The 72,089-nt window shown below is 42.2% G+C and overlaps 1 protein-coding gene across 2 annotated transcripts; it reads left to right on the plus strand.

The window, feature by feature from the left end:
- The first annotated feature begins 22,247 nt into the window (after positions 1–22,247).
- VLDLR (very low density lipoprotein receptor) lies at positions 22,248–45,149 on the plus strand. 2 transcript variants are annotated; one of them, XM_077817619.1, is made up of 19 exons: positions 22,248–22,535; positions 29,614–29,733; positions 32,623–32,745; positions 33,879–34,001; positions 35,260–35,631; positions 35,801–35,923; positions 36,016–36,138; positions 36,640–36,759; positions 36,842–36,967; positions 37,566–37,737; positions 38,211–38,435; positions 38,723–38,841; positions 39,529–39,668; positions 40,048–40,189; positions 40,588–40,734; positions 42,176–42,265; positions 42,844–42,921; positions 43,478–43,650; positions 44,530–45,149. In XM_077817619.1, the coding sequence occupies exons 1-19, from the start codon at positions 22,457–22,459 to the stop codon at positions 44,563–44,565; spliced, it is 2,631 nt and encodes an 876-aa protein (XP_077673745.1). In that variant the 5' UTR covers positions 22,248–22,456; the 3' UTR covers positions 44,566–45,149. The 2 variants fall into 2 exon arrangements, with proteins under 2 accessions (XP_077673745.1, XP_077673746.1); XM_077817620.1 differs by lacking the exon at positions 42,176–42,265 and having other exon boundaries at positions 22,314–22,535.
- The last annotated feature ends 26,940 nt before the right edge of the window (positions 45,150–72,089 follow it).

The raw sequence follows: 72,089 nt of genomic DNA on the forward strand, positions 1-72,089 counted from the left end.
TTCTAATATTGAGTGTAAGGACCCAGGGAGGGAGAGGAGTTATTTAAGTTAGGGGCCAGTCTTGGCACAAGGAGAAATGGATATAAACTGACTATCACCAAGTTTAGGCTTGAAATGAGATGAAGGTTTCTAACCATCAGAGGAGTGAAATTCTGGGATTGCTTTCCAAGGGGAGCAGCAGGCAGCTGGCGAGGGGTCGGGAGGGGAAAATAACTTGTTTCAAGACTGAGGTTGATAAGTTTATGGAGGGATGGGGTTACCTACAATGGCATGTGGTCCACCTGCAACTTCTATTAGCAAATCTCTCCAATGGCCGGATATGGAACACTAGATGGGGAGGGCTCCGAATTACTACAGAGAAATCTTTCCCAGGTGTCTGGCTTGTGGGTCTTGCCCACATGTTCAGTGTCTAACTGATCACCATATTTGAGGTTGGGAAGGAATTTTCCCCCAGGTGAGATTTGGCAGAGACCCTTGGGGGTTTTTGGCTTCCTCTGCCGTGTGGGGCCATGGTCACTTGCTGGTTTGAACTAGAGTAAATGCTGGATTCTCTGTAACCTGAAGTCTTTAAGTCATGATTTGAGGACTTCAGTAACTCAGCTAGAGGTTATGGGCCTACTACAAGAGTGGTGGGTGAGGTTCTGTGGTCTGCGATGTGCAGGAGGTCTGATTAGATGATCATGATGGTCCCCTCTGGCCTCAAAGTCTATGAGTCTCTGGTTCCTCTCTTCATTTAACTCTTACTTAAAACACACTTCTTCCACGAGGCTTACAAACTTTTGTTTTCCTTTCTTAGGTCCCACTTCAGCAAGGCACTTCAGTGCATGCCTATTAATTGTGTGAGTAATGACAGTGACTTCAGTAGGACCACTCACATCTTTAAAGTTAGGCACATGCAGCTTGCTGAACTGGGGCCTTTGTAACAAAATCATGTAAAAGGTGTAAGGGGGTCTACAAACCCCATACTGAGCACAGATAGAATGGGAAGGAGAGTCTCTCCTGTTCAGAAGCAAGCAGCTTGATCACACCTCCACGCAGCTGCCGGAGTTGCCAGTTGTCATACATATAAAGGGAAGGGTAACCACCTTTCTGTATACAGTGCTATAAAATCCCTCCTGGCCAGAGGCAAAATCCTTGTACCTGTAAAGGGTTAAGAAGCTCAGGTAACCTGGCTGGCATCTGGCCCAAAATGACCAATGAGGGGACAAGATACTTTAAAATCTTGAGGGGGGGAAGGCTTTTGTCTGTCTGTGTGATACCTTTGCCAGGAACAGATCAAGGATGCAAGCCCTCCAACTCCTGTAAAGTTAGTAAGTAATCTAGCTAGAAAATGCGTTAGGTTTTCTTTGTTTTGGCTTGTGAAATTCGCTGTGCTGGAGGAAATGTGTATTCCTGTTTTTGTGTCTGTTTGTAACTTAAGGTTTTGCCTAGAGGGATTCTCTATGTTTTGAATCTGACTGCCTGTAAGATTATCTTCCATTCTGATCTTACAGAGTTGTTCTCTTATCTTTTTTTGTTCTTCTAATAAAGTTCTGTTTTTTAAGAATCTGACTGGGTTTTTTGGGTGTTAAAAATCCAAGGCTGGTCTGTGCTCATCTTGTTTATTCTTGAGCCTCCCCAGGAAAGGGGGTGTAAGGGCTTGGGGGGGATATTTTGGGGAAATAGGAACTCCAAGTGGTCCTTTCCCTGTTCTTTGTCTAAATCACTTGGTGGTGGCAGCATACTGTTCAAAGACAAGGCAAAGTTTGTGCCTTGGGAAAGTTTTTAACCTAAGCTAGTAAAAATAATCTTAGGGAGTCTTTCATGTACCCTAGAGTTCAGAGTGGGGAAGGAACCCTGACACCAGTCCTGGAGGCAGGCAGGGCCGGATTACCTCTCCTGTGGGCCCAGGGCTATTAGATTTTGTGGGGCCCCTGTATACAAGTCTTTTTTCTAATTTAAAACAAAATGATCACAATTATGGCATCAAGGCTATTAACACTAAACTAAATTTGCCTTTTAATTAACATAAAGCTGTTCTGTGGTTACATTTCAATCTTAAAACATGTAGAATATAGTTAAGTTAATTCAAAATATCCTACTTCTTACCTTAGAATAACTGTTATATTAGTTTCTTTCTGGGAGGGAGTTTGTGTGCAGGAGGGGACTCCAGGCTGGGGCAAAGTGTTGGGGTGTAGGAGAGGATGAGGAGTGTGGGATCAGGGAGGGAGTCTGGGTACAGGAGGGGATTCTGACCTGTGGCAGCGGGTTGGGGTGCAGGAAGGGAGTGCAAGGTGTAGGCTCCATCCGGGAGGTGCTTACCACAGGTGGCTCCTGGCTGGCAGCGCAGCAGGGCTCAGGCAGGCTGCCTGCCTGCCAGCCATAGCCCCACGCTGCTCCCAGAAGTGGCCGGCTGCTGACACGTCTCTGCACACCCCTAAGGGCAGGAGGACAGTGTGTCTCCATGTGCTGCCCGCGCCCGCAAGCACTGCCCTGCAGTTCCCATTGGCCAGTTCCCGCCAGGGGCCGCAGGGACTTACCAGCAGCCGGTCACCTCCAGGAGTGGCGTGGGGCCACAGTATGCAGGCAGCTCCTAAAGCCCCTGCGTTAATCCAGCCCTGGAGCAGGCACCAACTGCTGCAGCCAATAGAAGAAACAAACGCTGCTATAAAGGGGAGAACAGAGACAGAAGGGGAGGTAGAAAGGTCTGGGACAGCAAAGGGGTGACATCCTTGCTTCAGGCTCCCTCCATGAACACAGCCAAGAGACTGAAGCAGACTGCTAGACTTAATTAAAGGTGAGTGTCCAAGAACTGCCCTGACCAAGAGCAAACTAAGGAGGACCAGTCAGGAGAAGTAGAGACCCCCTCAAAAAGACCATACCAGGAGAAGGTGACAAAAGGGTATTTAAATACCTTCATAAAAATGTCTGATGCAAAGAGATAATTTGTGTGCAAATTTGCATTGTTTATAAGAATGTTTATTTTTGCACAGAGACCTGAGTTTCACTTTTGAACCTATATGTTTTGTACTTTGCCACTACAGAGACAACAAATAAATAAGCAAATAAAAATAAATAATACAATATACTCATTTGCTTATTTATTTTTCAACTCCATTGAAAACACAGGAAATAATGTTTTCCAAATGCAAACAACAAAATTAGTACGGAGAATGTAGTCACTAAGAAGTCCTGCAAACAATGAAGAAAAAGATATTATAAACTAGCAGTGTTCCCTTTAAAAATTAAGGAGTCAGTCTGGCTGATTCATCTGATAATACAGCACAGTTGATATTATATCGTTTGAAGAGAATTTTACTAACCAGCACTTTGGCTTTACTCCTACACAAAGATTCAATTTACTGATACTTACAAGTTTTTTGTTAAAATAACAGTCTGAAGCCATTGCTAACCCCCTTTTAAGTTTATTGTAAAATTGTAATCGGCTAACAAAATGACAACTTGATTATTTCCCCAGTTTCTAACTTGGAGTTAAACATAATGCCTTTGGCAAATAACTAAAGCTTCCCAGAGAAGAAAGCCTTCAGCCATTTAAGCCTTGTCCAATCTGAGAGCAGAACCATGCTTGCTAGCTATATTCAGTTACCAAGCATGAGTCTGGAAAAATAGTATTTGACAATCAATTCTGATTTGTCGAGTTGTCGCTAGCAGAGTTACTGTCATGGTGGATAGGGAATATGGACACGTTTGTCAAACCGGAGTTAGGCTCCTAAACCTATTTAGCCTTCATTGTGAGCCGCAGGACACGTCTATTTAGAATTCTAAATATGAAGTTTGAAGCTTAACTTCAAGCACCTAGGTTTGAAAATGTTGACCAGTTTGGGGGTTTGTGTGTTTTTTGTTTTTATGTTTGTTGTTAACAAACGTACCAGCAGCAAAAATCATGCTGTTGGCTGTCTATAGCATGGTTTCTTAACAAGGCTGTAAACTAGGGCCAGAAAAAATTTACATAAGGGATTAACTCTCAGTTTCCTTCATATTGTCCCATCAGTGGGTGGAGCTTACCACCTCATCCTCTCACAAAGCAGACATGAGGCTTGGTCCTCAAAACCCATAGATACACTGAGATTGGCAGGGAAGCATCACAAATTTCAGGGTGTCCATAGCGACCTGGGGCACGTGTAGAAAGGCCCATTTCTTCACTCTGCTTCCCAGGCCTGCTCCCTAAGGAGCCCCTGCCAGCAGCTGACCCAACTTCACCCTAAAGAGGTTTCCAGAATGTGAGGGGAGAGGGGAACACATAAGATAATGCTGGGCAGTTTGAGAGGCAGTGGTGCAGCAGAAAGTGGCCACCCTTCACCCCAGGCTAACACTAATACCCTGTTCCCTCAGAACCAACACACCTGCAGTCACGTGTCTGCTCCTCAGTTCCCTATCTAGACATGCTACTCTGGTCCACAGGAGGCTTGTGAGGCTTAATTAACTAACACTGGTGAGGTACAGTATGGTAACGAGCACCACCAAAATGTCTCCACATAAGATTAATAACAAACACCAGCATCCAACGGACACTAACTGCCATCCTTCTCAGCAGGGAGCCTGAGGACTGAATAGTATTGCACTACCCTTTACTCCTGGAGGCGGTCCTTACAGATCATGTAAGTAGTACAGTGTGGGGGAAATATGCAGTGTCACTACCTGTGATGTACCTAATCTGTAGTTAAGTAGACAGCTTCCATCAGGCTGTCAGTCTGCCACCTTTTACCATCAATCGATTCACGTTAAAATTAAAAAACAAATAAGTCAGACGAGGAAAAATATTATGCAAACATCATGACCTGTTATTCAGTTAAGTAAATCACACACACGAGAATCACTACCATCCACAACAAGACGAAGGTAACTAATATCACACTTTCCCTGCACTGCCCAGTGATAATATGGGGGCCGTTGTCTGCATGTGCAATGCCCCTCTTGCATGACAGCTTGGAGAGCACTGTGTACCAGACTGTGAGAATGGACTCGGCCTAATGAGAAATAGGAAAGCAATTATTTTGTAATAAGTTATGGACATTAGGCAAACAGCACTCTAAAAACTGAAACTTTTGAAATATTCCAGAGTTGTGTAAGCATAATTCTAATGCATCTTGCAGACTATCAAAATTCAGTTGTAAGGATTTATTTCAGAGAATAGCTTCAATTAACAATGACAGTTTGCTGAGGCTGTCTGGCAATTAAAAGAAGAGCAATCTCAGTAGTTCAGGTAATATTTTGTAAAATATTCTGGCATTTCAGAAATATAAAATGTTATTTATTGTACTATACATTCTCTGTTGCATTTACTGGCTATTTCCCATTAGTAAATTACAGTAATGCCTACATAACAAAAATGTCATTAATAAAAGTAAGAACACAAATTACAGCTGCATTTCTTGTAAGGAAAAATAAGTAGAGAAACTTACATAAATGTTATACTTTATAGCAGTTATGGAACAACAAATATTGGTATTTTCTCTGAAATAACTGATATTCTTCCTTGGGATATTATTATGCTACAAGTGGTCTTTGTATGCGTTTTACCAATAAAATAAAACCCAACAGGATCTTTTAAAAGGGGATAAGACAAAATGCCATGTTTACTGTGAATACAAAAAGAGGCACAGTAAACATGTAATCATAAACATTCTATCCCATGTACTCACACAAAATATCAAAAGAGGCAAAGCAAATAAAGAGTCATATTTTATTGAGATGATGTTGAAGTAAAAAGAAAACGGTACAGAGTTTAAGCATAGAAGTTTCTGGTTATCAGGGAATAAGGTATAGATTATCAAGGGGTCCGAAATTCGGTTTAGGAATGGGTTGCATAAGGAATACATAATCTTCAATCTCCCCGATTGGGGGGTAAAAGGTTAATGGGTCAAAGTACAGACATTGAGATATGGGGGTATGTTGTTCATATAATGGCTATGTTCAGGCGTGGAGTATAATGAGTGGATATGATGATGATGGATTTACTCTCATTTGGTGAGATTTAATGTTCAGTGAGTTTATGGTTTCAGTTCATATGGTCCAATGGAAAAAGTCTCTCAGTCCCTTTTCCATAGTTGATGCACGATGTCGTACCTCCTAGTACAGTCGGTGGCCGGTACTACATCCCATTCACTCCCACACACATACACACACAAGTTCTGCAAAGTTGTTATAGTTACCCGCCTAGAGGTTGCTCATGCCAAGTTACTGGCCAGGTAACCTGGACATGAGGGTGGAGCCGAGTCTTTGTCAGATGCGCATCTGATGCTCCTGGAGGGTGGTTGTAGAACCAGATTCAAAGTCCTTAGTCTTTAGGGTCTGTTTTATTCCTATGCCAGTCTATGGAGGTGGCTTTATCATGCTGTTGCTGAATCAATCAGCAGATGGCACCTCCCTGACGGCTCCATGCTGCCAGATGTTATATTGTTCTTTGGTTCTCCCATCCTTGAGGCTGTTGGGTGGATTCCAGTCTGCCCTCCGGGGGTCATCCAGTTATCTCCACTTAGCGCATTCTTCGGCCAGTCGATACTGAAGTGGTAACTCTTAGGCTGGCACTCCTAACCATTCATCTTCTATTTACACACAACATCCATTCACGTGCATTTTCGAGCTTTATTTCAACATATATCTCTTCTGACTTTAACAACTCTTATAGGGTGTAACAAAATTGCTTAACCCCCTTACCATATTACATAACAAGGAAGATAAAGCATGTGAGAAGGGTGGGAGTCTCTGTGTGCTGTTCCAAGGAACAGTTGTTTTTGCAAAATCTTATCTCTGTCCCAAGATGTGCTGAGCAGTTTGGCCTTCTCATTAACATTACTTTGGGATCTTTAAACTATATAAAATTAAAAACCATACAGAAATCCTCCTGTATAGTAACATATGCAGTGCCCAAATTAAATATTAGTTTGCTACATCTTTAATACCTTCTCTCTATATAATCTATTTTATTACATAAAGCTGCATTTCAGACACCTATCAGTGGAATAATAATGTAACAAGTTCCAATTTTTATGTATCTCCGAGTGAAAGGATATTGAGCATTCTTTGGCAACCCTCACCCCCGACTTCTATTAGAGTTATTAGATAAGCACTAACAGTGCACCTGGTGCTGTACAAGACAGAGAGATAAAGATGGTCCCTGCCCCCAAAGATCTTACCAAAAGGCAGAGAGAGAGAGAGAGAGAGAGAGAGAGAAGACAGGACATACTGGAAAATCCAGAGGACAGAATAGCTGTCATTATGAAAAAAGAACAGGAGTACTTGTGGCACCTTAGAGACTAACAAATTTATTTGAGCATAAGGTTTTGTGGGCTACAGCCCACTTCATCTGATAGCCCACGAAAGCTTATGCTCAAATAAATTTGTTAGTCTCTAAGGTGCCACAAGTCCTCCTGTTCTTTTTGCGGATACAGACTAACACGGCTGCTACTCTGAAACCTGTTATTATGAAGTCATTTCTGATTACTACTGGGCAAATTATCTATCTAAAACAAAGAAAAATGTATGTAAATGGAAAATGCAAAGGGCTTGATCCTCCTACTGAAGTCACTGGGAAATCTGCTCCTGAGAGCAGGAGTGATTCCAAGATGATTTTCTGTTACAAAAAGATGAATGGTAGTTGAGGGAGCATATGAGAGGTGATGAGGATGATGTACTGAGCCTGGGCTGGGGAGTGACATTTGTAAGTTCACAAAATCATAGACAGATGGAAAAGGCCACACAGGCCATCTAGCCTGACCAACTGCACTTTGCAAGAATACTCAGCTATATTATTCTCATTAACATCATATCTGCAGTGATGGTTATTCAACTGTCTATTTCACTGCCCAATTGCTCTGATAGTTAAGAACCCTTTCCTAATGACTATCATTTTCCTTCTTTAGCTTCACGTCATTGCACATTGTCCTTCCATCTTCCAAGAGTGTGAATAATTCCCTTTCTTCATTATACCATTCCCTTGAAAGTATGTATACTCTGTGATCATAAATCCTCTGGGTCTTCTCTTTAACATGGTTACTTCTGTTTCTCTTCATGCCATATCTCTTCGTCTTCATTCATTACCTGTTACCAGCTTTGTATCATCTCTAGTCTTTTTATACCATCCCTAAATTGTGAAGCCCAGAACCGCATCCAGTATTTCATGTGTGGCTCCATCAGGGTGACACAAAAGAGAATTACTACCTCCCTAGTTTTGTATTATTAACCAGGTGAATAAAAATCAATTATTTTTTAAAAAAATCAGAGTTTCTTAAATTGGATTTTTTTTATTTAAATACACTTTTCTTTTTTAAAATAAACCTATTTAAAATTAGAACAAATTTTAAGGCCTACACTTACTATAATCTATTACAGTACTTTAAATTAAATTAAAAATAACATTAACCAATACATGTCTGCTGCAAACGTTTTAATGAAATTCAAACCATTCAACTGGCGGAAGCCACTGGCTAAGCACCTGGAACCAGAGCTGTTGAAGTGCTAAACCAACTTTTGACTACAGCTGCTTTTTCAAAAGGTACAGAGAGAATATTTTCTTTGTTTCAATTTATTCAGCTAGGTCAGTTCAATGACTAGTTAACTCAAAGTTAAGAAACTGATTGGGAGTTGGGGAAAAAAAAGAGAAAACCTGGTTTTCCTCTTCCAGTCTCTGAATAAAAACAAAGTGAGAAAGGAGGAGATCTACTAGTTCTAAATCTTGAATAACGTGGTGACCAGAAACTATTAGGTTAATTCTATAACCACAGATTATTATTATTATCGTAGCACCTAAGAGCTTGGTTCATGGCCAGTATATAATACTTTTTTTTTAAAGTAATCAGTTTTACATGTAACACATGTTTTTATAAACTTATAAACATTTAAGGTAGTTTTATTTAATGAAAAAATATAAATGGGGTTTTTTTTGCATTTTTAATTTAATTCCAATTTCCATCCAAACAGAGCTTGACACAAATCATGAGTAAAAAATTAATCTAGTAGATCACAAATGCATCATTCACCATTTTCTATCATAACAAAAAACCTAAATATTCAGAATCTGAATAAATGTAAGTTAAGCCACATAATAGCTTAAAGAAATGCGGACAGATATAGTACCAAAATTTAGTGTAAAGCCTGTATTTAGTTGCAAATCAACATGTTTTAATGGTTACCAACCCATAAGAATCAACCTTTCTTTACAAAAATAAGAAGTACAAATGCAAAACAAGATTAAAATTGATTATTTAAATAAAACATTCCTGTTTGCTGATATAAATCATGATTAAAACCAGTGATTTAAATCCATCAAAGCGCACTGATTATAACTTGGCCAAATTTGGGTTGATTTTTATGGAAACAGCAAAAGGCAAATTCCAACAGCAAAGCAATCCACAGGCAGATTTCAAGTCTTTGTTCCAAATTCTGGGGGCACTAGAAACTTGCACTTCAACAGGTTTAAGAAAGGCAACCTCATTTTAGGAAAAGAAAAAGAAAAGAAACCTCATTTTAGCTGAAATTTGTTTGTGTAATGTTAGGATTGGTTTGTGAATTATTTATGAATAATATAAAGTTCGAAATGTGTCAAATGATATGTTTTTAATTAGACCAAATCTAATTATGGTCTATATGCTGCCTATATAGCTATTTGTACAACACCCATCACTGAAGTATTTGAACATTTAATACTCATTAATATAAAGTAGGGAAATATTATTACCCTGCCTGGACAGGGAACTGAAGCATAGAAAAATTAAGTAACTTGCCCAAGAATAGGCAGAAAGTCTTTGGCAGAGCCATGAAGTGAACCTAGATCTCCTGAACCCTTGTCAAGTATCTTAAATGTAAGACCATCCTTCTCCACTACAAGAACATCCTTTCACATGAAGACATAGTACTTGTCTGTTTAGAACACAAACTATTGAATCTGCATGTATATTTGTAGAACTTAAAGCATTACTCATAATGTACAAATTAGATTTATCCACTTGCCTCAAGGTGCTGTATATGCAGTTAAACAAGTAATATTAACAAGTGCCACAAGATACCCTTCTCCATGAAAACTCAGAGAGAGAAAAATATTGCAACATTCTAAGAAATTATATTTATATCTACAGCATATATGCATAGTTCAAAACATCCCAAACCTTATACAAGCTTATTTTATACATCAGAAAAATGAAATTTGGGAGCTATGTGGTTAGTTTAAATAAATAGCTGGGTGATTTTTATTATGTACATGAAAACAGATAAAGGAATTGAATTTTATGAGGTTATTTCATCCTACCCAGACGAATTCCTTTGTAAGCAAAGCATAACAGCACTTCAGTATAACACCCATAAAAAAAGAGTATCCACACTGATCAATTTTAATGTAATTTAAAAGTTAAAAGAAATGCTATTGAACTTCATTACCCAGGTATGTAAATCTTCCTACTGTTTCTTTCAAATCATCACCTACATCAAACAATAGCTTGATGATTCCTCTGCCAAATTCTTTTAGGGTATGTCTACACTATGAAATTAGGTCGAATTTATAGAAGTCGTTTTTTTAGATCGTTTTTATATATTCGATTGTGTGTGTCCCCACAGAAAATGCTCGAAGTGCATTAAGTGCATTAACTTGGCGGAGTGCTTCCACCGTACCAAGGCAAGCATCGACTTCCGGAGTGTTGTACTGTGGGTAGCTATCCCACAGTTCCCGCAGTCTCCACTGCCCATTGGAATTCTGGGTTGAGATCCCAGTGCCTGATGGGGTAAAAAACATTGTCATGGGTGGTTCTGGGTACATGTAATCAGACTCTCCCTCCCTCCCTCCCGCTGTGAAAGCAACGGCAGACAATCGTTTTGCGCCTTTTTTCCTGAGTTACCTGTGCAGATGCCATACCACGGCAAGCATGGAGCCCGCTCAGCTCACGGTCACCGTATGTCTCCTGGGTGCTGGCAGACGCGGTACTGTATTGCTACACAGCAGCAGCAACCCATTGCCTTGTGGCAGCAGACGGTGCAATAGGACTGGTAGCCGTCATCGTCGTGTCCGAGGTGCTCCTAGTTGCCTCTGTGAGGTCGATCAGGAGCGCCTGGGCAGACATGGGCACAGGGACTAAATTAGGAGTGACTCGACCAGGTCATTCTCTTTAGTTCTGCAGTCAGTCCTATTGAACCATCTTATGGTGAGCAAGCAGGTGATTCGGATGGCTAGCAGTCCTATTGCTCCATCTTCTGCCGAGCAGCCATGATATGTGGATGGCTTACAGTCCTGCACTGTCTGCTGCCAGCCAAAGATGTAAAAGATAGATGGAGTGGATCAAAACAAGAAATAGACAAGAAATAGACTAGATTTTATTTGTACTCATTTGCTTCCCCGCCCCCCGTCTAGGAGACTCATTGCTCTAGGTCACACTGCAGTCACTCACAGAGAAGGTACAGCGAGGTAAATCTAGCCATGTATCAATCAGAGGCCAGACAAACCTGCTTGTTCCAATAAGAACAATTACTTAGGTGCACCATTTCTTATTGGAATCCTCCGTGAAGTCCTGCCTGAAATACTCCTTGATGTAAAGCCACCCCCTTTGTTGATTTGAATTCCCTGTAAGCCAACCCTGTAACCCATGTCATCAGTCGCCCCTACCTCCAACAGAGCAATGGCAGACTATCGTTCCGCGCTTTTTTTCTGTGCGGACGCCATACCACGGCAAGCATGGAGCCCGCTCAGCTCACTTTGGCAATTAGGAGCACATTAAACACCACACGCATTATCCAGCAGTATATGCAGCATCAGAACCTGGCAAAGCGATACCGGACGAGTAGGCAACGTCAGCGCGGTGACGTGAGTGATGAGGACATGGACACAGACTTCTCTGAAAGCATGGGCCCTGCCAATGCAGGCATCATGGTGCTAATGGGGCAGTTTCATGTGGTGGAACGCCGATTCTGGGCTCGGGAAACAAGCACAGACTGGTGGGACCGCATAGTGCTGCAGGTCTGGGATGATTCCCAGTGGCTGCGAAACTTTTGCATGCGTAAGGGCACTTTCATGGAACTTTGTGACTTGCTTTCCCCTGCCCTGAAGTGCATGAATACCACAATGAGAGCAGCCCTCACAGTTGAGAAGCGAGTGGCAATAGCCCTGTGGAAGCTTGCAATGCCAGACAGCTACCGGTCAGTTGGGAATCAATTTGGAGTGGGCAAATCTACTGTGGGGGCTGCTGTGATGCAAGTAGCCCACGCAATCAAAGATCTGCTGATATCAAGGGTAGTGACCCTGGGAAATGTGCAGGTCATAGTGGATGGCTTTGCTGCAATGGGATTCCCTAACTGCGGTGAGGCCATAGACGGAACCCATATCCCTATCTTGGCACTGGAGCACCAAGCCAGCGAGTACATAAACGGCAAAGGGTACTTTTCAATAGTGCTGCAAGCTCTGGTGGATCACAAGGGACGTTTCACCAACATCAACGTGGGATGGCTGGGAAAGGTACATGATGCTCGCATCTTCAGGAACTCTGGTCTGTTTCAAAAGCTGCAGGAAGGGACTTTATTCCCAGGCCAGAAAATAACCATTGGGGATGTTGAAATGCGTATAGTTATCCTTGGGGACCCAGCCTACCCCTTAATGCCATGGCTCATGAAGCCATACACCGGTAGCCTGGACAGTAGTCAGGAGCTGTTCAACTACAAGCTGAGCAAGCGCAGAATGGTGGTAGGATGTGCATTTGGATGTCTAAAAGTGCGCTGGCGCAGTTTACTGACTCGGTTAGACCTCTATGAAACCAATATTCCCACTGTTATTACTGCTTGCTGTGCGCTCCACAATATCTGTGAGAGTAAGGGGGAGATGTTTATGACGGGGTGGGAGGTTGAGGCAAATCACCTGGCTGCTGGTTATGCGCAGCCAGACACCAGGGCGGTTAGAAGAGCACAGGAGGGCATGGTGCGCATCAGAGAAGCTTTGAAAACCAGTTTCATGACCGGACAGGCTACGGTGTGAAAGTTCTGTTTGTTTCTCCTTGATGAAACCCCTCGCCCCTTGGTTCACTCTACTTCCCTGTAAGCTAACCACCCTCCCCTCCTCCCTTCAGTCACCGCTTGCAGAGGCAATAAAGTCATTGTTGCTTCACATTCATGCATTCTTTATTCATTCATCACATAAATAGGGGGATGACTACCAAGGTAGCCCAGGAGGGGTGGTGGAGGAGGGAACGACAATGCCACACAGCACTTTAAAAGTTTACAACTTTAAAACTTATTGAATGCCAGCCTTCTGTTTTTTGGGCAATCCTCTGTGGTGGAGTGGCTGGGTGGCCGGAGGCCGCCCCACCACGTTCTTGGGCGTCTGGGTGAGGAGGCTATGGAACTTGGGGAGGAGGGTGGTTGGTTACACAGCGGCTGTAGTGGCGGTGTGTGCTCCAGCTGCCTTTGCTGCAGCTCAACCATATGCTGGAGCATATTGGTTTGATCCTCCAGCAGCCTCAACATTGAATCCTGCCTCCTCTCATCACGCTGCCACCACATTTGAGCTTCAGCCCTGTCTTCAGCCCGCCACTTACTCTCTTCAGCCCGCCACCTCTCCTCCCGGTCATTTTGTGCTTTCCTGCACTCTGACATTGTCTGCCTCCACGCATTCGTCTGTGCTCTGTCAGTGTGGGCGGACAGCATGAGCTCAGAGAACATTTCATCATGAATGCATTTTTTTCCTCTTTCTAATCTTCACTAGCCTCTGGGAAGGAGAAGATCCTCTGATCATTGAAACACATGCAGCTGGTGGAGAAAAAAAAAGGGACAGTGGTATTTTATAGAACAATGGGTACACTCTTTCACGGTAAACCTTGCTGTTAACATTACATACATAGCACATGCGCTTTTGTTACAAGGTCGCATTTTGCCTCCCCCCACCGCATGGCTAACCCCTCACCACTGCCCCCTCCCCGTGGCTAACAGTGGGGAACATTTCTGTTCAGCCACAGGCAAACAGCCCAGCAGGAACGGGCACCTCTGAGTGTCCCCTGAAGAAAAGCACCCTATTTCAACCAGGTGACCATGAATGATATCACTCTCCTGAGGATAACACAGAGAGATAAAGAACGGATGTTGTTTGAACGCCAGCAAACATACACTGCAATGCTTTGTTGTACAATGATTCCTGAGTATGTGCTACTGGCCTGGAGTGGTAAAGTGTCCTATCATGGTGGACGGAATAAGGCTGCTCTCCCCAGAAACCTTTTGCAAAGGCTTTGGGAGTACATCCAGGAAAGCCGCGAATGCAAGGGCAAATTTAATCATTAAACATGCTTGCTTTTAAACCATGTATGCTATTTTAAAAGGTACACTCACCAGAGGTCCCTTCTCAGCCTGCCGGGTCCGGGAGGCAGCCTTGGGTGGGTTTGGGGGGTACTGACTCCAGGTCTAGGTGAGAAACAGTTCCTGGCTGTCGGGAAAACCGGTTTCTCCGCTTGCTTGCTGTGAGCTATCTATAACCTCATCATCATCATCTTCCTCGTCCCCAAAACCTGCTTCCATGTTGCCTCCATCTCCATTGAAGGAGTCAGACAACCCGGCTGGGGTGGTGGTGGCTGAACCCCCTAAAATGGCATGCAGCTCATCATAGAAGCGGCATGGTTGGGGCTCTGACCTGGAGCGGCCATTCGCCTCTCTGGTTTTCTGGTAGGCTTGCCTCAGCTCCTTAAGTTTCATGCAGCACTGCTTCAGGTACCTTTTATGGCCTCTGTCCTTCATGCCCTGGGAGATTTTGACAAATGTTTTGGCATTTCGAAAACTGGAACGGAGCTCTGATAGCACGGATTCCTCTCCCCATACAGCGATCAGATACCGTACCTCCCATTCAGTCCATGCTGGAGCTGTTTTGCGATTCTGGGACTCCATCATGCTCACCTCTGCTGATGAGCTCTGCATGGTCACCTGCAGCTTGCCACACTGGCCAGAGAGGAAATTGAAATTCAAAAGTTCGCGGGCCTTTTCCTGTCTACCTGGCCAGTGCATCTGAGTTGAGAGTGCTGTCCAGAGCCGTCACAATGGAGCACTCTGGGATAGCTCCCGGAGGCCAATACCATCTAATTGCGTCCACAGTACTCCAAGTTCGACCCGGCAAGGCCGATATAAGAGCTAATCCACTTGTCAGGGGTGGAGTAAGGAAATCAATTTTAAGAGCCCTTTAAGTCAAAAAAAAAAGGGCTTCATCATGTGGACGGGTGCAGGTTTACATTGATTTAACGCTGCTAAATTCGACCTAAACTCCTAGTGTAGACCAGGACTTAGAGTAGACCTTCATTTACTTTCATTGAGCAAAATACTGGAAAAGAATGTGTAGCCCAAGTAAACTGGATGTGACCTTATGAACATGGCAGAAATGTCCTGGGACTCAGAGATTGAAATACCTATCTCAAATATGCAGTAAATGACATGACCAAGCCACAGTCACTATTGCAGGGGGAGAGGGACACAGCAAGCACAGTTCACTGTTTCTTCATATGGCAGGTTGGCCCAGTACATCTAGACTGTGCACAATTCCACTGACAACAACCCCATTTGACCACATTCTACCACTCTCTGGTACCATGCATGGACCCACCAAACACCTCTGTGCTCTAGAACATACAGAACGGGGCACAGTCCACCTGTTTGGGTTCTCTGCTGCTTAGCCCTCCTGCACAGCAGAAACATGATTTTCCACTGCATTTGTGGCCTCACATGGATGCAGCAGGCTATTCAGAATTTTCTGCATCTTAAGTAATGTAACTGTTGCAACTCATCTGCTCACCCATTCATATTAACTGGAACATACCACTCTCTTCACATAAATCTTCAGTGGCTCTCTGTCCATTTCAGCATGAAATATCACATCTCTCTCCTTGTTACACCAATAAAATAAAAACCAGCAGGATCTTATTAAAGGGAAAAAGGCAAAATACCACATTTATTGTGAATACAGAAAGAATCATAGTAAGCAGTTAGTTATAGCTATAACATTCCATTCAATCTCATATTTATTCACACATTCATTCATACACACACACACACACAAGTTCTGCAAGGTTGTTATCATAGTTACCAGCCTTAGAGTTGCTCATGCCAAGCCACTGGCCAGGTGGCCTGGACATGAGGAGGGAGCAGGGCCTTGTCAGATGCTCATCTGATGCTCCTGGAAGTTGGTTTGCAGAATCAGACCCCAAAGTTCTCACTTTCTAGAGTCCATTTTTATAGGAATTTCTTCCTATGCCAGTCTATGGGAATTGCTTCATCATGCTGTTGCTGAATCAATCAGCAGATAGCACATTCCTGACGGTTCCATGCTGCTAGATGTTATCTTGTTCTTTGGTTCTCCCATTCTTGAGGCTGTTGGGTGGATTCCAGTCTGCCCTCCGGGGATTCTCTGGTTGTTTCCACTTGACACCTTCTTCGGCTGATGGACACTGGATTCTTAGGCTGGCACCTCCCTGATCATTCAATTATTATCCACACCAAGCATCCATCCACATACATCCTCTATCTCTATTTTAATCACAATTGTTAACAAAGCAAGATGAATACAACAAAAGGGTGGGGAATCTCTGGGCACTGTTTCTGTTGTTACAGAGTATTGCTTTGAGTCTCTCTTTGTGTGAATTGCTTTGAGAACAGACTCTGTCTTAGAATGTACTAACACAATTAGCAGCTTGCAAGTTTCACACATAGAGGGAGAGAAACAGTACCAAAAACCAAGAGACCTCTTAATTAGTAATAACCTGGAATTTAAACTATGGGGAATCAAACTGTGATTTTAATACAGAACTTCTTTAATGTGATCCAACATCCTGATCTATAAGGAACTTTATGGACTCTTCCTAACTTCTCAGCCACATTTCTCTCTATTCTCCAACATGCTCCCTGTATTCTACTATCACAGTAGCCTAGTCTTTGACCTTTTAACATTTTAAATTAATAATTTTTCAACAACAAAATGAGTCTTGCAGGGGAATAAAACACATTATAATACACACAATTTGGGTATCTGGTCTCAGATTTTCCAAAGTGTGTCCATGCACTTTTGCATAGACCTAATCTGCACACAGACAGCCATGAACTTTTAAAAATTTGAGACATAAAGTCCCTTCTTTTCCACTGGTTTGAGAGGTGCGGGGGGGGGGGTCGGGGGGGGGGACGAGAGATGAGAGACAGAGACACACAGCATCCACTTGAAATTTACTAAGCTAAAAAAATATGAATTAAAAATATTTCAGGTTCTACGCTTTCCCCGGAGTCCCCCTTCCAATTATTGTGGTTTCTTCATATTTTCCTGTTTTTTCAAAAAAAAAAAAATGTTTGTGTGGTTCTCTCAAGCAGTGACCAGAGAGAGCCAAACAGTGGAAACTACCTAACTGACTAGACAGATTTCAGAGTGGTAGCCGTGTTAGTCTATATCAGCAAAAAGAATGAGGAGTACTTGTGGCACCTTAGAGACTAAAATTTATTTGGGCAAATAAATTTGTTAGTCTCCAAGGTGCCACAAGTACTCCTTGTTCTTTTGACTAGACAGAGGAAACCATGACAATCTGATTTATGCATAAAAAAGTGAAATCCCGGCTCCACTGAAGTCAATGACAAAATTCCCATTGAATTCCATGGGGCCAAAATGTCCTTTTTCAATTCTCTCTGCCTCAGCTTCTCCATCTGTAAAATGAAGATAACATGTGGCCCACAAAGATTTCGTGAGGCTTAATTTACTGTTTGTAAAGTATTTTGAAAACCTTACATGAAAGGTGCTGAATGTGTACTGTGCATGATTAATTATTTGTATATTAAAAGATTCTAGAAAGCAAATTAGGGCAGTATGAGTGTGTGAATCATGCTGCATGCTTCAACAACTATAGAAACCTCCAAACAATCCGAAGGGGGAAGCTTTTAAAGGAAGTCAAATATTTTTCAGAGCAAAAGGTCTAAGGGGCAAATTCATCCCTCAGATACACATATACATTCCACTGACTTCAGTAGTTGTTGCACACATATGTAATTATTCTAAAGGGACAAATTCTGTTCTGACTCATGCGCTGTGAAACTCCACTGGTCAAAGGTATTTCATTGGGTAAGTCCCAATTGGGTAGAATATGGCCCTAAATCTTCAATGGACAGCATCTGAATCTGCCTCTTTCACCTACTCTGTTAATTCAGCCATACACTGATCTATGAAATGATTAATATAAGCTTCAGGTCCAAATAAACATTTGTTGCAACCATGGGGACCTCTCAGTTTTGCAAGTGACAATAAGGCAAAGTGTTATCCCATGCTGTGCAGATTTTCTTCACAGCCACAAAGGCATTTGTTTTCTTTACTAGATTAGCAGCATGCTATGGATATAACCTTGCTTTTTTTCCTTGACACCTTGCTTCACCCAAGGTCCTGGAGGCTTTCAAAATCCTACTTCTTGTGTTAAGCACAGACTGTGTAATGAGAATTATCCTCATAGCAAGCTGTCAGTGGTACAAGAGAAGCAAAAAACTCACTGATTCTAGAAGAAAGGTCTCAGGGGAAGTCAATCCCAGTGTTGCCGGTACCCCTTTTTTGGAAAAGGATGTTATAGGATCTTTCAAGCCAAAAGAACTCAGGAACACCAACCCTACTAAGATTTTTTGTGCATTACTTGTACTCCAAAAGGTCCTTCTTTACTTCTTTATTTTCTTTTGTAACTTCAGTAAATACGAAATCAAGTCTCTAATGCTGAGACTTTATCCTCCAAAACAGGCATTCTAAGAGTAACAGTCTTAAACTTTTGTTCAGGTAAATTGTTAAAAACCTCATTGTCAGGTCTGAGGTGATCTGAAAGCCTCTTCAGCCCTGGGTCCACCAGAAATCCAGATGGCAAAGTTAATGGTAAGGCTACGACCCTGGTGATGCCATTTGTTTTTCCCTGAGTCACTTTCCAAGACAAGGACTGTGGATGATAGGTTCATCTTGCTTCTTGGAACTTCCATCTCTTACAGCTTCTCCAATAGAATTTCACTAAACATTCAAGACAAAAACCCAAAGATCCATTAGTTATAAGGCTGAAAACATACGTAAAACAGAATTTTCCCTGGAGAGTTCACTAATAATAAAAATAAGTAATACATAAATTATAGTACTAATTATTTCATATTTTACACTATATACCATTTCAGATTTTAAAGGACTTTGCACACATTAACTAATTAATCATCACAACAGCCATATGAGCAAGGTAAGTATCTTCAGATCCAATTTAAAAAATGAGGAATCTAAAACATAGAGTCAAATTAATACCTGGGTGTAACTACACTCAAGTTGGGACCTATCCAATAAAACAGAAGGCATCCGTGGTAGAACCAGGATTAGAATTCATTTCCCCAGGTGTCTAATCTTGTGAGATCTCAGAAACCACGCAAGATTAATGTCCAGATGCTACAAGAAATAGCAGTTCAGCACTCCACACATTCTGTATTTTTTATGGTTTACATATAACATTAATATTTTAATGCAGAAGACAGATGGCTCAGATCATAACCCCTAGTTCTGCATCTACTTCCACATGAAACGAGGTCAGCAGAGACCAGAGCTGGTGCAAAGGTGCAAGAACTCCATGCAGATGGCCCTGGACTCCCATGGATCTCCAAGGAACCCAATTTTGGAGGCAGGCCACACCACCTTTTTCATAAAGCGCAAACCCCAACAGGATGATGTTCAGGTAATGGAGGGGTCTCCATTAGGATGTCCTCATGAAGATTTTCTCTCTCCAAGACTCCTTCCTGTGGGTATCAGCACAGAAGGGGATGATCTAGACTAATATTATTGTAATTATTTTCTGTGTTTTAGTCTAGGTGAACTACTTTTGTTTTGTTTGTCTGTTTGTGTGCTTAAACTGAAGATACATTTTGGACTCTAAGGCTGTTTAAATTCATACACGTGAGCAGGCCTATTGGCTTCAAAGGGATTACTCACATAAATAAAATTATGCACATTCTTGAGTCTTTGCAGGATCAGGGTCTAACATTGTGTCGCTGCATTGAGTGTATAGTATATAAGATGTGTCTATAAAGAGAATAAAATATTTACATGGTTGTTCAATTTTAATAAAGCAGACCATGCATATAACCCAAGGAAATATTGCATACTTAAAATCTACAAGAAGCAGCAATGTTTTTACTATAGCCACTTACATTGTCAGTGACTAATCAGCCCTCCTGAAAACCCTAATCCCCGCCTCCCACACATACACCCTTTTTCTTATTTGAAATGGTATGAATTTGCCAATACAGTCTTATGAAAACCCCCGATAAAATGTATATGTATCCAAGAGATTAGACTGTTTTGTAGCATCTGTTGATGCAGCATATGAGCCGTGTTGGGAGCACAGAACCCCAAAAGGCATGAGGTAGTGTAACCCACACACCTTCTGGGTGTGGTGGTCTGTCCCATTTAGCGGCACCGAGACCACTTAGAGAGAAAAAGAGAGAGAAAATAAGTCTGCTCTGCAGCCTTAGCTAATAGCCAGCTGGCTTTTAGCTCATGCGGTAGAGGCTCATGCACTAAGCTCCAGAGGTCCTAGGTTAGATCCTGCCTGCCAACCCTGGTCATCGGGGTTACAGTAGCATGGGTGTTGGGTGGTAGAAAATATATGCTCATTCCTCATACAGACATTGGTATTAGAGATGTGATCCCTCGATTCATTCCAGATATATGAAATTAAACATGGTCTCTTATAGCAAGTACCAAGCCCAGTGACTACTGCCCATTTGGGGCCTGGAGGTATATTCACTACATCAGTTGAAAGAACAGGGTCCATTCCACTGTGGTAGTACAATATGTCTTTCATGGGATCATGTAAGATGGCATAACTTGATAAGATCCAAGAAGAGCATCACTCTGAAAACAGCATACAGGGAAATGTTACAATATCCAAGAAGTCTAGAAACTAAGAGATACTGTTCCATCAATGGACTCACAGGCACAGCTCTAAAAACATGTATTTTTTAAATGTAGGCTAAGAAAGATTTAACATGGCATTTAATGTCAAAAGACTGAAATAGCAACCACCTCTTTCCATTGTTTTTAGGATTCAGCAGCTTGAGAAGCTTTCTGCCTACACCAAGGAATTAATAGCCTGGTATATAATATTAACATAAAATAACAGCTCTACTAAAATATGTGGATGAGAAAACAGAGAAGCACCAACACTTAATTATAAATCCTAAAAGTACCATAAAAAACAAATGTGTTTTATACAGATCTCTTTTCTTTCACAAAAACTTATAATTGAATGTTAGAAAGTCTACAAAAGAAGAATAAAACTACCAAATCTTCCCCTTAAATAAAAGGTTAAGACTTTAATTCTAGGACCTCAACATATAATTTTGTATAATTAGCAATTAACTATAATCCTTGATGAGAGAATGCAGAAGTAGCAATTTTCTTCCTCAATAGTAGGGATGTGTTATTTTAAGTCATATTCTATTATAGAAGGAAAACCACATGTATGTATGCATACATGCATGCATGAATAGAAGTCTAAAAGACAGTTATTTTGAGAAAAATCAGTTTGCAAAGTAAATTTCAACATGCACTGTTATTAATAGGCAAACTAGAATGGTGGCTGAGAGAACGCGGAAGAAGCAACTTTCCTCTGAAATATGTTATTTTGGGTGGCTTTCTGTTGCAGAGGATAAACTACATGCATGCAACAAAAAATCAAAGGGAATTGTATTTTCAGAAAATGCTCAGTTTCCACTAGAGTCAGTACATGTTTATATGCAAGCTTTTAAATATACCCACTAGAAACCTGGATGTGCTTACTATTACTATACTATATTAATAATAACATAACAGACATTAACCATCATAACTCTGCATCCTTCCCTGTCACAGAGGGCAAGGCACAGGCATATCCAAATAAGCCAAGGGGCGTACATACATTCCCCGTCAATCACTTCCCATCGAGTCCATGTTAAGGTGCAGAAGCACAGGTGCCCCCCACGCTTTCCCCCCGCCCCCCAGGAAGCCCCTTGGCGGGAAGTCACTACTTACTGCGGCAGCCGCTCGCGCACAGGTGATGCCAGCAGCTCGCACCAGCTTCACCTGTGCGGCCGTGCCCCTGCCTGGCCCAGCAGCAGCGCCCGGCGGGATGGAGGAGCGCGCACAGCTGCGTTGGGCAGGTTGCGTGGATCAGGAAATTAGGGCAGGCGGCGGGGATTGGAGGCGCTCGAGAGCCAACCAGCGGCCGGCGGGGGCCCCCGTGAGTCACCGGCGGCCGCCGCCGCCGCCGTACACAGGAGCTGGGCGGTTCGTATAAGAGCGTCGTGGGGACACCCTCCCCCTTGTGCATGTCTCCGGCTCGCTGCTCCCCACCAGCCCGGGCCAGCGCGCGTGCTTCCCCTCTCTCCTGCCGGAGCCGCCTTCCCTGCAGGCGGCCGGGCAAGGTGCCGAAAACCGGGAAGCTCCCCTCGCTCCACCTCCGCGGAGGCTGCTAACTTGTGCGCGCAGCAGCTGGTGCACACGATGGGCACGTCCTCGCTCCGGGGGCTCTGGCTCCTGGCGGCGCTCTGCTGGCTGCTGGGCGAGCGCGGCGCTGTGCGCGGTGAGTAGCGATGGTGGGGCTCGGGGCGCTTTTATTGGGTGTCCCTCTTCCCTCCCCGCCTCCCTTGTGTGCCTCGGCCCGGGGGGTGGGGGAGGCGGCGGGGGGGACTGTGCTGTTGAATTGACACTGAGCCCGTTTTCACGTGAGGCACCTCTTCGGGGACAACGGGGATTTAGTTCCCTTCCCCACCCCCGGCGCGTGCCGGGGAATCACGCCTTCAGTCCACCCGCATGCAGGTTACTGGGCTGCTGCCTCCAGAGGGTCCTAGCGGAGGAGAGCAGGGCGCGCGAGCGCTCTCAGGCAGGCTCGTGACCCGCTGTGGGGGGGCCCACGCAGGGAAAGAGGAGTGGTGGAGGAGCTGCTCCTCCTCCATAACTCAGTAGCCGAGTAACAAGCACAGGGATCTGGTCGCTCCTGAGCGTGCAGGGCATGGGGAAAGCCGGAGCCCTGTGGCCTAAAGACCTAGGCAGAGGACTAGTTTAGGGAGGGGATTATCCCTCCCTCTCCCCCTACGTGGGAGAGGAATGGTTCCCTGTCAAACCTGGGCCTGCCAACAGGGGACTGCCCCACTTGCGGTGAATCAGTGGTAGGTGGGTCCCAATCCTTATGGCTTGATTAGCTTGCTTGCTGAACAATAGGCGTTGAGGAAATGACAAAGTCTTGTAAGAGCCCATTACAGGATTTTACTCTATTTACAATCCCTGCAAAAAGCATGGCAGGGTTCATAGTACTCATCACCCAATAACTGGGGCCAATTATACTTGGATAATTACTCCTTACTCCAGCTGTAGGATGATTGGGTGTGGGGAAAGAGGCTGAATGGATTGCATAATGGGGGCCTGGGGAAGAGCGGTGTGTGCACTTATGAACTAGCTAATATAGCCACATACTGGATGGGTATCTCCCAGGTGGTGTCTGGTCGTTCCTGTGCTACTCTAGTAGCTAGTGACACTGGCCCCAGCTCAGGCCAGCTGCAGTTTCTAATTTTGTGTAAATGCTCTTTTGGCTGACATTGTGGGGGCAGGGGTGAACTTTGAGTTTAAAGTCACAAACTCGGGCTATGTCGGTGAGCCTCTCCTCTCTCTTAAACAAACACACACAAAACCGCTCTTCTGCCTATAGCTGCTAAACCTCATATGCTAGTTGCCTAAACCAAAAAAGCAAACATTTGCAATGACACCTTAGCGATTGGTCAGCCAACTAGATATCCAGTCAAGATGCTAACAACCATCAATTAGGGTTCCCCTGACTTGCATTTGTTGTCTGGAAACGTACTAGCTGCTGCATGTACTAGCTAACTTGAGAGATTGTTAGGATCAGGAAACGGTGGGTTAGTGGGGGGAGAAGACATTTTAGAAAATGCCACTCGTCACTCTTATCAGAGGCCTTGCTGACACTGGCGGTAGCTATTCCTTCTTTCAGAAAATGGGCATAGTCAACACTTCCAAGCTGATCTCCTTAGTCAGTATCAGCACTTGGGACAACACTCAAGCTCCTTGCCAAAGAGAAAACATGAAGTAGCTAGAACTGCTCCCAGGGATAAAGGGAAGAGCATATAATTAATATTCCCTCCACCATATACAAAGTGGAAAGAAACAATGCTCATTACTAATCTTGAGTGGTAACAGTGATATCACTGTTACAAAGCATGACCTTAACAAAAGCACTGAGCCCCTCTGCTCACAGCAGGCTCCCAATTGGGTGGGGAGGGGACTTGGGGGAGGTCAGTTTCCCCTACAGAAAGGGGAGTGCCTGACCATCATGAGGATACTCAATATTGTAACTGAGGAAGACTTCTGCTCCATGTGGGCCTCCTAAATGCTGCAGCAACAGTTTCTAGAACCTGCTTCCCACCAAGGGTCCTCTTGCTTGCCCACTGTGCAGACAATAAAGGGGCTTAGCTATGTAAAACTACAACCGAAGTGGCTTAGGCTGAAACCAACTGAGGCAATTTGATAAGAACTGCCCTGGAGGGGATTACCCATTACTTTTTTAAAGCCTACTTTGATAGGTCCCCAATTCTGGTTCTTACTGTAATCAGGTTATTTGGCCCTCATAACTGTCACTTCTAAGAACAGACTCTTTTCTTCCAGAGCGGTACATGACAGTCCTCAGGGAAGACAAACTAGACTCCTGCTTGAGCTTCCTCCACAGCATTTTGCGATATGTACTGCAAAGTGGTGTCAGCACGTTCTTTTATATATGACCACTACAGCAATATCTCAGCCTCAGATGAAATTAGCTTTGCTTTTCCAAAATCTCTGAAAAATTGAACATCTTGGTCATACAGCCCCTTAAATAGGAACAGAGGCAGCAATTTGCCCAGAACAACGTATGCTGCTAATTTACTGTTTGTGAAATTAGGAATACATGCACTCTGAGAGGACGTATAGGACTGGACTGATTTCTAATAGGTACATGGTGCAAGTAAGTCTTCCTTTCTTGCTTTGTAAGGAACAGACAAATCAACAGTAACCTTTCTCCTTGAGCTTCCTGCTACAAGGATGTAGATTTGTGGGAATGTGGTTGATATAGACATACTGTATGAATAACCCTTAAGGTTAAAAGAAAAAAGGGGTACTTGTGTAGCTCACGAAAGCTTAGGCACAAATTGGTTAGTCTCTAAGGTACCACAAGTACTCCTTTTTTCTTTTTGCAGATAGACTAACATGGCTGCTACTCTGAAACCTTTAAGGTAAAGGGGCTCATGCATCCAGATTTGGAGTATGATCTGTAATATCTAAGTACTTAAAACACTAAAGATGTGATCTTGCCCTTTCATACCTATGTCCCAATATAATCAGCAACTTCTGCTTCTAGGTTACAGTTGCTAGCCAACTACTTGTAGCGCTTTGCAGAACCCATTCTCAAAGTACTAGGCAAACTCTCTGCATTAGATAGCAGTATCTAGTATGTAACAAATCCAGGGTGGAGGAAGAAATACAAGGTAAAAGGATTGTCACACTGGGACAGTGGCAGAGCTAAGGACAAGTAGTTCTGTCTAAAGACCAAAATGCAGACACTGGTGCTTAACTTGACTGCTCCTCTGGGGGTGCAGGCCATTCCTATTCTTGTTCTACACCAAAATGACTAGATTAAGTTGTTCAAAGTGTAGCTGGTTCAGAGCCCTAATGCTGGAAGTCTCTTGGAACAAAACATTTCCTAAAAATAGTAAAGATTAACTACTAACTTACTACTACTATAGACTGGTAGTACTATTGCTTAAATGATGAACTTACAACCCTGAACTTAATCACTGCAGCAATAGTGATTAAGTTCAGGGTTGTAAGTTCATCATTTAAGCAATAGTACTACCAAACTGACATATCAAGTGATTAAATTTCCTCTAGAGTTAAATGCTGAAATGCAGACTTATGTAGAATAATGCAGATGTCACAAGAGTTGTTGCATCCGCAACTAGGCATGCTTTCTGAATGTGGTATTTAAAACTTGCTGTTAAGCTTTTTTTCTTGAATGATCCCATTTTGGCATGGGAATGACTGTTCCCAAAACACTATGGAACTCTCATGCTAGATTAGAGACCTGTCATGATCTTCATCTGCCCCAAACAATAGCATGTTTGCCTCTGACTAACTTCTCTCTCTACTCAAAGTGATTAACGCTTAAGATATTGAGAATCAAGACTGAAATATCAAATATAAAATATCAAACTAAAATTAAAGATTAACACTGCAGTAGCTAGAAAGCAGCTTCATAGTTTGTATACTTCTGGCAGGAAATGAATATCCTATTATCGAGATTTTAACTAGTCACTCCACTTCTAAAACTGTCTTGCAATCTTTCTAAACTTCTTTGGGAGTGAGCATCCTTAATCTTTGAATCACTGTCTCATGTGAGTTTAGGCCAGGCCTAAGTCTTGGCAGCATAGGTATTTTACATTGCAGGAAGAAAGTCTGACATCACTAGGGCTTTTGCCTGCACAGCTTAAGTGTGGTAATAACGGCATAAGAGCCTTTGGCCATTATAGCTGATATCAGTTCTCCCTAGCAAAACAAGCTATGTCAACAAAAGGACCTCTTTTCTCCTCTCTACATTAAAGGCTTGCCAGTATTGCTACACTGCCATAACAAAGTGTAAACAAGGCATAAGTGCAAGGAAACTGTACATCAGTGAGACTCAAAACATCCTATGTAAACAAGCAATAGTGAAGAAATAAGATATTCCTCAAATGAAGTTTAAGCCTGGATCAGGCCATTCTTAAAGTTTTCAAAATCTGAAATCTCTGTAAGGAATGCTGTGCAATAATTAAGTACCTACAATCCCTAACAAAACAAGACTGCTGGCAGTGGACTCCACCTAAGCATCTGAAAACTTGCTTTAAAGATCACATTTGACTGACCAAAGTGATAGTGTTGACTTCTAGACTGTTTGTTGGCTTAATTTATGATAGAATAAGTCAACTGTACAAAACTCATAATTCCAGGCAGGGCAATCTAAGTGAGTAAAAGATCCTTCATCACCCACCATTCTCATGGTGAAGAACAGACTGTATGGCTGAACTTCTGCACAACATGCAAGGCTGGAGTAGATAATCATAGCAAAAGATCTGCCTATTAAATCAGTTCAGTTTAATTGGTATTTTACTACTGTAACACTCCTATAAAATGAGATGTCCTGACAGATCTAGTCAAACACTAATCTAGTTTCATCTGCTTGTCAGATGTTGAAACTCTGAAAGACAACTTGCATACAAAACTTGAAATACAATAGCTTCTTAATGTAGGCTGGCATTGGGCAGCACAGCATGTATTGACAACATTAGTTTTCTGCAGGGAGCCTGCACTTGCCCTCACCAAATTTGTTCTGCCAGTACTTCTGGGACCACCTGGTGGCAAGTTGATGGCCATCCAGTGTTATGTAGTGGACTTACTCTAAGTCAGCAAGTTGACTGTACTCTTATGGTATAATTGAAGAGACTTGGTATGCTGGCTTGCATTTTCTGCTTAAAGTAGATTACAAACAACAAATGGTGAGCTTTTTTGAAAAAGCTAAAAATAGATGCCTTCTAACTTTTTCTTGGCATCAGGGCAACTTAGCAAATGATGCAACAAACAAGAGAAGCAGGAGTCTTGCATCATGCTATAGTCACTTCTCTAGACCTTAAGACATAAATGTAATGCATGTAAGCACATGAGACAAACCTTGTGCTTGTGCAACTGCTCAAAAGACAGCTGTTGTACTGAAGTTGATACTGATTTGATATCCATGTCTGTATGGCATGATGTGAACCTCCTATGAGGAATAGGGTCATTCAGCTTAACTAGAACAAGTTGTATTGGGAAAACATACTTATGAAACATGTACAGAAAGCTGTAGCTGATTCCAGCTTGCAAATGGAATACATATCTGTAACAGATATCCATCATAACAGAGCTGTAAACATTTGTGCCCATCTTTCTCTAAATCAAACACTTGGCAAACAATTCTAGTGCAGAAAATAAAACTAATGGTGTCTTACTCTGACTTTTGAAGTATTGCCTTCAAATGGATTGACAAACTACAAGCTTCTAACTAAAACAACCCAAAAATTAGGGAAACAAAGGAAATCTAACAAACTGAGCTGCCCATGTACAGACAAGGTCTGGATGAGGCACAACACTTATTTTGAACTCTTAATGATTAAAACTTAAGAGTGCTGTAACTTAATACTAAGACCATATGTCCCCTCCCCACCCTAAGCATTGAGTATTCTTTGGGGAGAAGGACTTGCACCTATTCCTTAGTCATCAACACATGCTAAAACTGAACTTGATGCTGGGGTGCTGTCCACATAGTAAGGATGTGGTCATGTAAACTTCATGTAACCTTCATGTAACTTATCAGGATCTGGTAAAGAAGCTCACCTCTCAAACTGGTAACATTATCTTTCACTAAAGCATCATGGGATTGTCTATGAATTGCCACAGCTGTCAGTCTCATTGCAAGGGCAAATGTGTTGTGTTGGAAACAGTGTCTATTTTTGCCATAGAGTGAGGTAACATGAGATACTGGCATGGAGAACATAACTGTATGTGACCAGTCCTTGAAACTTCCTAGGCTTAGTGGATTTCAACCCACTAAATTTGACTCTACCAAACAGTCTGATTAATAAATATTGTCCAGAACTGTCAAATGAACTCTTGTATAGTTCAGTGATAGAGTGAGACACTCTTGCATTTGAGGTCAGAGCAGGCAATCTTTCCCACACACTAACTGATTTTGCTTCTGAGTAGAAAAGGCATATGAAGAGGCTTTCTTCCATCTGAGTAAAACACACAGGCTCTACTACAGAAGTATCTTGTATCTAAAATCCCTGAAACAAGTATTGTCTTGCAAACTGCAAGACAATGACTGCAGTCCTTTAGCATCTGCACCATTCTAAGTCTCTGGCCTTTTGGCAACTGTCAGGAAACTTCTCTACTAAATTCCTGGTTCAAATGTGGTGTCGATAACCCAGTCTTGTGACACTTCACTGGCCTGAAATGACTACAGCAACAGACACAAATGATGCACTATTAGTGATCAAAGCCAGTGGCTCTCAAACTTCAGTCTAGTGTGCCACTTTCAGGTAGCTGTCTTGCATACTTCTAAGTTTACCTCCTTTAAGCTACTTGCTTACAAAATCAGACTTAATACAAAAGTCACAGCACATTATTACTGACAAATTGCTTTTTTTACCATTTAGTTATAAAAAGTCAATTGGAATATGAATATTGTACTTTTCAGTGTATAGCATGTATATAGAGAAGTAGAAACAAGTCATTGTCTGTGTGGAAATTTTAGTTTGTACAACTTTGCTTGTGCTTTTATGTAGCCTGTTGTAAAATAATCAAATATCTAGATGAGTTGATGTGCCCCTGAGAGTACTCGGGTCTCCTGGGGGTATGTGTACCCTTGGTTGAGAACCACTGATCTAAGCTAATGAACATCTAAGCATTCTTATTGACATCGCAGCCTCTGTGAAACAAGGGATTCAGTTCTTGTCCCACTGTCCTGATCAAAAGCTTCCAGTGCTAACCTGACACATCAGTAAAATGTAGCTATAGTAGCTTGACTAAACTGACTTTCTTAATCCCAGGTGCAAGAGCAAAATGTGAAGAATCTCAATTCCAGTGTAGTAATGGACGCTGTATAACTCTGTTATGGAAGTGTGATGGAGATGAAGACTGTTCTGATGGCAGTGATGAGAGCTCCTGTGGTAAGCCCTTGTGCAACTGCAAAGTGTTCCTTGAGTAAACACTCCATTGAAGGGGCATAACAAAGCATAGCTTAGGAGAAGAGTTCCACTAATACCAATATCTGGCTAGTGGTGAGTGAGCCAGGCAGAGGGAGGCAGTAGAGTCAACAGGCTCAAACCAAGGTTTTATAGGATATCCAAATCTAATGGCATCTCAGTCATGCTCAAGAATTGTGTATTCTCTCACAGGTGTAGCTTTAAAGCTTGCATTCAGGCTTCTGCAGGACTGAGTCCAGGCAGCTATAGTACCCTTCTAGCTGAACCTCAAAGCAACTTGTTCTGTCTAGTCAAAGTTAATTGACCCCTCCCATGGCTATAAAGACCTCACTTAAGATGTACTCAAATTTGACACTAAAGCTGTCAGTCTCTGATATGACTAAAACTGAACTACCTACCTAGATGGTTGGACAGCTAAAATATCAATACCCAAAGTAGCCTCATGGGGCACCCAATGAAGCACCTTTAGGGATACCCCTCTTTCCAAATATGCTCTGACTGCCGTAGTGTTCCATAGCTTTTGCTTTGTCCAGGACAATCTAATTAGAGGAAAAGGGTTGTAAAAGGAAACTGACAAGAACTACTCAGCTTCCTTCTGTCCTGAGCTCCTTACAGCTGCTGCCTGTGCAGTCCTAGACCATTTGGTCACCAATCCCTTGACACCCATGGAGCTGAAAAGGGGGAGAACTAGCTAGAATGCTGTGTTCCTTGCTTTCTCCTGCTGTGTCCCTCTGAACTATCTACATAGTTCAATTTAAAACCAGTTTACCACTGCAGTGCAACTCTGCCTTCAAGAACCTGTTAACTCAGTTGGATTTATCTTCTAAAATCATAACTGATTAATATTAATCAGTGAAGTAATCATTATGGATTACAGCCTCCATTTCCTTCCTCTAGCAAATCAGGTAGTATTAAATTCCCCTGGTATCCAATTTCCACCATGTCTAATCATATGTTGGCTAATCACTAAATACAATGCTTGCATTTGTTACAGGGCTGAATTGAATTTCCTGTGCAAAAGAGGAACACTCTAATCTATTGCAGATTTAGCTCCTCAAATGCAAGAGTTGACAGTTTAAGTCTCAGAGCACCACATTAGGGGAAATTAAATTTCATCTACCAGCAAACATGTAACCTACAGTGGCTACACCTGCTACGCCTACTGTTTTTCAGCAGACATCTTGGTCAGATTATTCTTAATGTCAGTTGTACCATATCTCACTTGAAACAAATATGAATGACTGATTGCAACTCCCTTCACCTTCCCCATACCTTTGAATATCAGGTCTCTCATTTAAAGTAACATCTTCACTAACAAACTAGACTTCTCTTGCAGGGCTGAGGCTGTCCTCTTAAAAGTAAAGTTGAAGTACAAAAAAGACCAAAAGACCTTTTCATTACTAAGTACTTAGTAGCTTGGTTGGGAAGTGACTTTTATATACTGTTTTAAACTGTAATTCAGAGGTGAAAACAACTCTAATTCAGTCAGACTTTATTGAAGTCCCTCTTGTGTGCAACTTAAAATTCTTGCCTGTTACTATTTCAACCTAATCTAGACTCCAAAATTTGGACTTAAATCTAAGATGTCCACTCCCATAAATATAAAGGGAAGGGTAAACCCCTTTAAAATCCCTCCTCACTAGAGGAAAACTCCTCTCACCTGTAAAGGCTTAAGAAGCTAAAGGTAACCTTGCTGGCACCTGACCAAAATGACCAATGAGGAGACAAGATACTTTCAAAAGCTGGGAGGAGGGAGAGAAACAAAGGGTCTCTGTCTATATGCTGCTTTTGTCGGGGATAGAACAGGAATGGAGTCTTAGAACTTTTAGTAAGCTAGCTAGGTATATATTAGATTTCTTTAAATGGCTGAGAAAAGAATTGTGCTGAATAGAATAACTATTTCTGTCTATCTTTTTTGTAACTTAAGGTTTTGCCTAGAGGGATTCTCTATTTTGAATCTAATTACCCTGTAAGGTATCTACCATCCTGACTTTACAGAGGGGATTTCTTTACTTCTATTTACTCCTATTTCTATTAAGTCATCTTGTAAGAAAACTGAATGCTTTTTCATTGTTCTCAGATCCAAGGGTTTGGATCTGTGCTCACCTATGCAAATTGGTGAGGCTTTTTACCATACCTTGTCCAGGAAGTAGGGTGCAAGGTTTCGGGAAGTATTTGTGGGGAAAGACGTTCCAAACAGCTCTTCCCCAGTAACCAGTAGCTGTTTGGTGGTAGCGGCCAATCCAAGGACAAAGGGTGGAATATTTTGGAAGTTTTGACCTAAGCTGGTAAAGATAAGGTTAGGAGGTTTTCATGTAGGTCCCCACATCTGTACCCTAGCCTTCAGTGGATGTCAAGGTTCCTTCCCCACTCTGATCAACTCAACACTTACGAATTGTTGGCCACAAATATTGGCAAGATTGCTGTATGTGTGCATTATAATCTTACAAATGCAAGACATCTGCTTGTACCCAAGCTTACTCTAATAGCTTGGACTCTTTGAAAAGACCACTTGCTTTGCATCCAACATACTCCAATTACTAGTGTTTTATAAAGCAGCTTTGCAGGGAGGAGTGAAGATAATGCTCAGTGGCAATTCTTTGGAAGATGTAAAAGCCATAATATCTCACCACTTATAGCTGAAGTATATATTGGTACAATTCTCCAGAAGTTCACTCTGTAACACAGGAGTTAAGTATCCTAAACATCTATTAGGCTTGCAGTAAAACAGTTGTTGCATCTAAAGACTAAGTTTCTTGATAATCCTAGGAGATTAGCTGTTAAAATATAATTGTACTTCTTGCAAGATCTAGTTTGCAGTTAAACAAACATACTGGGACTCTTTCTTCACAGTGAAGACAACCTGCACTGAATCTGACTTTGTGTGCAACAGTGGTCAGTGTGTCCCTAACAGGTGGCAGTGTGACGGGGACCCAGACTGTGAAGATGGATCTGATGAAAGCCCTGAACTGTGCCGTGAGTGAGCCTATCATTGTGCTGACAATCAAATTAAAATAATCTGAGCAGGAAACTGAAATCTCTCAACCAAAAACTGTCTAGCTTTTAGCATGTCATCATAACTCTAGGTTTAAAGCTAGCATCTTAGTATAAGCAATCAGTTGCATATACCTGCTACTTGAGCTCTTCTCCCGCACCCCCCCAATTTACCCTTGACTTCAGGCTAGTACAGTATTGTCAGCCTCTTTGCAAGCCCCTTCAAAGAATTAGTCTTCAGAGTTACAGATATCTCATCAGGAACAGGGGAAAAACTTCAGTGTCCAATCAATTAATGTAGCTGCATAAAGCCCCCTGTAAACTACCTCTCTGTAATCCTAGCCAGACCTATGGGCTATTAAAGCTGCTCAGGATTTCCTTTTATGTGGAAATATAACAGGGATATCTGTAATAGAATGTCTGAAGACGTTCGAGCATGTCCTGGAATTGCCTTGTCATCCTGCCCTTGATGCATTCTGTAGACTCTAACTTCATTATGGGAACCAGAGTAGAGAACCTTGACTCAGTTTCTAGCCCTCTTGATTGTGAATACAGCCCTCTAAAGGGTACCACATGGCCCTGGCTGCACCTGAAAGTCAGTTCATGTACCCATTGCTACAGTATTAATGAAGGGAAAGTCTGAGGAAAAATTTCAAACACTTGCATGCGACTGCACATGCAGACTTAACTGCCTTCTTAACTAACTTAACGCTACCCTCTCACACCTCCCCTGAGAATGAAACAGTAACTCTAAAATAACTACATGTGCCATACAGATAGACATCAGAAATACCTTATGAATTATGCTGATGGTAACCTCTAATTCCATAGCCCAGATAAAACCATTCTTCCTCTCCTAGAAAGACATGAAGCCCTTCTCAGAATGACCATTTCTAATGGTCAAAGTATTAGAACTGACTACAGTTGTCATTGTCCATGACAAGTGAAATGTAGTCCACTTACTGCAGCTTTACACTTTCACAGAAAAGCAATATCTGGATTTAAGCACTTGTCTGAATCCTAAACTGCTTTCAGTAGAATCTTTAAAACCTAAACTCTAGACCTCCTAAGTAGCTCTTGAAACTGACCTCTCTCCCCAATCCACTCCACAATAGACATGAGAACATGCCGGGTAAATGAAATCAGCTGTGGTCCTCGATCAACTCAGTGTATCCCTCTGTCCTGGAAATGTGATGGTGAAAATGACTGTGACAGTGGTGAAGATGAAGAGAACTGTGGTAAGGGAAGAAACAAATGGTAACCTCTGTAGCTTTTTTTCCCAAATGTACTTGGCCTGAAGATGAACTAGCTGTGTAGGGTAGCCAACTGGTGCTCTTAGAACTAGAACTTCTGTAAACTTAACTGGAGTGTCTGATTGTAGTCACATCATACAATCAAACTCTGCTCTTCCCAGTCCTGTTCAGTTGAACTTGCTATAAGTGATTTTAAAACTTGTTCTGTTTATATGGTCAGTACTACACTTGTAAGTGCTACTATGGGTCTAATATAAGACCCATTTAAAAGGCTAAAATAAATGCCTCTAAGCAAGGACACTGCCTCCCTAATGTGAAATCTGGTAGTTAGGTATTCAAACTAGAATTCAGATTCTCTCTGCAGTGGCTAAGTAGTAACCCATTCTCTCTCCAAATGCATACACTCCAAGCAATGGAATGAATTAGCAATGATTGCTTTAATAGCTCTCAAGACTCAAAGCAAAAACTTCTTGAGCTATCCTAACTATTATACAGTTCACTGGAGAGCAAAACTAAATGTAATTTGCTTAGTGGTGATCCACTCAGTACTGTAATACTCACATGGCAGTCCCCTGTCATTTGGACTTCATAAATCTGCTGTTCTGTAAAGCCATCTGCTAAGAGGCTTTAGCTGCTACACTAACAAATTCCCCCTAAACATGTACTAAAAGGGCTCTATCCCTAGATTTAGACAGCAGCTTATTTTCTTAACATAGATGTCACCAAAGATGATACTAAAATCTAGCTTTCCCTTAGACTGTACTTTCAAAGGAAGTGTGCAGAGCAGAACTTCCTACTCTCTTCCCCACTGCCCTCCAGTCACATGTTCAAGAACCAACCCACATGTCATGCTGGCATCACTGAATGCCTCTTCAACCCAACAAAATGCACAGAGGATCTGCAAGTGCCAGAAGCTCACTTTCTAAAACAAAAGTCCTCTGACTTGATACTGTAAGTGTCTCTACTCTGAAGCTGGGCATAGTGTCTAAATCTTAAAGGTTTATATAAGTGTACATTAATAGAATTCCCAAATATGGGACACAAACCTAACAGAATACCAATAGTTTTAATGACTGCTGTGGCTGACTGGAATTTCTGAAGTAAATGCTTGCATAAGTGACCTTCACCACTACCCCTTTGTAGAATAACTTGAGTTAGGTCAACAAAGTTAAGAACCTGCTGTAGATGGTGTAGACATATGTCTAAAATCCTGACACTAATTGTACTCCCTCTCTATTACCAGGCAATATAACTTGTAGCCCAGCAGAGTTCACTTGCTCCAGCGGGCAATGCATCTCCAAAAACTTTGTCTGTAATGGCCAAGATGACTGCAGTGATGGTACTGATGAACTGGACTGCACACCACCTACTTGTGGAGCACATGAATTTCAATGTAAAAGTTCTAGCTGTATCCCTATTAGCTGGGTATGTGATGATGATGCAGACTGTTCAGACCAGTCAGATGAATCTCTAGAGCAATGTGGCCGCCAGCCTGCGCATCCTGTGAAGTGTTTTCCTAGTGAAGTACAATGTGGCTCAGGAGAATGTATTCACAAGAAGTGGTGGTGCGATGGAGACTCAGACTGCAAGGATGGAAGTGATGAAACAAACTGCCGTAAGTAATTGTTGTACAGTCCCTTTTAACAGGGACTGTACAATTCCAACTCATTACCTCTTCCCTAGTTCAGTCACTGGCTCTTCCAAAACATCTTAAGGCTTTGATTACTTCTATAACTTAGTCTCCAAGACCTTCAGGGTTCTAACTCTGCAGCACTTCTCTTCAGCTTCCCGGACTTGTAGACCAGACCAGTTCAAATGTGAAGATGGGAATTGTATCCACGGTAGCAGGCAATGCAATGGTGTAAGAGACTGTCTAGATGGAACTGATGAAGTCAACTGTAAAAATGGTAAATACAGAACTAAATGATGAAACTCTTGTTTATAACAGGGCTTTCTAGACTTTTATCTAATGGCCCTTTCCCTCCCATTATCTTGACAGTCAATCAGTGCTCTGGACCTGGCAAATTCAAGTGCAGAAGTGGGGAATGCATAGACATCAGCAAAGTGTGTAATCAGCAGCAAGACTGCCAGGACTGGAGTGATGAACCCCTCAAGGAATGCAGTAAGTGAGCCACCTACTTGGAATGTCACTCAGACTTGAGATTAACTGAGTCTTGTCTGCAAGAATCAGAGTGCAAATGCCTTTAGTAAGTAACTCTCCATGGTTGGGAGACTCTAGTTAAAGACTAAAGGATCTTTCTTTAGTTAGAACTGAACAGTGACTTGCCTACATCTTCTAACAACTGAATTGACTAGTGTGCTGCTTTATGCTTAGTCATGAACCAGGCTGCAGATAACTGTAAAACATAGTACAGAAACACTAGCTCCAAATAGCACTGAGCTTCTCATAGCTGAAATCTGCAGTTAGCTCACTTGATGTACTTGCAGAACTAGCTACATGTCCACATAAGCACCAACATGCCCTATAGGACTCTTAAGTGTCTGCAAAGGGAATCTTGGCCATACTTGAATTTCTGGTCTAATCTAACTTAGATAGGCATGCACTGCCTGAGATTTCAGTTAAATTGCCACAACTGTTTCTGGGTCTCTAACTCTATTCCAGACTTGAATGAATGCCTGGTGAACAATGGTGGATGCTCTCATATCTGCAGAGACCTAGTTATTGGGTATGAATGTGACTGCCCAGCTGGGTTTGAACTGATAAACAGGAAAACATGTGGAGGCAAGTACCACTACCATCCTGACACCTAAATGAGGTAGTTGTCTTGTTCTTGTTTCAAGACTAACTTTACAGTCTGTCTTAGATATTGATGAATGCCAGAATCCTGGGATCTGCAGTCAAATCTGTATTAACTTAAAAGGAGGCTACAAATGTGAATGTAGCCATGGCTATCAAATGGATCTAGCTACTGGAGTGTGCAAGGCAGTAGGTAAGTACAACTAGCATACTCCAATTTATCAAGAGCCCAAAAGCATTAGAAATATAAGAAAAGATTACCTCTAAAGAGGCTGACAAAGGTACACCAGAGTTACTGCACCTGGCTGGTGGTCTACAGTACATGGCTCCCCATAGCAAATACACTAAAGGGCCAATTAAACTCTACCTAACAAATTGGGTTCAAGGATTTGCTAAATCCACCTCTGCTATTAAGAGCACAGAGGCTGAAGACCTCACGGCAACAAGTCATTTGTACCGTCGTTCTCTCTTTCAGAGGCATTTAATTGAGCACAGTACTCTTTTTTTTTTTTCCTTTTTAATCCTTCAGTAATCTTGAATATTGAAGACACTGGGGGCAATCTTTCATGTTGAGCTATAAACTGCAGGAGAGGTCCCTCTAAGCACTTAATGCATAGGAGCCAATGGAGGCTGAAGCTTGTAAGATCTACTAATATCTCTGCATGTGGTGGCCACTAGACTCCTGTTCTAACACTGTACTCAAAGCTTCTAAATGTCTGGGATGACACTGGTATACTAAGAATGACTTGGTTCAACCTAGAACTGCAAGTAACTTCTAAATCCTCTTTCAGGAAAAGAACCATGTCTGATTTTCACTAATCGTCGGGACATCAGGAAGATTGGCCTGGAAAGGAAAGAATACCTCCAATTAGTAGAGCAGCTAAGAAACACTGTAGCTCTAGATGCTGACATTGCTGAGCATAAACTCTTTTGGGCTGACTTCAGCCAAAAAGCAATTTTCAGGTAAACCTACCTGCTTCAAACTTTCATCCTAAGTGTTTGTCCTCCTGAAGTTGTAGCTCTTTAGCCAGTCACTGTCTGACTTAAGTCAGACAAGCATTCTCTCCTGTCTACAGCTCAAATTTCTCTAGAATTCCTAACTTCAGTAACCATAGCCTTGAAGTCAACCATAGCCTGTGCAGTGGGATACTCTTACTCAAAGCTGTGCATGTACTCTACTGAAGTTGGAGTTGCAGCCGAAGTATGAGCACATTCTGAAGCCAACTGTTCTGACCTTTTGAACTAAATTTTGAACAAAGGGCAGCAAACAACTTCAGTCTAGTTTAAAAACATCTTTCAATTTCAAGGCTAGCTACAGAATTCTTGTGTTCATGATTTGAAGTAATTATACCTCTAGACAGCTATTGGCTTAACTGGCACATCTCTAGTGTGCAGTGGTTGAAACAGACTAAATTTTATCCCTTTTTCTCTTCCAGTGCCTCACTTGATAGTCGTGACAAGGTGGGCAAACACTTAAAAATCATAAGCAATGTACACAGTCCTGCAGCAATTGCTGTTGACTGGGTCTATAAGAACATCTACTGGACTGATTCCGCTTTAAAGAGTATCTCGGTGGCTAGCCTTGATGGTGCCAAAAGAAAGATCCTGTTTAATACAGACCTAAGAGAGCCCGCCTCCATAGCCGTGGATCCCCTCTCTGGGTGAGCATTACACTGTACAACTAATGCCAAGTCCTCTTGGTACTATACTAACCTAGATTTGTAAGCAAACTACAAAACAGTAAGCTGAAAGCTGATAACCATTTGAAGGTGACAAGTTGAGCCAAGCATACTCCAGTGTGCTCAGTCTTCTATCAAGCCATAGTGTGTGGATCAATTCCAGGCCTTCCTGTAGCTATAATACATACAAGCTAGTATTGCTGCTTACATGTTAAAGTATATTACAATATAGCTAAACTGCAGATGCCTAATGACTTGTCTCTTTACAGCTTTATGTACTGGTCTGACTGGGGTGAACCAGCCAAAATAGAAAAGGCAGGAATGAATGGACTTGGTAGACAGCAGCTGGTGACAACAGAGATCCAGTGGCCTAATGGAATTGCACTAGGTATTTCATGTTCTTACAAAATTAACTTCCCTGTGAGCCCAAAATGCCTTTCAGAAATACTGAAGTCACTAGCTCTTTAAGAAGGAATCTCAGTTTGCAAGTCAAGATTCCCTGGAAAACTTGTGGAAGTTCACATTAACATGGTAACAATGAAAAGGCATTGAACACACTAGGACACAGCCATGGCTATTGTGCAGCCATGGCTTCTAGGCACTATGCATTCAAACTTCCAAGTCTATAAAATGACCAGCTTTGGTCAAAGCATTGGCAGTCATTTCAAGTGTCCTCCCCATTAATGACAGTTGGCTTGTAGCTTGACCCATAGCAGATGCGTCAGATAAAAGGCTACACCATTCATGAGGTAGCCCCAATGCATGGATTATCATTGATAAACACTTGCCCTAATCATAAGGCTACACTCTTCACCCAGGGAACATCAATCCAGGTAGTGCTGTGGTGATGCAGCTGCCTTCTGATAGGTAAATTAGTACCTCCTTTTTCTTCATGCGAGGAAACCTACTAGTGGAAGCCAAGTGTACATGCACTCTAGGTGGCACTTGTCAGCACTTACTAAACCAAAGTTAAGTATCCACACACCCCCAAGGCAATATCAGGGGTGAGGTTTTCCAGGTAACACATGCTTGTGATCAGATTCAGTGTACTAAAATGCAACTTCTTTCCTTCTAGATCTTATAAAAAGCCGCCTTTACTGGCTTGATTCAAAGCTACATATGCTGTCCAGTGTGGATCTGAATGGCCAGGATCGTAGGATTGTGTTAAAATCTCACGAATTTCTTGCTCATCCTCTTGCTCTAACAATATTTGAGGTGAGAATAAGTATCCAAGCATCCAGTAGGGAACTGACTGTAGGCTCCCTTTGGAGTGGCAGGGTACAGCAAGAGTCTAATAAATGAGACTGCAGAAAAGCTACTGCAAGGGGATTACTGTAGCCTCTCTACTGAGGCAGAGTAGCAAATACAAAACTGAATATATTCCCCACTAAGGCTAGTTATAAGTTTAACGATTTCATGTTGCCTCAGCAATAATGTGAGTCATCCTAATCTAGCTGAACTGCATCAATACTTCAGAGTACTTGCACTCACTAAGTTGGATTTACCATGCACAGGGGACAACTAAACCATCCCTGGTAATGGACAAACCAAACTGGTGCCAACTGTAATAGGATGCAATAACTTTATCTCCTAGGACCGTGTCTACTGGATTGATGGAGAGAATGAAGCAGTCTATGGTGCCAATAAATTTACAGGATCTGAATTGGCTACACTAGTGAACAACCTCAACAATGCTCAGGATATCATTGTGTATCACGAGCTTGTTCAACCCACAGGTAACAGATCTAAACTGTGGCAATGTTAGACTTTCATACTATGAACCTCTGCCTTGCTGCTATTAAATCAGGTAGGTACTGAAGCCTAGAAAATCCCCATCTAGGGGAGTGAGGTGGAAGAGCTCCAATCTGATTGGGCAAAAAGCACACTAAGCAGAGCCAGCACTACAGCAGAGGTGGTGGTGCAGGTGGGCTGTCCAGGGCTGCTACTTCTGCTCCAAGGTCCCCTGTAAAGAGCAAAGCTGTATATTGTGCTGCTGCATGGCTTGATTTCCATGGCCTAGAAACCATCCTGTCCTGTATGGACAGGCAGTATATCCTCTGCCATGTAACAACACTAAACAATTGTCTGCCAGACTAAAGCACTGGTCTACTTTAAATTTGACTTGTGTCAACAGGCAAGAATTGGTGTGATGAGACCATGAAGAATGGTGGCTGTGAGTATCTGTGCCTGCCTGCTCCTCAGATAAACGAACACTCTCCAAAGTATGCCTGCGCATGTCCTACTGGATACAACCTGCAAGATGATGGCCTAAGGTGTAAAGGTATAGTGACAACGCTGAAATTACTGTAGAGGGGTACCTAATAAGGGACTCTTGTGCAATCAAGACTCGTACAGTAATGGTCTCCCCAACAGTGGATTTAAGGCTCCACTGTTGCTACATGATTAGCATTTATTTGGGGACTTAAACTGTGGCATTCGAACAAAATGCAAACTCTTGCAATGACTGTACTACCTGCAAGTCTGTGCCTGGCTTTTGCATATTCATCACCATATACTATGATCAGACCTTGTGCATTCCATCAGAGTGGGGGGAGCTGACTGAGCTACTAGATAGCTGGCTCTTTTTTAGAGCCTTCCACACATCTTGCCTAATTCAGTGGTTCTCCACATTTCCAGTCTACTGTACCCCCTTCAAGAGTCTTCTTGCATACTGCATATTTCACCTCACTTAAACTACTTGCTTACAAAATCAGATGTGTAAAGACATGCATCACTGCACACTATTACAAAATTGCTTTTTTCTTGTCTGTATAAAATTGTAGTTAGTACTGACTTCACTAGTGCTTTGTGTGGCCTGTAAAACTAGGCAACTATCTAGATGAGTTGATATACCCCTGGGGGTATGCAGAGGCCTTCCAGGGAGTACATGTACTTCTGGTTGAGAATCACTAGCTTAACTTGTTTGATTAGTTAGAGGAGTTACATTAATGGGTACAGGCTTTGGGGGGAGGTCCTAGCATTTTTAACTGGAGGATTCATTTATGCTTCAGACAACAGCAGGTAAGTGCTAAAGTAGAATAGGTTCGTACTCTGTTAGTTAACAATCTCCTGCTCAGTTAGTCTAACTCATTGAATAGCCCTCAGACTGCAGTTACATGGCAGGCAAAGCTATTGTACAGTAATTCCTGTAGGTGCTCCTTAAATGGCCAGAGGAACCTGAACTAGTTCAAGCACACTATACAATGTGTACATTGCTACTTAATGTGACATTCTGCTAGAGTTCATGATCAGCACTCCAAAAACTCATCCCTGTATGACTCCTGATTTCAGAAGTAATCAGAGGAGTGAGCAAAACCTCTGAATGTCCTGTCAAACACAGTGGCTACCTAGCTTACATTTTACAGCTTTGGATAACTACCAGCAACACCAGAAATCTGGCTGACTTGTTTCAAAGCTTTCTTTTCAGTGAAAATTGATGGATCCTAAAATCTAGGAGTATTAAACTTCTGCTGCAAGCTATTGGCTTCTAAAACTGTCTAACCATACTTCCCAAAGCATCAGATTTGAGTGCAAAAAAACCCTAGCAGCTGAGACCAACTTCCTAGCAGAGTAAACCTATCAAAATCCTCAGTCAAGATCTTGTCTAGTAAAATCTAAAAGCTGCATGACCATTCTACCATCTGCTAAGCACTCACAACCACCACTTAATGGCAAGCTGTTTCAGAACTTCAGGATTAACTGCGTTCTTGATTTATAACCAGTTTCAGGTACTGGAACTACTGTGGCTTACATTGAGACAAAAGATACCAGCACAACAGAAAAACCGCCAACTGTTGGACCAGTTCCTGGAGGTATTGGTCCCAATAACTCACTTTCAATCATGCATTACAATGACTGAGCAGGTACACAAACTGGTCTCAGACAGCTAGCACAAACATGCTAAACCTGTGCATGCAATCAGGAAACATGTTGGTCAGCCTTCACATCACTCAAATGGCAAGTGAGACTGTTAAAGCTAGTTCTAGCATGTGTCATCTTGTGACGTCCCAGCATCTCATGTTGGACATGCAAGTTACCAGCAAGATTTTTTTCCTAGGAAATCCAAATTCATGCAACTGCAGAAAGTGGAAGAGTACTTAGTGGGCTACAATCTCCAGAACAGTGCTTCTCAAGCTATCTGTGGGGGACTAGCAATTTTTTTTCCAACATGGGCACAGACTGGCAGCTGATGGATCACAGACCAGCACCAGTCCATGGACCACCACTTTGAGTAGTACTGCTCTAGAATGCATTCTTTACTTCACTCACTGAACCAGGAGTCTAGACAAGGGGACTCTTAGCTATGGTCTGAGGAAGCTGGTAGCCTAGGACTAAATTCTGCCAGCCTAGCAGTAAATAATACATGAGATTGTATGTGTTCCTCTTCCAGGACATAATTTCAGCAGTGCAGTGTCAGAAGTCAGTTCTGACAAAGGCACTTCAGCTGCCTGGGCTATTCTTCCTCTGGGTAAGTATACTTGGGTGCAGTCTCTACTTAAGACTTTAAGTAGCTGGGTACAACTCAAGGCCATTCCAAGGGATTGACCATCTGGGGGGGAAACATCCATCAAAATAGATGGTGTCAAAAGCAGAACATGACCTTCTGTGATGTCAATGCTAGTGGCAATGTCAGTTTTAAGAGTTTCAAAACTAGGCACTAAGCCCATCTACAACTACTCCCTGTTCCTGACATCCCATACAAAAGGGGACCATGCACTTGTAAAGACTTAATCATTAAAGTCTTGAGCATTATCACTTAATCTGCTGCTATCCTATTTAGTAGTCCTAAAACAGTCATTGCATGGTAACATGCCTTATAGTAGGGTGAGGATGCAACTAGAACAAATATAGCAACACAAGCCTGTTCTAAAAATTCCATTGAGGGGAAAACTAGCTTCTGGCTGGCAATGGCTTGCACCCATAGACGGAACTAAAACTTGATTGCCCCAGGACTGGTTTGGCTTGGCTCACTAGATCATTCTAGCTGGATGTTGACAAATCATGATTTGTCTCCTTTATTGCAGTATTACTGGCACTGGCAGCAGCAGCAGGTGGCTACTTCATGTGGCGTAACTGGCAACACAAGAATATGAAAAGCATGAATTTTGACAATCCTGTCTACTTGAAAACCACTGAAGAAGACCTCACTATTGATATTGGGAGACACAGCAGTTCAGTAGGACACACTTACCCTGCAGTAAGTACAGATGTGGCTTCTAAATGAGTCAAAATAGCAGCTGGAGATCACATTCTTTAATCTCAAATTGCCAAAGATTGACTTGGTTCGCTCCTGACAAACTTGGCCAACCTTCCTATAACACAGTTGGAAGGCATGATCTCCACTTTAGACCTGACAGCCTCCTTCCTATACTTCAGTAGGAGACCAAAGGAAGACCCATAGCCAGAGCATTGGGCTGAATGTGGCAAAAAATAATGCCACAGCAGTTATGATATACTACTTTTTGGGCAACTGAGACCAGGATTGCCAGCATGGCAGGCAGCATGTAGAATTCCTGGGAGATACTTGGTACATAGAGCTGTAAGGCATTGGGCTTTCTCTCAAGTGAGCCTTGAGAAATCTAAGACTGCAGCAGGGATGTTTGCCATACATTTGAATGGCTTACCAACAAGTTAGTTACTATAAGCAGGGGTCCCTCTACAATGTCCCTTTTACCAATATTAATTGGCAGGTGAAGTGAGGCCAGTGCCCTACATATTTTGGGAGGGTAGGTGATTCTAGCATGTCTAGTGGTTCTAGCAACATGCAGAGCTGCAAGCCTGGATTCATCACTTCAGCTACCAAAAATACACTCAACACTAGACTTTAGTTATAAATAGCTTTAAGTGCAATATGCTTTAGATGTCAGACTTAAAGCAGTGTTTTATGTTGTAATGTAGCTCTAGCTTGCCTTTTTCCAAAGATAAACCTAAAATTAAATCTTGCAAAGATACAAATTGTCTGTCTCTAGACAGGACAGATCTTGCAAATGATGTGAGCAGACTCTTGCACAGTATGAGTAGACTTGTCTTGCAACCCAAGACTTGCTTTTAACACACATTTGCTCCTTCCATACAGATATCTGTTGTAAGCACAGATGATGATCTAGCTTGAATACCCTAGTTGGCAATCTACTTATGCTCTACACTCTTTGGGATGGTAACAGGCAAGTAGCTGAAGATTCTTCCAAGATGGAAGAAATGAAGAAACCTTCTGAATGTGTGGAGCAAGCTTGTGTAAATATCTTATACAAATTACCAGAACTCTGTAAATATCTGTCCACAAATCCGCTTTTGATGGTTACTAGTTATCTGTAACCCTTGAATTTGTCAGTACTACCACTGACCAACTATTTAAAGCACTTTCCATAGAAAGCCATATTCCAGGAACAACTTGTGCTGTAGTGTACCACCTGTACATATTTGTATAGGCCACTTGTAAATATTCCTGAACAATCACTATTAAGCACTTTGAAATATTTCAGATGTAAATTATTGTAAACTTTTTTCAATGGTTGGGTCAATGGCAATAGGAGAAAACGGGTTATTCAGATAAATTGCCAAAAATTTGTAAACATAAGTAATTTTGTATGTGAATTGTGAATCTTTCCTGCCTGTGCCACCTTAGGGCTGTACAGAGGATGAATGCTCTTTATCAAAACCACTGTAAAGTTAAATGCTAAAATTAAAACAAAGTGACTCGTCATATTCAGTGAACCTTATTATACACACTGGAATTAAAGCAGTATCTTGGTCTCAGCTAGATAAGTCACTTAAATCTTGGCTCCTTTCCTTGTGAGCCTAAAGCAGGGGTGGGCAAACTTTTTTTGGCCCAAGGGCCATATCAGAGTGTAGAACTATATGCAGGGTTGGGTAGGGAAGGCTGTGCCCCTCAAAACCTCTAACAACCCTGCTACTTGTCCCTGACTGCCCCTTATCCAACCTCCCTGCCCCTTACCATGCAGCTCAGAGCAGCAGGAGCTCACAGCCCTGCCAGAGCTGGTGTGGCTATGGGGACAGCAGGGGAGGGCTGGGGGCTCAAGGGCCAGGCAGGACAGTCCTGCAGGCCATAGTAGGCCCACCTCTGGCCTAAAACAAGAAGAAATATTCTTTCTACCCTAAAACTCAAATTGGGAAAGTTGGTCTAAAAATATACTGGAAAATTAGAAACCTTATCTGTTTTGACAGTATCCCAAATAGCTAAGGCACCTGCCAGATCTCTGCACTTTATGCACTCTACTAATGTTGCAATGTAAGGGTACAGTTCAAGATGGAGCTGCTAACTGTAGAACTGACCTCTGGGGAAGTCAAATCTAGTTACCTTAAATCCATCACATTGAGGGCTTTCATTGCTGTCTTAGCATAAGGTATAGCATTGCTGATGGCACTATCTAAGTTCTTGGCATGCAGCAAACTTGGCTTATAGCAGCTAGTGCAGGGGTGGGCAATTTTTGCAGGGGGGCTACTCCATGAATCTTGCCCCACTATATTAATGGAGGGGGTGTAGGTGCTGGGAAGGAGTTTAGGTGCAGGAGGGGGCTCCAGGCTGGGGCAGGGTGGGGTGCAGGGTCTGGGAGGGAATTTAGGTACAAGAGGCGTTCTGACCTGGAGCAGGGGGTTGGGTGCAGGAGGAGGTATGAGGTGCAGGCTCTGGCCAGGAGGCATTTAGCACAGTGGGCTGCTCAGGGAGGCTGCCTGCTGTGGCCCCATGCCACTCCCAGAAGAAGCTAGCTAGCTGCTGGCACTGGCATACTTGCACACCCCTTGGTGAGAGGGGAGGCATTGGGTCTCTGTGCACTACCAGTGTCTGCAGGCACCACCCCCACAGCTCCTATTGGCCAGTTTCTAGTCAGTGGGAACTGTGAGGATGGTGCTGGGGGTAGCATACTGAGATCTGCTTTCCCCCACCCTCCTGGCACACAGACATGCCAGGAGCAGGCAGCCTGACTGAGCATCCCACTTTGCCCCAGGTTTTTGTCTCAGTGATTTGTAAGGGGGCAGCCAAGGAGCCTGGCAGGCCACATTTTGCTCACCCCTGCATTCATGTGTTCATATTTCACTCCATGGCTTTTCTCCCTACAACTCAAGACCTGTGGGACTTTGCTTGGGTAGCCTGGCTTGGGTAAGGATAGGTAGAAGCTTTACTGCATATAGATACAAAAGCTCAAACTGCTGAACAATTTTCTTTTGTAGGCAAATCCATTAATTCTGCATAATTTGCCCTCTTACAACTTTTGATTCAGGACAAAGCCATTCAAATGCTTCAAGTACTTCACTTTTTGTCTGTAGCAAGAGAGTGTGGCACAAACTTAGTCTAAAGTGACATGGCAGATCATTTTTAGCTGTTTGGGGGTAGATCACATTGATCTCTCATAAGAGCAGCAGCTGGAAATATGGGCAAATCTGTAATGTGCAATTGTTGAAAGTCAGCCTGAAATTCTGCTTAAGTAGCCTGAACTCCAAAAGGTCCTGAATAGCATCCCTTAAAACTGGCTTCCATGCAAAGGTAGCTGGACAACAAAGCTTGGAAACCTTGCCCATAAGGGGTGTCTAGCACCAGTGTGCATATATAAATGCAGCATGGTACTAGGGCCAGCACCCTTAAAGTATCTCTAGAAGAGCAGACTACTAGCTGCTTTGCACCTTTACTGCCATACCTTGTTGTGTCTGATCTAACTCAAATGTAGAGTAGAGCTGAATGGAAGACTTCCATAACAGTCTTAAACTAAAATGGCTCCATCCAATGAGACCATACCTTTTTTTTAGAGGGTCTTTATGCATAAACCTTTTACTTGGTCTACAAAACTCTAGTTTCACTTAATGCTCATAGCAAAACTTAAAATGAATTTGTAACTAGCTCTGAAATGGAGCATTATGATCTAGTGACTTGCTGGGCACAAATCTCCATGGTAATTGAATCTGAAGTTTTTCTTTAAAGCATAAAACTACTTTAGTCCTTCTTCCACACTACCCACCTTGGCCATTACAGCAAAAGGCCCCACAGGAGGCCAGTCACCCTGCAGGGCTCAACACTAGTCCCATGCAGGGGTGTCTTTCTTCACTTTGAAATGCCAGAAACTGGCCTAGTGTTAGGTTAACAAAGGTGAATGACTGTTCTCAGGGCAGCTCTATACTACAAACTTGCAGTAGCCCAGCTGCTGTAGATGCTCTAAGCCACCAGGAGAGCACTTGCCCATCAGCTTAGCTACCATCTCTCATGGAGGTAGAGTTATGTCAGTGGAAGCAGCTCTCCCACTGACCTAGCACTGCCTAGCGGTTAAGGTTGCTAGATTGTATTGCTTGGGAGTAGATTTTTCACACCCCCAAGTATGACTTGACCTTAGTCACAAATAATTCCCCTAAATTTACCACAAATCAACTGATGCATTGCTTCAAATCTCACTATGCCAAGTGAAAGGCCTACTTTCCTCCTATCTAACCTTTCCAGACGACTACTTCATCTTAAGACTCTCAACACTAGCTCTTGATTCAGAATAAGAATACTATATCCGCTAATTCAGTTTAAATGCGTAAAGAATGCAGTCCTCAACAGGAAAGAGCTGGGACCAGGCAGTTCTTGTCATTTACAGACTACAAGTAGGACTACCCAACTGGATAATAGCAAACAAATACAGTCATCTAGTACACAAGGATGAAGTAACAAAGGAAGGATAAAACTTGTAAATGAGTAATGTTCCTTGTCCACTTGGGTTTGTTTCGGGGGGAGGGAATGTTTAAAAAAAAGCCCAAAACCTACTTCACCTATCTCACAGGAAGCCTGGGCCCATCATGAGAATGAGTTAAATATCTAATCCCTTGACTAACCTGCTTAAATAGAAAGTTCTGACCTGGGGGGAAGAATGGCATGGGCAATATTAGAATGGAAGAATTAACTTCTCCAGTCTGGATAAGCCTGAGTTACCGCTAAATGTCATAGCAGCAGCTACAGAACTCCCTAGTGCTAACAAATGGAATTGTCCCAGTTTATGGATATTTAACATTGAAGTTGTAGATCCACATAAGCAGAAACATGAACTTGGCCTTAATCAATAGGAACCTCTTGTCTTACTAAACATCTCTATTCAGATGTCAAGAAACTAGACTAACTGGCTCTGTAAAGGACTATTTAACTCCATTTTGGTTCTCTCTGCACTTTCCATCTAGCTGTAATGTCTCCTCTTTACATTGTTTTGGAAAAGACCTGAATGTAGCCAGGCTTCCTCTACTATAAAAACCAGCATGACATTATTTTTCACACAAAACCAAGTATTGCTTCCCTTTGAACAGCTTCCTTTGTGCAGGCCAACAGCCTTCTAGTCTTTGCTTTTTTGGTATTTCTGTTTTCATGTCAATTTGGCAGTATTTCACCTTGCACTTGAACAGGTTTTTAGCTGGTAAACAGCTTAAATGATACATGCAGGGAGCCCATTGGCCAGGATTGTTCACAATAGTTTGCAGAAACAACATGCTCATATAAACCCCTTGCAATCCCATGTCAGTTAGTCAAAACAGACAAATCTACCTTCTATACAGCTGATAAAACAGTAGTCATTATGAAAATTAGGTACTCAGAGGGCTGGGAAGTAAATAACTAGGTTGAAAAATTAGTCATTCATCTGGAATCTTATGCTTCAATGCTGTGTCTTCATCAAGCCGCCTCCTGAAAATCTACCACAGAGAAGCTCTGCTACTACCAACAGCAAGAATGTTGATGTCAACAGTCTCATCCTGACCTCCTCTGTGCAGCCTTAGATACACTGATTAAAAATACTGGCAGCAAGTCTATTCTATGCTCTTGCTAGCAGCAGTGATAGAACAAGCGTGAAAAGATTGTGGAAAACATGAAGTACAGACAGCTTTGTTGAGAATTCCCTTTCACAAGAATTATTTTGCAATACTAGAATTTAGCATCATTCTGGTTGTCAGAACTCATGACTTCCCTTTTCCCTACTACCAGCATATGTTTCCTGAGCAACAGGAAGTTACTCCCCATCTAGTAACCACCTCCTTGAATAATATTTGCTTTCCCTTCCTTGCAATTTCATTTTGGCTTGTTATACTGAAGTGGATTGGTTTCAGCCACTCAGGGCAGGGATACTGTAGAATTAGTGACATGTAACAATTTTTTCCCCCCTTTACATTCTAAGCTTTCTGGTTCTGAATGATTATTTGCATAATCACTGCTCCTGTGTCTGACTGTACTGTATGTAAATCCCTGCATGCTGGCTAACAACTATAAGCCAATGAGAATGCAGATATTTGCATAATCATTGGTTATTTTATCAGCATACTATAAATATGCAAATCTCTCCATTCTGGTTTCTATCCCTCTGCTCCAATTCCCCAGTTTAAGAGTATTCAAGCTGCTTGCCAGCAACAAACATGCTGCTTCCTACTTTTCTCTTGATTAAGCCAAAGCAAAATACCTGCCAAAATGACCTGAAATAGAAAATAAATTTTAAAAAAGTGTAAAATGTGTAAAAGGATTTTTTTTACTAATTTCCTTTCTTTTTCTCAGATCCCTCCGTATATTTGTAGAATAACTCACATTTATTTGTGTTTATAATAGAACTCCATTCTCTTCCATCTAATGCCCCTTTGAAACACAATGCAGCCTAAATCATTAGTTACTCCAGTAAGAGGAGTGGAGCTGGGAAAGAGCAAAACAAGGGAAATTAGTGGGGAAGGGAGAGAAAACTTAAATTATTGGACGTGGGGCAGTTCTACCTAAAATTTAGGTTCCCTGGCACTTCCCGTTATAAGGATGTTTTCAGTTGCTTATAACTTTACTAAACTGAGTTTATGCTCAAATTTTCTGTATCAGGTGTTTGCCTGAAGCTGTGTCCACACAGACATGTACACATGGTTATTGGGCCTCTTGCATGCTCCCCATAACTGTGCCCTGCATCCACATTATGTTGTGCTGGAATGTGGGTATAGTGCTATGTATGCGTGTTTACCTGCATTCACACTGCCCTGTTGTTACACAACGTTAGCGCTACCATTTCAGGGGCAGTATCCCAGGTTTCCGTGCATCACAAAGAGAGACTCTGGGAACTGCTTTGCTGTGTGATGTTGGTACTGTCCCTCACCATCACACATTACCAGTGGCAGTTCCTGATCACCTTTCTAAACTGCCAAACTGGATGGAAGACGTGGAGCAATGGAATGATGATCTGGTTTTTCTCCTTCTCCTTGTTGCGGGATAAATGGTTATGTATGGGAGTAGTGGATTGGCAAGATTCTGGATAGAATTTCAGCAGAATTTTCTGATATGTCAAAAACGGCTGATCTTGAGGGTCACTGAAAATTCATTCTGCTCACATGGCACAGGTATGACAGTATGACCTTGGGTGGATCATTGCTTCTGATGCAAGAGAACCAGCACAGTGTGGTGGAATCACATCATTTTGAAAATCTGGAATTACTAACAGTGGCTTCAGAACCTCCAGATGAAGAAACAGACATTCATGGAGCTGGGTGAGGAGGTTGCACCAAACCTCCAGCACCAGAACACTCAATTTAGGGAGGCCAGGGAACTATTGAAGCTCTGGCTATTGCTCTATGGAAGCTGGCCTCACCAGACTACTATACATCCACTGCAAACCACTTTCGGATCGGAAAGTGCACCACCAGGCTTGTGGTTGTGCAGGTTCGTGTGGCAATTAACACAGCCCATCAGTGGTTGCTATAAGAAAAGGTCCAGAAATAACAGCTGGATTTGAGAGGATGAGATTTCTGTGTTGGATCATATTAAAAAAGTTCTGTATTAAAATCACAAATGAGTTTGATTCCCCATAGTTTAAATTCCAGGGTATTACTAATTAAGAGGTCTCTTGGTTTTTGGTACTGTTTCTCTCCCTCTATGTGTGAAACTTGCAAGCTGCTAATTGAGTTAGTACATTCTAAGACAGAGTCTGTTCTCAAAGCAATTCACACAGAGAGAGACTCAAAGCAATACTCTGTAACAACAGAAACAGCACCCAGAGACTCCCTGCCCTTTTGTTGTATTAACAATTGTGATTAAAATAGAGATAGAGGATGTATGTGGATGGATGCTTGGTGTGGATAATAATTGAATGATCAGGGAGGTGCCAGCCTAAGAATCCAGTGTCCATCGGCTGAAGAAGGCATCAAGTGGAAATAACCAGAGGACCCCCGGAGGGCAGACTGGAATCCACCCAACAGCCTCAAGAATGGGAGAACCAAAGAACAAGATAACATCTAGCAGCACAGAGCCATCAGGAATGTGCCATCTGCTGATTGATTCAGCAACAGCATGATGAAGCAATTCCCATAGACTGGCATAGGAAGAAATTCCTATAAAAATGGACTCTAGAAAGTGAGAACTTTGGGGGTCTGATTCTGCAAACCAACTTCCAGGAGCATATCGATGAGCATCTGACAAGGCCCTGCTCCCTCCTCATGTCCAGGCTACCTGGCCAGTGGCTTGGCATGAGCAACTCCAAGGCTGGTAATTATGATTACAACCTTGCAGAACCTGTGTGTGTGTGTATGAATGAGTGTGTGAATAAATATGAGATTGAATGGAATGTTATAGCTATAACTAACTGCTTACTATGATTCTTTCTGTATTCACAATAAATGTGGTATTTTGCCTTTTTCCCTTTTAATAAGATCCTGCTGGTTTTTAATTTATTGGTATCACATTTTGGTGGAGAATTGTGAAAGGGGGAATATTGGTAAAAAACCTCAGTTAATGTAAATACTGGTGTGCACACAGCCAGCTCTATTGAGCTAGGCATTTCTATTAGGTTAACCAGACCTGCTGGCCTCCGGGAAGGTAGCAGGGGACCTGCTGGCCTCCGAGAAGGTAGCAGGGAAAACAGATTAAACCAGACCTGCTGGCCTCCGAGAAGGTAGCAGGGAGAAATAGGTTAACCGGACCTGCTGACCTCCAGGAAGGTAGCAGGAGATCTGCTGGCCTCTGGGAAGGTATCAGGGGAAAAACGCATAGATTAAGCTATGATTTCAGAATCTAGGCTGTGTCACTTGCTAAGTAATACCAGCAGTGACAAAGAGATTGAAATATCCATGTTAAGATGTTTAAAAGAAAACAGGGTAAGCCAATACCAGAGGGAGGAATGGAGTCAGAAGGAACTCCAACCTCACCTTTTGTTAAAGAAATTACACCTTTTAAACAAATCCTTCAAAAATTTGAGCACAGTCCTTGGACTAAACAAGCCCTAGCTGATATCTGCACTATTTCAGACCTGGAGGATAGATTGGCTCAGTATATCCTCATATACAGACCTTCTAGTGCTGCCAAAAGAGATGCAGCAGTAATTTGGTTGTTGTGGGAGGCATGTAAGGATTCTTCCCTCTGCTTGTCTTCATGTAAAGAGGAAAAGGCACAAATGGAAAAGGGAGCAGACAATTGGAAGGTGCTGGCTACAAATACCCAAAGCCAGCTGAAAATAGTGAAAGAGGCACTCCAGGAATACAAAAAGAGTGAAAAAGTTAACTTTGCAGAGGCTGAAGAGACGCAGGTAAAGGGGGAGAAGGTCCTTTGTACGGCACCCCCAGGCATAATTACAAAGAGAAAAGAGAGTAAAAAAAAGTTAACTCTGCAGAGGCTGGAGGGAATTAAGCTGCTAAACTTTGTGAAAATGTTAAAAAGTAAAAGTGTTAGAGAAAGAGCATTCTTGGTTTCTTTGCAGCCATTCTGAAGGGAAAATGGGCCCTTTTCCAAAGGAGTGTCTGTAAATTAGCCAGGCAAAAATAAACTATCTGATTAAAATCATTTGACTGGACAATTTAGTCAAATTTGCTAAAAGAACATAAGGGGGTTCTATTGGAACTTAACTGCCTCAAATGTATAAAGGGAATGTAAGATGTAAAAAACAGAGCAGTGTGGAAGGGATGTTAAGGAAAAGAAAATGTGTATGTATCTATCTGTGTGTGTGTAAATATGTAATGTAAAGTTCTAAGGACCAGTTGGTTTTGTTTTTGTTTTAAATAATGCCACTAAAAATCCATTTGACTCTTTAATTCAAAGTTGCAAAACTGACAGACCTTTTTGCTAGACACAGGTAATTAGTGTTGTTTGGCTTTGGGATTTGGCATTTAACCCTTAAAAGGTAACTCAATGCTTTACAAAATTTAAAATGTTTTTAAGTTGTGGCTGCAGCAGGGCAGTCAAAATCAGGAGAATAGAAAAAAAATTCTGGATTCTTTTTGTTTGTTTGTTTTTGTTTGTTTGTTTTTGTAACAAAATAGCAGATGAGAGTTGTAGTAAAAAAAAAAAAAAATTAAAAAAAGACAGTGCCCTTCTGAAGCAACAGCAGGGGTGAGGTGCACGAACCAAAAAGAAGCAATGTTAGGAACACTGAGTCTTAAAATGGCTCTGAGTAATCAGACTGTCACTTTGATAAAGGTACGTGAAAACTCTGTAAGCAAAAAAAGAAATAGTTACACCTTATGTAAAAATGGATCTGGATAATGTTATAGAAGTTAAAGTATGGAAGGAATGTGCATTTGCCCCAGAACATGTGCAGGGTATATTGTAGAAGGGGCAAAAGAAATGCAAACATACCATGCTACTTAATTAAAATGCTATTAGGGCTCCAAAGGGAGCCATAATAGGTTGGGTTTTCTTTTTCAGATTGCTGTGTGTTTTGGAAGCAGAAGTTAAAAGTAATCAAAACTCTGGTGAAAGTTGATTGTGTCCCTTTTAAGATAGACTCTCTGAGCTGCTGATGGCTTTAAATCCAAAAGCAGGAAGTGTCTGTGAAAATGCAAATGACCTAAATGATAAAGGAAGGAAAGAACTAGCAGCACAAAGGAGCTGCAGATAAAGGACACACCTGGTCAGCAAACAAATTGTCTAAATAAAAGGCATGGGATCACAAGATAATTTTAATAAATTTAATGATAATAAGTATCCCTGTAACAACCTATAGTGTGTATGATTTTTTGGAAAAACCCTTTAAGGTCATATGGTAATGATGCTTCTCAGTTATTACCTGTAAATAAAACTTAAAGCTTAACACAGCAGGAAAAACATTATAAACTCGGCCTGCTGTATAAGAAGGAAAACTCAGGGATTTAATGACTAAACAGTGGGATAATTTCCCCATAACCCTTAAAAGATAAAAGCCATTGAAACCTGGCCTGCCTATAGAACAAAAACAGGAAAATGTGGGGGCAATTCCTCTGTTTTGCCTGCAATCAGCAAGGGTATTTGTAAAAGAAATATTTTAAGCAATAATCTGCCACCCCAAAAGGGGTAGAAACATGTTCTTCTTGTCTTTCAGAAAATCAGGAAAAGCTGATGCCAGCTGAAAAGGAACCCAATACCATGAATCTACTGTCACAATAGAAATTGTGTTTTGTGTTCTATGTTTTGTCTTGTGTTTTGTCTTGTTGCTAGCACTGTTGTGTGTTTAAAAAAAAATACTAAAGACCTGCAGGTAATTAAAAATAAATTAAGCTTTCTATCCCAGCTGCAGGACAGCCTGATACAAACACAAGTACATGCCAGTGTAGACTTGGTCCAAATTGGTCTGGGTAACCTAAAAGGCCGATGGAATCTTTGGTAATGGCTTAATACTACTACATGGCTTATACATAAGAAAAAAATTTAGAAATAGGAAACTACACTGCCATGGCTATGGGATTCACTGAAATGCAGATACTTGCCCTAGCTACTTTGGAACACAAAATGTTCTGGGTCATATTGGGAAATATTAAGGGTTTGATGCATTTGTTAAAACAAAGAAAGAGATCATTGTTTGACAGTTATCAATATGAATGGATGCAATACGTTTGTAAAACCAGACTTGTTAATGGGAGAAATTGTTGTCAAAATTGCACACCAACAGTCCCTGGAGGCAAAGGTATTGAAGGTTAGCCCACCCCACATATTACACATAGGATCCTTCTGGCTACCCTGGACCTCAGGCCAGTGGGCTCGGAAGGGAGGGAAGCTACTGGACACTAGAGGTTGTACTGAATGGACTCCTCAAAAGTGGGTGTACCTCACCTTGCCTGTTGACCCAAAACCTTGTAGTAAAGATACATCACTAGGATCATGTATGTGGGATGAATTGGAATCACAAACTCAAATTGCCTCACAGTACCTTCTCTTGAATAGGCTACGTAGAAAGTGATACTGATGATTATAAATCTTAGTGTCAAAAGGGGGATTATGTTGGATCATATTAAAGAAGTTCTGTATTAAAATCACAAATGAGTTTGATTCCCCATAGTTTAAATTCCAGGGTATTACTAATTAAGAGGTCTCTTGGTTTTTGGTACTGTTTCTCTCCCTCTCTGTGTGAAACTTGCAAGCTGCTAATTGTGTTAGTACATTCTAAGATAGAGTCTGTTCTCAAAGCAATTCACACAGAGAGAGACTCAAAGCAATACTCTGTAACAAAAGAAACAGCACCCAGAGACTCCCTGCCCTTTTGTTGTATTAACAATTGTGATTAAAATAGAGATAGAGGATGTATGTGGATGGATGCTTAGTGTGGATAATAACTGAATGATCAGGGAGGTGCCAGCCTAAGAATCCAGTGTCCATCAGCTGAAGAAGGCATCAAGTGGAAATAACCAGAGGACCCCCAGAGGGCAGACTGGAATCCACCCAACAGCCTCAAGAATGGGAGAACCAAAGAACAAGATAACATCTAGCAGCACAGAGCCATCAGGAATGTGCTATCTACTGATTGATTCAGCAACAGCATAATGAAGGAATAGACTGGCATAGGAAGAAATTCCTATAAAAATGGACTCTAGAAAGTGAGAACTTTGGGGGTCTGATTCTGCAAACCAACTTCCAGGAGCATATCAGTGAGCATCTGACAAGGCCCTGCTCCCTCCTCATGTCCAGGCTACCTGGCCAGTGGCTTGGCATGAGCAACTCCAAGGCTGGTAACTATGATAGCAACCTTGCAGAACCTGTGGTTGTGTGTTTGTGTGAATGAATGTGAGATTGAATGGAATGTTATAGCTATAACTAACTGCTTACTATGATTCTTTCTGTATTCACAATAAATGTGGCATTTTGCCTTTTTCCCTTTTAATAAGATCCTGCTGGTTTTTAATTCATTGGTATAACATCTGAACTGTGCAGAGGCCATCTGTGGTACCCATATCCCAATACTTTGCTTATCAGAAGGGACAAGTGAGAGTGTGATCCAAAAAGGCTACTTATTTGTTCATTGTACAAGGCTTGGTGGACCAAGAGACAGATACATGAATATAAACAATGGAAAGGTTTGGGATGCTGAGAAGATCTAAATTGTACTTGAAGGGGGAAGAAGGGACTTTATTCCCCAGAAATGATATTGTGCTTTCTGGTATGTTTGGGCCAACTGTTATTTTGGGGTACCTTGCTTACCTGTTAATAACTTGACTCGTGAAACCATACCCTGACATCAATGGCCCTGGAAAAAGGGAATTCAGTTACAAATTCAGTACTGCAGATTGTTCGTGGGGTGTGCATTTGGCAGGTTGAAATGTCATTTGGGCTGCCTGTGCACCCATCTGGATGCCAGTGTGGCAAATGCGGTTGTATAATCAGCATTTGCTGCACACTCCATAATGTTTGTGAGGGTAAAGGGGAATGTTTCTGTCCCATGTGGAAACAGGAAAGTCTGTCTTACAAGCTCTCTATAGGCAGCTGGATTCCATCCAAGTGCACGCGGTCCTGGTTCTCAGTGGGCGAGGGAAATCAGGGCTGTCAAATGGGCACATGAAAAGCACGAGGGAACATTGGCACATACTTGTGGGGCTACATAGCAGTGTGGGGGTTTTGCTTCCCGGCAGCTGAAGGTCATTAGCCAATTGTTCGTGAGACATTGCACACATTGTGCCTTCACTGGGTTATCACCTCAGAGTTGGGTTTGTGCTGTGGAGGACGGCAGCCCAGTTGTAATGTGGTCATTGTGCAATGCTTTTGTCTTCACGATTCACGCTTGTTTACAAACCTCTGCTATTGGGAACTATCAATCTCTGAAAGACCACATCAGCATTTGCTTTTGAGGATGGGGGAAGGATGCAGCCATTCTTTTCTTTCACCGGTCATTGTCAGGGGTGCTAACTGCACTGGAAGGCCAATCCCTCAGGTTGAAACTGGTCAAGGTTTTGGGTTGTGGGAGAGCAAGGGTTGAAGGACGGCCCATTTAATCACAGGGTAGTGGCAGGTGCTGTCTTTGCCTGTATTGTTACTGGAATCATGTTTTGTTTTTCTGCATGTGCGCTAAGCCATAAAGACATTTGTCTACTCATTTTTTGTGTTGTAGAGCTCTGCTCCATTGAAAATGAATCATGCTTTAAGCACATAACACTTATTGCCTTTCCCCCCATTCCTCCCATGTATCCTGAGGACTTCAGCTATTTCTGAACCTGGGGTTGGGGATGGACGATGGGAGTTGGTGTGTTTGCAGAGTGATAGTACCAATCTGGCCTTCTGACCCTCCCACGACCTGATCCCCAGAGGGACAGACAGAAATGTGTTTGCAGTATGATAGCACCAGACAGTTACACCATTCCATCTCATGTGCTGTGAATCATGAGGTCCCATCCCAAACCCCAAAACATCTGTTTATCACACTTAGGAATAAGGATCGTTGTTTAAAGATAATTTTATCACAATGAAGACAAACAATGGAGGTTAATAGTTTTCTTTAGACTTACCCCAGATGTAGCTAAGAAAGCATATTTTCTAGTAGGCCTGATTCTTCATTGCCTTGCATCTTTCGTTGTCATTTATACTAGTGCATAATGGGTGTAAAATGTATAGTTATAAGGGGTGGGGAGTAAGGCCCACAGAACCCAGGTTACCCTAAATCCAAAAGTCTGAATTAAGCTCAATGGTATTTATTGATGTTGCATGTATGTTATGGAAGTATAGCAATAGCGCAAGGCAAATGGTTGACAAACCAAGGCCTCAGTAGAAGAGTCTTCATGGAACATTGCTCACAAGGTTTAATAAAATATATCTACCTGAGGGTTTTTTTACCTGGGCATGGTTTGTTGGGCTTACCCTTCAGGGGTGTGGGAATGGAAATGTTTTACTGTACTGTCAGTGGATAGGTTTAATCTTATGAGTTTTAACACTTCCACAGTTGGAAGGGAACTTGAGAAAGGATTCATTTAAAATTCAGAACAGCATTTTTTCCAGTGTACAGTATTTATTGTTGAAAGTGCCCTATAAAATGTATGGTTATGTTGAGAACACTGTAACAATCAAAGGCAGCGTGCAGGCAGGCCAAGTTCCGATCCCTTGAATACACGAACTATCACTGCAAATTGTATGAACATGAACAGACAGTGCAAATTTGTTGCTCATTACTCTGTTTTCATGCTTATGTGTTATTAAGACAGGTGAGTTCTTGTATGTCATCAGTAAGTTTCTTTTCTAATACAGAAAGTTATCTTGTGATTTAGCAGCCAGCATTTACATGCTGTGGATGAGATTTTCAAAGCCATTTAGGGGATTTGGACAGCTGATTCCCATTAATTTTAATGGGAACGGCATCCATATCACTTCAGCAGGATTGAAAACCTCAGCCTAAGTAAGAGGCCCATATCTATACACACTCACACTGGCACTTAGTAACTTAAGTTCCCCCTGCAAGTTCCAAATGGCTGATTTAAGCATTCAAGGTGAGATCTGATCATCATATTCAGTCACCTGAACTTCAAAATTGGGCCCACAAGGGTTTGATCCAGCTTTGCAAAAATCTGCTCTACTCACTGAATGCAACGACTGCCTTTTTTCACAAGTGTGTAAAATATTATCGGAATGGATGACCTGATTCTGTTACTGGGCTGGCAAATTTTCATGGCAATTTTACAGGACTGGTTTAGCCTCCGTTCTGGCACTCAATTCGGGGCGGGGTAGCCAAGCCCAAAGCATGCCTTCCCACGTTATTGTTTTATTCCCCACTTCTCAGTTGTTTTCCTGGCTGTCACTGGTTCAGTTTAGCCTGTGGCAGCTCCTTCGCATTCCCTTGAGTGACAATTAGTGTTGTACTTATTTCTTGCAGTGCAAGTCTACAGAAGACGTTCCTGTTTTTCATGCCTCTCTCATTAATCCAGAAAGCACATTGCTTAGCTGGTAAAGAGCTCTCTTTGTTTAGAAAGGTGCTGTAGATGCACTGTTTGCAGCAGCAATTTAAAAGTCTCCAATACTGTCTCCTGGTGTCGTCTCCACTCTCGCCCTCTTTACGCGCATTGGGGAGCACTTACAGTAGTCCCACTGACTTCAGGGAATTGCTCACCCGTGTGCTTCGCAGCGTCACTGTCGTCGGGAAACAAACCCAGTTCCGTAAGGTGGCCTGGTGTTGCACCAGAGGCAGTAACTTGTTCAAACCTTTGCAGCGCATGCACAACCGACAGGAGTATAGTCACTGGAGACCTCACTCCCTGCAGAGGAATATGCGGGTCAGGTGGATGATAGAAGATCTTAGCTCAGCTGAAATGGTTGGTTAGAACCTTTGTATTTAGATGTATATTCTTGTCTAAGGGTGTAGCTACACTTGCAGTTGTAGAGCGCTGGGAGTTAAACCAGCCTTCGGAGACCGCAGCAGGGAAAACGCTGCCGAGTGTTTACACGCTCAGCGGGAAGTGCACTGGCGTGGCCACATTAGCAGCTTTTACAATGCCACAAAGAGCAGTGCATTGTGATAGCTATCCCAGCATGCAAGTGGTTGCAACTTGCTTTTCAAATGCGGGGGGGTGGAGTGGAGTGTGACAGGGAGGGTGTTGTGTGTATGTGGAGGGAGAAAGGGTGGGTTTTTGGGGGGCTGAGAGCATGTCAGCATGCTGTCTTGTAAGTTCAGCGGCAGGCCTCCCTCCCCCGCCCCCCACCGCCTCTCTCTCACTCACTCAAAGCAAGCAGCTTTCCTCAGTAATGGTTCCTTTGTCCCAGAGCAGATAAGCAGCCAGGTGTCAGAAATGGAGCTTTGAAAGGGCATATCCGCATTCCTACAGCAAGTTCAAAACAATGACAAGAGTGACCACTTGACTTAAGGGGATTAGGGGACGTTTCCAGAGGTCAATCAGAGCGCAGTAATGCAACACCTTGTCCACACTGGCGCCACGGCGCTCCCGCAGGGATGCACCAAACGTTATTCCACTGGCCGAGGTGGAGACCAGCAGCGCTGTAGCCGCGGAGTCAAAGCGCTCTACGTGCCTTGCCAGTGTGGACGGGTCGTGAGCTAGTGCACCCAGGGCTCCATTATTGCTCTGGAACTCGCAACTGTAGCCAAGCCTTAAGGCTGCTGCAGTCTCCAGGTTAAACTGAAGCTTGTAGCCTAAAGAAGCTTCACTGTAGCTCAGACCTCAGAGGAATCAGACATTCTCTCTAGGAGTTTTCCTATTCCTAGAAAAGGTAAAAAAAAAGCGTCTGACTTTTCCTCCTCTCCTTTAAGGAAGAGATGGAGATTCACCAGGCCTCTTTCTCAGAACCGGAGACTGGGTAATCTTTCTGTCTAGGCATTAAGATTGTGCTGATTTACTGTGATCCTGGAGCACCTTTGTTCCCAGAATGTTCTCCTAAGAGGCTGATTGTTCTTAATTAAACAAGTGTCAAAGAAACCACAATCTTATGCTAAAGAACAGATGGAGTAAATAAGACATGTTCTGACAAACTGACCCCCAAGGCATAGAATGTGATGCATTCTTAATGCAACATTCCTGTCACCACGTGACACTGGCAAAACTATGAACATAAGATAGCCAATATCTTGTCTGACAATAGGAGAACGGGTGGCTAGTACTGGATGCTTCAAAGGAAGTGCATAGTTGACATTTATGGAATAATCAGCCATAGGGGAATAGTTCGTAATTCCTAACCCCTTTTTCTTTCCACCAGCCTCCAGTGCCTGTGTAACTTATGTTAAATGAGCGTTGAGAAGGAACAGCTTTTTAGCTGTTTATTTACACATAGCTCATAATGGTGTCATGAGAACTGCTTTTTAAAATATTTGATATAGTGCTTCCACTTCAAAGAGAAAGAACAGTACCCAAAATACACAGCTCTCACTGCCTCAGGTACCAAGTGAAAATAGCCACCTACTGACAAAGACTAGCATTTATGTATCAGTTTTGACTATCACTGGCTAATCTGCGAGCTATAGGCACGTACAGTTGTATGATACCAAATGGAGGCCTCTTGTTGACTTGCCAGAATCTTTAAAAGGAAATTGTTAAGCACTTTAGGTACAAATGGAGCTTATCTTAATATTATTTTATTTAGGAACCTATACCAGTATGTTTGTACAGCACCCAGCACTGTGAGACCTTAGTCCAGATAGGGGCTTCTGGGAGCTACAGTAGCTAGAATATGAGCATAAACAATGTTTAATTTATTCTGCTCTTCATTGTCTGACTCTTCAGCTGCAGTTAGCTAACCTAACAAACACTGCCAGTCTCAGATTTCTGTTTATCCACCCACCATGTTTGCACACAACCAGAAAAAGAAACAGCAGACCCAGGATTTTAGAGTCACTTTTGCAATTTGCTCAGGGTTTAGCTGATCGCTATATTTGGGGTTGGGAAGGAATTTTCCTCCAGGGCAGATTGGAAGAGGCCCTGGAGGTTTTTTGCCTTCCTCTGTAGCATGGGGCACGGGTCACTTGCTGGAGGATTCTCTGCTCCTTGAAGTCTTTAAACTACGATTTGAGGACTTCAATAGCACAGATATAGGTGTGAGATTTTTTGCAGGAGTGGTGGGTGAAATTCTGTGGCCTACGTTGTGCAGGAAGTCAGACTAGATGATCATAATGGTCCCTTCTGACCTAAATATCTATGAATCTATGAATCTGTGAATTTTTGCTGTCCTGTTCAATGTTATGCAGACTTTGAGCCTTTGTGTAAAAAACATTGGGGTCAGTGGAAATGCTCAGTGGATTGGGACAAAAGATGTCTCAAAGCCATTTTGGCAGCTCCCAGATCTTGATACTTTGTGGGAGCAGTTTTAGGGCTACAGTTAATTTTTACCAGCTGCCGTAGTCCCCAAGGGGCCTTTCCAACAGCTAGGGATTGCCACAGTGCAATGCCTCCTTCTCCTCAATCTAATGTTCCCCCAAGCTGAGGGAATGCTCTGTTTTGTGGCGTTGGACTGGATAGTTTCCATCTTTTTCCATTGTCAAAATGTGAGCAATACAGCTTAGCACAAAACAAAAACAAAACAAAAACTGTTTACAGACAGAGCAGCAGCAGCAACAGCAAAATCTTTAATACAGAATTTTAAGATAACACAATTATTTTCATGTTATTGATCAGTACATTTTAAAGTTGAGGCTACTAACTCCTCGTCATGAGCTTGGTCATATTGAGCCTACCCTGGGCACTTTGTACTAAAGATTTTAAACCAGAAATTAGCACGCTAAATTCCAAATTTAACAAGAAGAGGAAAATACTCCATACATGCAACATCAATCAATAGGAACTTTGGGCTAGATTCACAAAAGGACTTAGGTGCCTCACTGCCACTATAAATCCCTAAATCCTGCCCTAGTAGAATTCACAAAGCTCCCACTCAGCTGTTGCTAAATCTTGTTGTCTCCTAATCTCACTTCACAGCTACATTTTTGCAGTAGAAATTCCTTAGGCTCCTAAATTTCTACCTTTAGGCATGTACACTGCAGCCCTACACTAGGTGTCTGGGTGCCTTAGTGCACGAACCGGGGCAGGTGGAGAAAGTTAGGCATTCCTCCCTCTTGCTCGCCTGCAGGGCCTGATCTGATAAGAGTGCTCAGAGCTCACCTCCTGGATCAAGCCTCTATAGATGATTTTACACAAAATGGCTGGAGGGGGGCTTAGAGGGGAGAAGTAGGATGAGAACTTTCATAACTTTTAGCCCAGTGATTACAGCACTCATCTGGGATGTGGGAGACACCTATCTCAAATCCCCTCTTTGCATGAGGGGGAGAAGGGATTTGCCACCCCTCAGCTGAGTGTGCTAACTACCAGACAACATCATTCTCATGCTCTTGCTCTCTTTCTGGCTCAATGATTCTTTCATTATTTATCCACAGTGGAACAGCTTCTACATTGGGCCCAAGAGAGAGAGAGAAAGCAAGCATGAGAATGACTCTATAGCCTGATGGTTAGAGCACTCCCCTGGGAGGTGGGACACCCAGGACCCTGTTCCAGTGCATTTTTTGGTTATATATCCACAGCACATCAGCTTGAACAGACTGAGGGAACCCCTCATCAGACTATCCTATAGCCCAGTGACTAGGGAACTCACCTGAGAGATGGCAGAGCTCTGTTCAAATCTCTTCTCCTCCTCTGGCATAGGGGGACTCAAATCAGGGGGTCTCCCACATCCCAGCTGAGCACCCCATCCTCTGCTGTTTTTCCACCCCAAAGAAACGGCGTGAGTGCCCAATGCCATGAGAAGCTTTGCCGTTGAGAAACCGAAAAGGAGCGAAGCACCTCCGTGCAACCCGGACTTAGGCACCTGTCTCTGAGAGAGCGGCAGAACTTCGCACCCGTCCCTTGCCTGGGCACCTCCCTTCGGCCAGTATTGGTCAGGAGCCTCCTTGCATACTGGCTTTTGTGAATCCCATTCTAAGGCGCCTCTCTCTCCCCACTCGTTGCATAGGGAGCCTCGGCACCCAGCTCAGACTTTGTGAATCCCAGTGATTTTCTAGGCACCGAAAAGGTAGGTGCAATGATGCTCGTCCTCACCACATCTACGTTTCTTTGTGCCTCTAGCCCTTTAGCTGTGGCATGGCTAGTCTTTCTCTTTGTTTCAACTGTGTAACACTGATGTTACATTCATACAGTTTTTTCATTTAACATGTTGTGATTTCCACAAAGAATGTTTCTACTGTTTGCTATTGCAATATGCTGCATTTTTCATTATGCGGGTACAGTAGGGACAGCTTAGAAAAGGAATGTGCATTTAAATCATTATTCCAGAATGGAAGGAAGTCAGGCAGACAGTCTAGGTCACTGAGAATTTTATAATCATGTTAACGGGTCTATAAAGAGCTGAATTCATCATAGTTTGTATAAATCAGTTTGGACTTAAAGCAATAGATCTTTTTTCTTTTCCTTTGTATCTTTTTTACAAATCACAGTCACATTCAATCAAAAAGAGATGTCCTAATTCTTATTTACACTACGGTGTACTTTATACCGCTTCAACATTGCAAGGGGCCTTACCTACTTTAAGGCCCTTTATACTGCCAGTGTGGCGTAAACTGGCCTTTATGAAAATGAGAATAAGGCCCAAAGTATTTTGTGGCACCTGGATGGTTTAGAAGATTGGCAGTCATATAAGGATACAAATTTACTCTGTCATTGTCTCTGGGCGACACAGATACCATCATTCCCTTCAATTTTTGCAGCGATTGGGTTTTACATTAACTTTTTTAGCCATTCCAAAGCTTGATTTGGAGAAGGACCTGGCTGTCTCTGTTGTTGGCAAATTCAGAAGACGGTGGCTGGTGGACAGTTTCATTTGCTTCTTGGGGAGAAAGGACAGGTCCTAGGCAGGCCTGAAGTTTTGAGGGGGCTAGTTCTGTCTGCTTCTGGGATGAGACGGTGTGGGTTCAGAAGAGGGGAGCAGATAGGGACTGTTCAATGCTTTTTTTTTTTTTTTTTTTTTGGAAGAGGAGAGAAATTCACTAGTTGAGAACCTCTGGGTTATTATATCCCAGTGCTGGGACTTGGTATCCAGGACTTCCCAGTGACTTGCTTTTTACCTCTAACTCCCTCCATGAATTCTGAGGGTATGTCCACACTGCAAATATAAAATGTGTGGTGAGTCTCAGAGCCCAAGGCAACTGACCTGAGCTCATGGGGCTCATGCTATGGGGCTAAAAATATCAGGATAGACATTCCTGCTCAGGCTGGAGCCTGGGCTTTGAGAACCACTCTGCTCGACAGGTTTCAAAGCGTGGGCTCCAGCCCGAGCAAGAACAACTACACTGCTATCTATGTTTACGCCTGTAGCATGAGCCCAAGTCAATTGATTCACTACCACAGGAGTCTTTAGACTTGTGACACTTTTAAGTAAGGTAGATACGCTTTTCATGTCCGCCACAGAACTCACATACAAATTCAACCTTCATCGGCAGTGACCCAAAGCCACTGTCTGGAAAAGCTAGAGCACGAGAAAGGCATGGAAAACCCTGACATTCAGCTGCTGAAGTAGCCACACAAAACTATGCAACACAGACTATGAAAACAACATGATAACTAAGAAAAGGAAATCAGCTTCTGGAAGGTTTCCATGCTGCCTGCCAGTGATGTGCTTTGGTGTGTACTGAGGGAGAGAAAATTCCAGAGAGGCAGGCCCTTGAGAACAAGGCCTGGGCTCCCACCCTCTTCATGAGTGCGCAATACAGTGCCAGCAGTTCCGCATCCTTCCATCTCAGTTGACACAAAGTGACCTGGAGCTAGATGGGAAGGGGAGGTCCTGTATGTTATTTACAGCTTTAAAATGTGCATAGTGAAACTTGTAATGCAGAATAAATCTGGTTTCCATAAAATCTATTAAAATCTGAGGAGAGGCCGCCACAGAATTGTTAACTCATTTCTCACCAAGCTTTTGCATTGTAACATAGAGATTCCTCTCAGTATTGAGTGTTATTTTATGAGCTGCAATACTTTTGGAGGAAAGAAATATTAAGGATGGAGTGGCAGTCTGGATTTTCTCAGTTTAAACCTGTCATTTAAGATTATTTTGGGTTTCTAGACTCGAAAATGGGAAGGAGCAATAGATTGCTCTGATGGTTAAAGGAGGGTGGGTCCTGTGATTTGTGTTCTACGCCTGATTCTGCCACAGAACTTCCATGTAATCTTAGGCAAATCACTTAACTTTGCCATGCCTCAGTTTCCACATCTGTAAATTGAAGATAATTGAGCATTGTAAGCATTAATTAGAGTTTGTAAAGCACTTTGAGCTCTTCAGGTGGAATATATGATCCTTAGATATATAGATAACTGTATAGATACATGTGGATATATGATCTGTTCTCCTTATATAGTACAGTATAGTATAGTGTGTTTGCATATGCATGTGTCTGTATACACACTGTGCAGTACTATATATATAGTATTAACAAATGACTTTTTGCTCTCATTGAATGGTCTCAGGGGAAAGGGTTAAATGAGTTCTTTTAGCATTTAGCTCTGCTCCTCCCCAGCAGTAGTGTATTCGATGTGCACCATCTGGACGTTTTCTTCTCTATTAATCATACATGTTTAAACTATGTGCTTTCTGGAAAGCTGTATGGCAAAAAACAAAACTCTGTACTTTGTAGTTACATTATAACTTCTAAAATTACTTTTTTTGCCTCTTGGCTCCTCAGAAATGGCATTTCACCACTCTGAGACAAACTAAGTGGTGAACTGGAGAAAACTGAAATTTACAAGAATTCTGGTGAATGAGGACTTCTGGTGCACAATGCTCTCTGGTAATCTAAAAACATCTGTACAAAAAGTTGCATATATTTCCTTAAACATAATTATACTTCTGTGGTTCTACCTCAATACTTTATAGCTTACAAATAGCTACAGTCTACTGCTTTATTACCTCATACTATAGCAGCTTATTTTTAAGAGAATCTTTTGATTACAGAAAAACAAAATCTCCTTGTATGGAATATGTTACTGGGTTTGTGTCTGAAAGAAATATTTTTGCATATGTAATTTTTAATCTGCCTTCTACTTTTAAACTCAAACGAAAATCTTTTCCCAATGAGTGAATATTAGTATTCTCTGTATATTTAAAGTGCCATAAAAAGCATAGGATTATGCTTTTTAAATTAGTTTTTAATCATCATTTTCAAAGTGTAGGACCTGTGTAGAGTGGCCAGTCATTAATTAAAATGGGGAAGTCTCTTGATTCTGGCTGCTGACTTTAGGCTTCTAGCCTTGTAAATAAAACTTCAGGACCAAAGTTCTTAAGTATGTGCTTAAGTCCACTGCTATTCAGTAAACTACTTTAGCACATGCTTAAGTCCCATTGACTTGGGTGCTTTGCTGAATCAGGGCCATTGTCAATAGTTTCAAGGAATGAGTTGTTAAATATGTTCAGGATAAGTAGGAGGCTCAAAAATAACAGACTTTCCTTGTGTTGTCTGAAAGTCACTCATACATACCCACTTGATTTATTATAGATTGACCTCTTACAGCTTCAGAGCAGTTCCCAAGAATGGCATAAAACAGTAAAGCTGCTGATCTCTGGGTATTCATATTCTATTCTGCGGGGCTATCTGAGAGAGGAAAATTTAAAACAGCAAAGCAATACAGCCCTTGGAAAACATTAACAATCCTTCCAAAATATAAAGATGCACATAGTATTCCTGGGGTCATGACTCTAACTGATCACCTTGCAAAAACATCTTGTCCTTAAGGAATAGAGATGGAGAGTCCAAGTCTGGCAACAGAGAGAAGGAATTTTGCAAAAGTGTAGGGGATGATGGAAAAAGGAAATGTGTGATGGGCTAATCAGCTCATTCACCAGCTAGTGAAATCAAATGATTATGGTTTGCATTACTGAACCATTTTTCTTATTAACAAAGGGCATTGGCACTGAAGCTGGATGAACTGTACCCACCTCACCATCTGTTGCTATATTAAAAGTGGCAAGTAGAATAAAATCTGCTGTCAGAAAACTGATTGATGGTACAGTATTTAAAAACCAGCAGCAATTTGCTAGACCCTTGCTAATGCTGCACTATTGAATACTGTACATGCCTGGCTTCCTGATTCAAAAAAGCTGTAACTTTCACTTTGCCAGTCACGGGCCAAATCTAGCATTAAGTTACTCAGACAATTAGAGTTCCATTAAGGTGAAGCAGGATTTGGGCACTAATTGTTAATCTTTAAGACAAGCACAATGGAATGGTTTCCTTTTAAATTTGTTTGCTCTTGTGTTTGCATTGCCTTCATGGCTCTTTCATATTTAATTTCCCGAATGTCACTTCACCTCTCAACAGGCCTCTTAGATCATTAACAACAGTGAACATTCTGGGATAATTAATGATTTATGAAACAGAAGGCAACCTCCTATTGGAGGTTAGGTCAAGCATGAATTGCTTAAAATAGCCAAAAATTGCTGAAACTAGTAAACAACCATGGACTTTCTCGTTGTTTTGATAATATTTTTGGTTAAATCATATTCTGGAAATGGAAGGTTTACAATTAGCTGCCCCTTTGCAGACAATGAGCCAGGTCCTGGCTTATGTCTATCCCCTTTGCTCTGCTCCAGTTGTGCAAAAGAGATATAAATCTACTCTCACAGGGCAGCTGAGAAGTCCCACAGAATTGGAGGCATATGTAGAGGATTATGTGGCTAGGGATAGCATTTGGCCAAAGCACGGCTGTACTTTGGCAATCCCTGGCCAACATAATGGCCCTTTGGGGCATCACCAGTTTAGATAGAGCTGCTCTGATTTATGCTGAAGGATTAACTGGCCCCAGGAATCAGTGGAGCACAAAGGTCATGTTTGCTTTGTCCCTTTCCCCACAGTTGGGTCACATGCCAAGCACAGCCTGGCTAGACCCAAGGATCAAAGCCACTGTGTTCATTCTCTCTGTACTGGGGCTGCGCATTCTCATTCCCCAGGAATCCAGATAACTCAGTGGGTTTTGTTTGGTTGTTTTTAAATATGGAGACCCCCTTTTGCAGCCAAAATACAGAATTGGGGACCTGATTCTCCACTGTTTTGCATTTTGAGCAGTCATTTAATAAAGAGAGTGGAAAATGTGGGTAAAACACTACCAAACCAGAATTCACCTGTTGCATTTGCTTTGTACAGGAGTAAGTGACAATAAATGGTGCACAAGGCAAGATGGAATCAGGTCCAAAAAGGGGGAAGTGTATCCTAACATGGTGTATAAAGACCTGAGGGTGCCTGATATACAATGTCACAATTGCTCCAAAGCCATCCATATTCCAATCTAGTAAGTAAATAATTATTTCAAGGGGAAATATTTTTTGAAAAACTAATACTGAAAATTACTTCAAAGCATAGCCTCCAATGATTGAGAGAAATAAAGAGGCACATTTCTAGTTTTCTCGTGTATACAATCTTTGCAGAATTGTGCCTAGACAGAACAGAGTGAGGAGCACCTCCTGTAGGGGCGGTCAGAAAATGGTATTTTCAAGGTATATTTGGGGGGGAGGAAGCAATATAAAAAAATTTCCTGCACATTTTCATGAAAAAACCCACATTTTTCATTTTTTAAAAAGGAGCAATCTGAATATTTGTTGCTGTTCAAAAACTGAAATATTTTTTGGTTTTTAGTAAAAATTTTGTGTCTTTGTTTTGAACAAACAAACACTTACTGAAAACATACATTTTTGGTTTTTGAAACATTGAAAAATTTTAGGGTTTTTTAAATGAAAAATGTTAGGTTTGCGTTTTCCTTGGAAAACCTGGAAAATGTTGAAGTAAGCAAAATTTTTCCAGGAAAAATTTCATATGGTAGAAAAAAGGACTTTTTTGTTTAAAAAAGTTTCAATGGATAATTTTTTATCAGACCTACCTAGGAAAAATCTAAAGGGGCTGGGGAGGTCACAGCACATGGTCTGCCTGAAAAACATTTAATTAATAATTTCAAAATATTCAATTTTCAGTCATCTTAGAAGGCACATTTTAAAATGTAGATACCAAACTACACAAGTATGTGTGTGTTGCTTTGATTTTTATGTAGCCTACCAAATTCATGGCCATGAAAATCGTGTCACAGACTGTGAAATCTGGTCTCCCACTGTGAAATCTGGTCTTTTGTGTGCTTTTACTCTATACTATACAGGGGAGACCAGCGTTTCTCCAGCTGGAGGTCCTGACCCAAGAGAGAGTTGCACAGGGGGTCCCAAAGTTATTTTAGGAGGGTTGTGGTATTGTCACCCTCACTTCTGCACTGCCTTCAGAGCTGGGCAGACGGAGAGCAGCGACTGTTGGCCAGGTGCCCAGCTCTGAAGGCAGTGCCCTGCCAGCAGCAGCATAGAAGTAAGGGTGGCAAAACTATACCATGCCCTCCTTACTTCTACGCTGCTACTGGTGGCAGTTCTGCCTTCAGAGTGGGGCTCCCAGCCAGCAGCCGCTGCTCTCCAGCTGCCCAGCTCTGAAGGCAACACCAGCAGCAATGCAGAAGTAAGGGTAGCAGTACTGCATTCCCCGCCCCACAATAACCTTATAACTCCTTTTTGGGTCAGGCTCCCTTCAATTACAACACTGTGAAATTTGATTTAAATAGCTGAAATCATGAAAATTAACATTTTTAAAATCCTGTGACCATGAAATTGGCCAAAATGGACCGAGAATTTGGTAGGGCCCTAAGCATAAGTAAGGTCACAATTCAAAACCCTAAAATGCACACATTTGCCATGATAAAAAGGCAGGAGTCTCATGTCTTATCTCTCCCAACACCTAATAGCAACTTAATCTGTCCCCATTTCAAGCTCCCATCCCAGTTTTGAGAAGAGAACTAACCTGAACTCACTCCTGACTGGAGTCAATGGAGAGAGACAAAAAACAAAAACCACTAGCCACATGGTATCATTTTTTAAAGTAATGGAATATAGGGAAATTCACATTCCCCATGGCTTCATGACTGAGCTAGGTACTTAATTGTGATGTTTAAAGATCAGTATCCATATTTCCAGCACTGCCACCACCGCAGAGAAAAATCAGCTTCAAAATTCATGGATAGACAGATGTATTTTTGACAAAAGTCTTGCAAAATTGTTAGGAAAATGTCTCAGCCCAGAGACAAAACCTACTCACCACATATGGCCAAGATAACAAAAAAACTACTTCCCTCACTCATCCTCAAAAAATTACTTGCCTTGCACGAATAGGTGGGTAGAATGTCACACACTTGACTTGATTCTGAGAGAAAAATAGTAAGAAACTGTACATATGGGTATGGCATTCCAAGTTGCAATCCAGACCAGTGAGGGGCTGTGTCACCCCTGCCCTGCAACACTGGATGCCTTGCAGTGCTTTGCTGTTGTAGCTCCCACATCCTGCCAGCATCCAGGTCACACCCTGAGTATCTGTGTACGGCCACAGTTCTGGTTCAGCAACTCTGATGCCAACACTCCATCAGCAAACACCAGCTACACGCTGGCTCCCACCAGCCTTGATTATTACTTTCAGGGTGACTCCAAAATGCCCCCAGTCCTGAATCCCCCCACCCCCAAATGTGTGTTCTGTACTGTCCAGCCCTTTCCTGGACAGGTCAGATATTTTTAGGTCCATTGTCCTTGTAAGGCAACAATATATAACAGCTTGCCACCTTAAATGTAGTCCCTACACAGTTCACAACACTGGATTAATTTTGATTTAAGAACAACAAAAGTGTATTTAACTACAAAGAGAGAGATTTTAAGTGAGTACAAGTATTAAGGTATTAAAATCAGAAATGGTTACAAGAAAAATTAAGATAAAATGCTTCCTAGTACTAAACGTAACAAACTAGACTTGGTTTAAAGTGAAGTTCTTACCATAGGTTCCCAGTATCATTGCTGACCAAGTTTCAGGCCAGAATCTGCACCCAAAGTCCATAGGCTGTTTCTTTTGTCATCTTAGGTGGAAAAAAAGAGATGGTCAGGGAGCGATAACTTGGGGTGTTTTTGCCCCTTATTTTTATAGTTCAGTCACCCTTTGAAATGCATTTTCCTGAGAG

Source organism: Eretmochelys imbricata, chromosome 5 (assembly GCF_965152235.1).
Source record: "Eretmochelys imbricata isolate rEreImb1 chromosome 5, rEreImb1.hap1, whole genome shotgun sequence".
Lineage (NCBI taxonomy): Eukaryota > Metazoa > Chordata > Testudines > Cheloniidae > Eretmochelys > Eretmochelys imbricata.

Bases quoted from the DNA above. Each gene is read 5' to 3' on its own strand.
- VLDLR (XM_077817619.1), top strand. From the start codon at position 22,457: ATGGGCACGTCCTCGCTCCGGGGGCTCTGGCTCCTGGCGGCGCTCTGC. The intron at 35,924-36,015 runs GTAAATACAGAA...TTATCTTGACAG, and splicing joins TGAAGTCAACTGTAAAAATG to TCAATCAGTGCTCTGGACCT. The intron at 37,738-38,210 runs GTAAACCTACCT...TTTCTCTTCCAG, and splicing joins AGCCAAAAAGCAATTTTCAG to TGCCTCACTTGATAGTCGTG.